The sequence below is a fragment of the Triticum urartu genome, chromosome 5A, assembly GCF_056163025.1.
Source record: "Triticum urartu cultivar PI428250 chromosome 5A, HENAU_Tu73, whole genome shotgun sequence".
In the NCBI taxonomy this organism is placed as follows: Eukaryota; Viridiplantae; Streptophyta; class Magnoliopsida; order Poales; family Poaceae; genus Triticum; species Triticum urartu.
In genome coordinates this window covers 425,366,719-425,438,807 of record NC_141877.1, presented here as the reverse complement: position 1 = coordinate 425,438,807, position 72,089 = coordinate 425,366,719, and the positions used below count along the sequence as shown (strand labels likewise).

At 45.4% G+C, this 72,089-nt stretch overlaps 2 protein-coding genes, 1 long non-coding RNA gene and 1 pseudogene across 6 annotated transcripts; 2 read left to right on the top strand and 2 right to left on the bottom strand.

Moving 5' to 3' along the window:
- Positions 1 to 26,768: 26,768 nt before the first annotated feature.
- LOC147971722 (uncharacterized) lies at positions 26,769 to 27,092 on the bottom strand (annotated as a pseudogene).
- Positions 27,093 to 47,154: 20,062 nt separating this feature from the next.
- On the top strand, positions 47,155 to 51,313 carry LOC125509410 (very-long-chain aldehyde decarbonylase GL1-1). 4 transcript variants are annotated; one of them, XM_048674377.2, is made up of 9 exons: positions 47,179 to 47,560; positions 47,662 to 47,882; positions 47,976 to 48,208; positions 48,310 to 48,529; positions 48,980 to 49,101; positions 49,757 to 50,010; positions 50,103 to 50,210; positions 50,288 to 50,494; positions 50,565 to 51,313. In XM_048674377.2, the coding sequence occupies exons 1-9, from the start codon at positions 47,507 to 47,509 to the stop codon at positions 51,003 to 51,005; spliced, it is 1,860 nt and encodes a 619-aa protein (XP_048530334.2). In that variant the 5' UTR covers positions 47,179 to 47,506; the 3' UTR covers positions 51,006 to 51,313. The 4 variants fall into 4 exon arrangements, with proteins under 4 accessions (XP_048530333.2, XP_048530336.2, XP_048530335.2 ...); XM_048674376.2 differs by having other exon boundaries at positions 47,155 to 47,560; positions 47,662 to 48,208; XM_048674378.2 differs by lacking the exon at positions 48,980 to 49,101 and having other exon boundaries at positions 47,167 to 47,560.
- Positions 51,314 to 52,538: 1,225 nt separating this feature from the next.
- On the top strand, positions 52,539 to 59,370 carry LOC147971721 (uncharacterized). The gene is made up of 4 exons (XR_015604802.1): positions 52,539 to 56,019; positions 56,101 to 56,238; positions 56,611 to 57,015; positions 58,732 to 59,370. It is a non-coding gene; the product is annotated as an uncharacterized LOC147971721 (long non-coding RNA).
- Positions 57,531 to 58,120, bottom strand: LOC125509411 (uncharacterized). Its single transcript, XM_048674380.2, has one exon. It carries the CDS (start codon positions 58,065 to 58,067, stop codon positions 57,831 to 57,833), a length of 237 nt encoding a protein of 78 aa, XP_048530337.1. The 5' UTR covers positions 58,068 to 58,120; the 3' UTR covers positions 57,531 to 57,830.
- Positions 59,371 to 72,089: the final 12,719 nt, after the last annotated feature.

The following is a 72,089-nucleotide window of genomic DNA, read 5'->3' as shown; positions in this document are numbered from 1 at the left end:
ATTTTATTTATATGATGAGCATAAGGAGATGCCACTTTATGATTTTTGCTGGGTTTGTAGGATACCCTTTGAGGGCAGCATAGAGGAACCACATCATAATGATGTGGAGGGATTTATTGATATGATTGCTGTAGGGGAAACGAGGAAAGTTTCCGATGCAAGAATCACTAGCATACATTTTCCTGTTCTACGATACTTCGCAATATTTGCTAGTAGATGCTTAATTGGTCGCGGGAACTGTGGAAATCTTAGTGCCCCTGATATTGTTATTTTGCACCATGCTTTGTTTCGTGATACCACTTTTAGTTTAGGCGCTAATGTTGCTAAACGCTTAAATCTGAACCGTACAAAGGGTCCTGTCTTAGGAGGCATCTTCGCCTCGCGCCTTGCTGCACACTTTAACATACCTATTAGGCATTATGAGAAAGAGGAAAAGTTGTTGCCTCATATTTTTCTAGATTATAAGAGTATGGTAGCACATGATTTTATTGTTAAGAATAAGAAGAAGTTGTTTAACTATAGACTGATATTTGATAAAAATTATTTTGAGACTATTACTTTATCTGCTGCCTCTTTGTTCAACATATTTTCAGGCACGTACCTTTTTTTGCCGGAGGCCGTTCATGCATACCGGAGCCTGACATCAGCTCCAGAGCCTGAGCCGGAGCCACCACTTGACCCTCACCGTCAGTTTGTTTATTAGTGGGATCCGGAGGAGATCGCCAACCAGTGGCACCCTGAGGATCCTCCTCAGTACACTGGAGAGGACCATTTTGATCCATGGGCATAGACCAACTTAGGCCAAAAGCCTAAGCTTAGGGGAGTACGTATTCCTCACCGACATTACATTCATGTTCACACACTCATGCCAGTTGTTGGTGCTCATACTTTTTCATTGTACTATCCATGCTAGTTTATTTTCTTTTCCAGCATTCTTCTTGTGTGTTTAAAAACCTTATTAAAAAGCAAAAAAAATTAGTTGTAGCTTTTAGCTAGTTTACTTTCCATGCTTGTAGTAGTAATAATTAAAAAGAAAACCTAAAAAATATTTCTCGTTCTTCTTTTGCTTGTTGGGAGCTTTTCCGTGTAAATAGTTTTATTTCTTTCCTTTGGGGTCGAGAGGAGAAGACCATAATGAAAATGTCGAGTGGCTCTCTTACGCATTATTGTTGATCTAACAAAGAGCCCATATTACCTTGTCTTCTCCCTTCTATTGAATGCTTGCATATTCCAGCTTAGCCCAATGCACGTGCACTATTATTATTATCCATACTATTCGGTTATGCAAGTGAAAGGCAATAATGATGATATATGATGGACTGATTGAGATGAGAGAAGCTGGTATGAACTCGACCTCTCTTGTTTTTGTAAATATGATTAGTTCATCGTTCCTGATTCAGCCTATTATGAATGAAACATGTTTGCAATGAAAATTAGATATTATAGTTGCTCATGCCATGCTTAAGTAGCTAGGATTTTATAATGGTTTACCTTGCGTGCCAACATGCTATTAAAATGGTTGTGATGTGGTATGATAGGGTGGTATCCTCCTTTGAACGATTCGAGTGGCTTGACTTGGCACATGTTCACGCATGTAGTTGAAACAAAATCAACATAGCCTCCATGATATTTATGTTCATGATGAATTATATCCTACGCATGCTTGCATTCAGTGTTGATTAATTTTAATGCATGTTCATGACTGTTGTCGCTCTCTAGCTGGTCGCTTCCTAGTCTCTTTTTAGCCTTCACTTGTACTAAGCGGGAATACTGCTTGTGCATCCAACTCCATAAACTCAAAAGTTATTCCATATGAGTCCACCATACCTTCCTATATGCGGTATCTACCTGCCATTCCAAGTAAATTTGTATGTGCCAAACTCTAAACATTCAAATGAAATTCTGTTTTGTATGCTCGAATAGCTCGTGTATCAACTAGGGCTGTCTGTATCTTCCATGCTAGGCGGGTTATTTTCAAGAGGAGTGGACTCCGCTCCTCACTCACAAGAAAATGGTTGGTCACCGGGATGCCCAGTCCCTTGCTCAAATCAAATCAAAATAATTGCAAACAAAACTCCCCTGGGATTGTTGTTAGTTGGAGGCACCTGTTGTTTCGGGCAAGCCATGGATTGATGCTTGTTGGTGGTGGGGGAGTATAAACTTTACCATTCTGCTTGGGAACCACCTATAATGTGTGTAGCATGGAAGATATCGAGATCTCTCGGTTGTTATGTTTACAATGAAAGTATATCGCTCAAAATATTATTCATCTCTATTTCAAAACCGAGCTCTTGCACCTCTATAAAGCCCTGCTTCCCTCTGCGAAGGGCCTATCTATTTACTTTTATGCTGAGTCATCATCCTCTTATTAAAAAGCACCAGTTGGAGAGCATCGCTGTCATTTGCATGCATTACTATTAGTTTACATTGAGTATGACTGTGACTGGATCTCTTTTACCATGAATTACAATTTCCAGTCAGCCCTTGATCTTCAGGGGTGCTCTACATTTATGTTTTGCGGTCTCGGAAAGGGCTAGCGGGATACCATCTTGTTATATCATATTATGATTGTTTTAAGAAAGTGTTATCATGCGAGATTCACTATTATTGCTCGCTAGTTGATTATGTCATTGATATGAGTAAACATGAGACCTAAATGTTATTGTGAATATGGTTAGCTCATAATCTTTGTTGAAAACTTGAATGTTGGCTTTACATGTTTACACCAACAAGAGCAAACAGAGTTTGTAAAAGTTCTTCTTTATCACTTTCAGTTTATCAACTCAATTGCTTGAGGACAAGCAAAGGTTTAAGCTTGGGGGAGTTGATACGTCTCCATCGTATCTACTTTTCCAAATACGTTTGCCCTTGTTTTGGACTCTAACTTGCATGATTTGAATGGAACTAACCCGGACTGACGCTGTTTTCAGCCCAATTGCCATGGTGTTATTTTTGTGCAGAAATAAAAGTTCTCGGAATGACCTGAAAATCAATGGAGAATATTTTTGGAATATATAAAAAATACTGGCGAAAGAATCAAGGCCAGGGGGCACACCCTGTCCACGAGGGTGGGTGGCGCGCCTACCCCCCTGGGCGCGCCCCCTGCCTCCACCGACCTCAACTCCAACTCTATATATTCACGTTCGGGGAGAAAAAATCAGAGAGAAGGATTCATCGCGTTTTACGATACAAAGCCACCGCCAAGCCCTAATCTCTCTCGGGAGGGCTGATCTGGAGTCCGTTCGGGGCTCCAGAGAGGGGAATCCGTCGCCATCGTCATCATCAACCTTCCTCCATCACCAATTTCATGATGCTCACCGCCGTGCGTGAGTAATGCCATCATAGGCTTGCTGGACGGTGATGGGTTGGATGAGATTTATCATGTAATCGAGTTAGTTTTGTTAGGGTTTGATCCCTAGTATCCATTATGTTCTAAGATTGATGTTGCTATGACTTTGCTATGCTTAATGCTTGTCACTAGGGCCCGAGTGCCATGATTTCAGATCTGAACCTATTATGTTTTCATGAATATATGTGAGTTCTTGATCCTATCTTGCAATTCTATAGTCACCTATTATGTGTTATGATCCGTTAACCCCAAAGTGACAATAATCGGGATACTTACCAGTGATGACCGTAGTTTGAGGAGTTCATGTATTCACTATGTGTTAATTCTTTGGTCCGGTACTCTATTAAAAGGGGGCCTTAATATCCCTTAGTTTCCAATAGGACCCCGCTGCCATGGGAGGGTAGGACAAAATATGCCATGCAAGTTCTTTTCCATAAGCATGTATGACTATATTTGGAATACATGCCAACATTACATTGATGAACTGGAGCTAGTTCTGTGTCACCCTATGTTATAACTATTACATGAGGAATCACATCCGACATAATTATCCATCACTGATCCATTTCCTACGAGCTTTTCACATATTGATCTTCTCTTATTTACTTTTCCGTTGCTACTGTTACAATTACTATAAAACCAAAACTATTACTTTTGCTACCGTTGCCGCTACTATCATACTAGTTTGCTACTAAATACTTTGCTGTAGATATTAAGTCTTTCAGGTGGGGTTGAATTGACAACTCAGGCAATAATTTACCCCATCCTACCTTTGAAAAATTAGATGGAGTTCTTTGTGATGTAGAGTGGAAAAAAAGTTATCCCTTGACAGAGGTCTCTGCACTTTGCAGAGAAAAATCTGACCTTGCATCTTTGTTTTTGGATACTGGAGATGTGGTCAAAAATGACCCTTTATTTAGATTTGAAAACTCTTGGTTTATGAGAGAAGGATTGGATGAATTGGTTAGTAAGACTTGGATAAATAATGGTTCAAAAAAAATCTAATATAGACAATTGGCAAAGTAAATTGAGAAGCTTAAGACCAGTCCTAAAAGGATGGAACATGAATATTAATGGATGATACAGAGAACTTAAAAAAGACATATTGATCAAACTTGATAATATTGATAAAAATGTGAGAATTATGGATTGAATGTGGAGGATACAAAAGAGCAAATGGAACTCAGAGCTTAGCTAGATAGATTATTGGGACAGGAGGAGGCCAAGTGGAAACAGAGGGCAAAAGTAGATGAACTGATTGGGAGAGATAGCAATACCAAATACTTCCATGAAAAAGAAAATGGGAGACATAGGAAGAATACAATTACAGTGCTTGATCAAGAAGATGGCAAGGTAGAAGGGGAGAAAAACTTAATTGATTATATTACAAATTTCTATAGAAACCTATTTGGAGTGGCAGACACTTCTAGCATATCATTGTGTATTGATAATCCCAATAAGATACTCCCAGATCAAAAGGATATGTTGATTGGGGAGTTTTCTTTGGAGGAAATTAAGACTGCTGTCTTTCAGATGGCACATAACAAATCCCCTAGTCCATATGGATTCACTGCTGAATTCTATCAGCATTTATGGGATCTGATAAACGAGGATCCTAAACAAATGTTTGATGATCTTTATACTGGAACCCTAGATATGAAAAGACTGAATTATGGCATCATTACCTTGGTGCCAAAAACCATGGAAGCAAATCAGATTCAGAAATTTAGACCAATTTGTTTGCTGAATGTCAGTTTTAATTTTTTTACAAAAGTCTTGATGAATAGACTTAATCTTGTGGCTGGCTCGATCATATCTCCAATACAAACAGCCTTTATTAAAGGTAGATATATTATGGAGGGGGTGTTGGTTTTGCATGAAGCGCTTAATAGTGTACATGTCAAGAAACAAAGTGCTCTATTGCTGAAAGTGGATTTTGAAAAAAGCATATGATAAAATTAAATGGCCTTTTGTGTTGCAAATGCTAAAAGGAAAAGGTTTCCCTGATAAATGGATAGATTGGGCTATGAGTACTATTAGAGGGGGTAAAGTTTGTGTCAAAGTTAATGAAAAATATGGTCCTTACTTTCCTACTCATAAAGGGCTGCGATAGGGGGATTCTCTATCCCCCTTAATGTTTAATCTAGCAGCAGATGCCTTAGCTATCCTGATGGATAATGCAAGAAAAGCTGGTTTGATTAAAGGACTACTAGTTGATACTATAGGGGGGTGAGTTAATATGTTACAATATGCAGATGATACCATTTTTTGTTGCAAGATGATTATGAAAGTGCTTGCAATTTAAAATACATATTATGTCTGTTTAAGCAAATGTCTGGCTTAAAAATTAATTTCCACAAGAGTGAGATATTTTTGTTTGGGACAGCTGCTGATAAAAGGCAGGAATACTCCAGAATATTCACTTGCCCTGTGGGAGAACTACCTATGAGATATTTAGGTATCCCAGTTGATAAGAAAAGAATTAAGAATGAAGACTGGAAACCTTTTGAAATTAAAATGGAAGGAAAGTGTGGAACATGGCAAGGGAGGTTGTTAGCTAGTGCTGGGAGATTGACTTTAACCCAATCCTCACTGGCTGGAATTCCATACTTTATGATGTCATTTTATGGGCTCCCTGTGGGAGTGGAAAAGAGAATGAACTTTTTTAGGGCTAGGTTATTATGGCAAGAAAGTAATGAAAAGAAAAGGTATCACTTGGTAAGATGAGGAGAGGTGTGTAAACCAAAATATATGGGTGGTTTGGGTACTCACAATTTAGCCTTCGTGAATAAAGAATTGCTATGCAAATGGTGGTGGAACATCTATAAGATATATGGGGTGTGGCAGAGGATCGTAAAACATAAATACATTAAAAAGAATTGCATTACCAGTATCAAAAGTAGGAAAGGTGACTCACAATTCTAGGGATAGCTAGCTAATGAAACACAAGAACTTTTTCTTTTCTTTGTGCAAATTTGAGATAGGCAATGAGGAGAACACCAGATTCTGGGAAGACTAGTGGATTGGCCCTAAAGCTCTAAAAGATAGTTACTCACGCATTTACAACATATGTTTTGATAAGGAAAAGTCAGTGGCTCACATTTTGAAAGTAGGGCTTGCTAAAGTAAGCTTTAGAAGATCTTTATGTGAGGAATATTTACATTTGTGGGAGCACATCAGATAGGTGTGTGAGAGTGTGACACTTGATGAAACTCAAGACAAAATTAAATGGACTCTGTCTGGAGATGGTAAATATACTGTCAAAACATGCTACAGACACTTGGTCCAAAATGGACTACACTATCCATACAAATTCCTTTGGAAAACAAAAATGCCCCCCAGGTTCAAGGTCTTCTTATGGTTATTGCTGAGTAAGAGTATTCTTACCAAGCAAAACCTGAAAAAAAGAGGATGACACGGGGATACAAAATGTTCCTTTCGTGGTCGAGAGGAAGATATAGAACATTTATTTGTACATTGCTCGGTGGCGAAAATGCTTTGGATGGTTATGAAATGTTATTTTGACATACATGATGTTCCTGATAAAATTAATGACATATTTGGTAGACAGATAAATAAATTTGAAAAAATGATAAGAATCTTATGATAGTGGGAATATCGGCTATGCTTTGGATGATGTGGAAACTGAGAAATAGGCTACTTTTTGATAATCACGGGGTTATTGATCCTTGTGTTCCTATGAATCTAATCATTAATAATTTGCATGAATGGTATGTATTGCAAAAAAACCAAGGAAGAATAGATCTCATGAAGGAGGGCGTAAAACAAGTTGAGCAGGTGGCTATGGAGATTTTCAAAGCAATGCGTGGATGGACGACCGGAATTCCAAGACTGGAAGGCTCCTGAAGATCAGACTATGCTGAAGCTTATCTCTTTTGTGCTGTTCCTTTTGGGTTGTGATCTGAACTTATGGTCCAAGATGGCAGATACCTTTAATCCTCTATGTAATAGCAAGTAGAACTTATAACGCTAGTTGTATGGGGCTTCTCTGGCGCTGTTTGGGGTTTTAGCCAATCTTGATGTAATGCTGCGTGGGAGGAGGGAGGGATGGATTCCTCCTTCAACACAGCATCATCAGATTTAGGGGAGTCTATGTCGGTCCGCGTCGGTCCTGGAGTCTATGAACATTTGATTTCTCTAAATGAAATCGGAGAGGCAAGCTCTCTTTTATCAAAAAAGACATGACATAGGTTAAACTAGTTGCATGGGGGTGTTGGGGAACGTAGCATGCAATCCTACGGTCGCGCAATATCTATCTAGGAGATGCACAACAACGAGAGGGGAAGAGTGTGTCCACGTACCCTCGTAGACCGAAAGCGGAAGCGTTAGGTTAATGCGGTTGATGTAGTCGAACGTCTTCACGATCCAACCTATCTAGTACCGAATGTACGACACCTCCGTGTTCAGCACACGTTTAGCTCGATGACGTCCCTCGAACTCTTGATCCAGCAGAGGGTCGAGGGAGAGTTCCGTCAGCACGACGGCGTGGTGACGGTGATGGTGATGTGATCCGCACAGGGCTTCACCTAAGCACTATGACGCTATGACCAGAGGAGTAAACTGTGGAGGGGGGCACCGCACACGGCTAAGAGAACAATTGATGTGTGTCTCCAAGGGGTGCCCTGCCCACATATATAAAGGAGGGAGAGTGAGGAGGCCGGCCCTAGGGGGCGCGCCATAAGGGGGGAGTCCTAGTAGGACTCCTAGTCCTAGTAGGATTTGGCACCCCTTCTTTTCCTTCTCATGGAGGTGGAAAGGGGGGAGGAGAGGGAGTAGGAGAAGGAAAGGGGGTGGCGCCCCCTTCCCTAGTGCAATTCGGCCTCCTCCTCCCTTGTGGGGGGCGCACCAGCCCCTTGTGGGCTGGTTAGCCTCCCTCCTATGGCCCATATGGCCCATATCTTTCCCCGGGGGGTTCCGGTAACCCCTTTGGTACTCCGGTATGTACCCGATACACTCCAAAACCCTTCCGGTGTCTGAATACTACCTTCCAATATATCAATCTTTACCTCTCGACCATTTCAAGACTCCTCGTCATGTCCGTGATCTCACCCGGGACTCCGAACATTCTTCGGTCACCAAAACACATAACTCATAATACAAATCGTCATCGAGTGTTAAGCGTGCGGACCCTACTGGTTCGAGAACTATGTAAGCATGACCGAGACACATCTCCAGTCAATAACCAATAGCGGAACCTGGATGCTCATATTGGTTCCTACATATTCTATGAAGATCTTTATCAGTCAAACCGCATGACAACATACGTTATTCCCTTTGTCATCGGTATGTTACTTGCCCGAGATTCGATCGTCGGTATCATCATACCTAGTTCAATCTCGTTACCGGCAAGTCTCTTTACTCGTTCCGTAATGCATCATCCCCATAACTAACTCATTAGTCACATTTCTTACAAGCCTCATAGTGATGTGCATTACCGAGAGGGCCCAGAGATACCTCTTCGATACTCGGAGTGATAAATCCTAATCTCGATCTATGCCAATGATACATCTCCAATGTATCTATAATTTTTTATTGTTCCGTGCTATTATATTATCTGTTTTGGATGTTTAATGGGCTTTATTATGCACTTTTATATTATTTTTGGGACTAACCTATTAACCGAAGGCCCAGTGCAAATTGTTGTTTTACGCCTATTTCAGTGTTTCGCATAAGAGGAATATCAAACGGAATCCAAACGGAATGAAACCTTCGCGAGGATCTTTTTTGGAACAAACGCAATCCAAGAGACTTCGAGTGGAGGTCAAGGAAGCCACGAGGTAGGGCGGCGCGCCCAGGGGGGCAGGCGCACCCCCACCCTCGTGGGCCCCTCGTAGATCCACCGACCTACTTCCTTCGCTTATATATACTCTTATACCCTGAAAACATCCAGGGGAGCCACGAAACCACTTTTCCACCGCCGCAACCTTCTGTACCCTGAGATCCCATATGGGGACCTTTTCCGGCAATCTGCCGGAGGGGGATTCGATCATGGAGGGCTTCGACATCAACACCATAGCCTCTCGATGATGTGTGAGTAGTTTACCACAGACCTTCAGGTCCATACTTATTAGCTATATGGCTTATTCTCTCTCTTTGGTTCTCAATACAAATTTCTCCTTGATGTTCTTGGAGATCTATTCGATGTAATACTTTTTGCGGTGTGTTTGCCGAGATCCGATGAATTGTGGGTTTATGATCAAGATTATCTATGAACAATATTTGATTCTTCTCTGAATTCTTATATGCATGATTTGATATCTTTGCAAGTCCCTTCGAATTATTAGTTTGGTTTGGCCTACTAGATTGATCTTTCTTGCAATGGTAGAAGTGCTTAGCTTTGGGTTTAATCTTACGGTGTCCTTTCCCAGTGACAGCAAGGGCAGCAAGGCACGTATTGTATTGTTGCCATCAAGGATAAAAAGATGGGGTTTATATCATATTGCTTGAGTTTATCCCTCTACAACATGTCATCTTGCCTAATGCATTACTCTGTTCTTATGAACTTAATACTCTAGATGCATGTTGGATAGCGGTCGATGTGTGGAGTAATAGTAGTAGATGCAGAATCGTTTCGGTCTACTTGACACGGACGTGATGCCTATGTTCATGATCATGCCTAGATATTCTCATAACTATGCGCTTTTCTATCAATTGCTTGGCAGTAATTTGTTCACCCACCGCAAGATATGCTATCTTGAGAGAAGCCACTAGTGAAACCTATGGCCCCCGGGTCTACTTTACATCATATTATTTTCCCGTCAACTAGCTATTTCTGTCGCCGTTTATTTTGCAATCTTTACTTTCCCATCTATACATAAATACCAAAAATATTTATCTTATTATCTTTATCAGGTCTCACTTTTGCAAGTGGTCGTGAAGGGATTGACAACCCGTTTATCGCGTTGGTTGCAAGGTTCTTATTGTTTGTGCAAGTACTAGATGATTTGCATGTAGTCTCCTACTGGATTGGTACCTTGGTTCTCAAAAACTGAGGGAAATACTTACGCTACTTTGCTGCATCATCGTTTTCTCTTCAAGGGAAAACCAACGCATGCTCAAGAGGTAGCAGCCAACCCAACAAACACCTTCGGAGACACCAGTAGAGCATCTTTATAATCAACCAGTTACATTGTGACGTTTGATAGCACACAAGGTGTTCCTCTGGTATTCGGGAGTTGCATAATCTCATAGTCAAAGGAATATGTATAAGTCATGAAGAAAGCAATAGCAATAAAACTTAACGATCATTATGCTAAGCTAACGGATGGGTCTTGTCCATCACATCATTCTCCTAATGATGTGATCCCGTTCATCAAATGACAACACATGTCAATGGTTAGCAAACTTAACCATCTTTGATTAACGAGTTAGTCAAGTAGAGGCATACTAGGGACACTCTATTTTGTCTATGTATCCACACATGTATCAAGTTTCCAGTTAATACAATTCTAGCATGAATAATAAACATTTATCTGATATAAGGAAATATAAAATAACAACTTTATTATTGCCTCTAGGGCATATTTACTTCAATCTCCAACTTGCACTAGAGTCAATAATCTAGTTCACATCGCCATGCGATTTAACAACAATAGTTCACATCACCATGTGATTAACACCCATAGTTCACATCGCCATGTGACCAACATCCAAAGGGTTCACTAGAGTCAATAATCTAGTTCACATCGCCATGTGATTAACACCCAAAGAGTACTAACGTGTGATCATGTTTTGCTTGTGAGAGAAGTTTAGTCAACGGGTCTGCCACATTTAGATCCGTATGTATTTTGCAAATTTCTATGTCTACAATGCTTTGCATGGAGCTACTCTAGCTAATTGCTCCCACTTTCAATATGTATCCAGATTGAGACTCAGAGTCATCCAGATCGGTGTTAAAGCTTGCATCAATGTAACTCTTTACGATGAACTCTTTATCACCTCCATAACCAAGAAATATTTCCTTAGTCCTCTTTAGGTACCTAAGGATAATTTTTACCGCTGTTCAGTGATCTACTCCTAGATCACTATTGTACCCCCTTGCCAAATGAGGGAGTCCTGGACTAAGGGGTCCTCGGGTGTCCTGACAATTTGATATGGGCCGGACTGGTGGGCCGTGAAGACACAAGGCAGAAGACCTTTCCCCGTGTCCAGATGGGACTATCTTTTGCGTCGATGGCAAGCCTAGCGTTCGGATGTATTATTTCCTTTCTCTGTAAACCGACTATGTACAACCCTAGACCCCTCCGGTGTCTATATAAACCGGGGGGTTTAGTACATAGAGGCTAAGACAAATCATATAGGCTAGACATCTAGGGTTTAGCCATTACGATCTCGAGGTAGATCGACTCTTTTAACTCCTATACTCATCAAATACAATCAAGCAGGACATAGGGTTTTACCTCCATTAAGAGGGCCCGAACCTGGGTAAACATCGTGTAACCCATGTCTCATGTTTCCTCCGACCCTGAGACGCACAGTTCGGGACCCCCTACCCGAGATCGGCCGGTTTTGACACCGACACCAAACTCATGGCAAGGCACACAACAGGTCTGGTACACAACATGGCATACTTTATAAAACCTATGACTGAGGCATAGGGAATGACTTTCATTCTCTCTATATATATATTCTGCCGTGTCGGGTTTTGAGCCTTACTCAACTTTACACCTTGTAACACAGGCAAGAACCCTTTCTTTGACTGATCCATTTTGAACTGCTTCAAAACTTTATCAAGTTATGTGCTTTGTGAAAGTCCTATCAAGCGTCTTGATCTATCTCTATAGATCTTGATGCCCAATATATAAGCAGCTTCACCGAGGTCTTTCATTGAAAAAAAATTCAAGTATCCTTTTATGCTATCAAAAAATTATATATCATTCCCGATCAACAATATGTCATCCACCTATAATATCAGAAATGCTACAGGGCTCCCACTCATTTTCTTGTAAATACAGGCTTCACCATAAGTCTGTATAAAACCATATGCTTTGATCAGCTCATCAAAGCGTATATTCCAACTCCGAGATGCTTGCACCAGTCCATAGATGGATCGATGTAGCTTGTACACTTTGTTAGCACCTTTAGGATTGAGAAAACCTTCTGGTTGCATCATATACAACTCTTCTAAATCCATGAAGGAATGCAGTTTTGACATCCATTTGCCAGATTTCATAAAATGCAGCAATTGCTAACATGATTCAGACATACTTTAAGCATAGATACGAGTGAGAAAATCTCATCGTAGTCAACACCTTGAACTTGTCGAAAACCTTTTGCGACATGACTATTAGCGTCCGTCTTCCTCTTAAAGATCCATTTATTCTCAATGGCTCGCCAATCATCGGGCAAGTCATTCAAAGTCCATACTTTGTTCTCATACATGGATCCTATCTCAGATTTCATGGCCTCAAGCCATTTCACGGAATCTGGGCTCATCATCGCTTCCTCATAGTTCGTAGGTTCGTCATGGTCTAGTAACATGACCTCCAGAACAGGATTACCATACCAGCCTGGTGCGGACCGTACTCTGGTTGACCTATGAGGTTCGGTAGTAACTTGATCTGAAGTGTCATGATCATCATCATTAGCTTCCTCACTAATTGGTGTAGGAATCACTAGAACTGATTTCTGTGATGAGCTACTTTCCAATTCAGGAGAAGCTACAATTACCTCATCAAGTTCTAGTTTCCTCCACTCACTTCTTTTGAGAGAAACTCCTTCTCTAGAAAGGATCCATTATTAGCAACAAATATCTTGCCTTCGGATCTGTGATATAAGGTGTACCCAACAGTTTATTTTGGGTATCCTATTAAGACGCACTTCTCCGATTTGGGTTCGACCTTATCAGCTTGAAGCTTTTTCACATAAGCATCACAACCCCACAATTTAAGAAATGACGGCTTAGGTTTCTTGCCAAATCACAGTTCATACGGTGTCGTCTCAACGGATTTAGATGGTGCCCTATTTGAAGTGAATGCAACTGTCTCTAATGCATAACCCCAAAATGATAGTGGTAAATCGGTAAGAGACATCATGGATCGCACCATATCTAATAAAGTACGGTTACGACATTCGGACACACCATTACGCTGTGGTGTTCTAGGTGGCGTGAGTTGTGAAACTATTCCACATTGTTTTAAATGAAGGTCAAACTTGTAACTCAAATATTCGCCTCCAAGACCAGATCTTAGAAACTTTATTTTCTTGTTACGATGATTCTCCACTTCACTCTAAAATTCTTTGAACTTTTCAAATGTGTCAGACTTGTGTTTCGTCAAGTAGATATACCCATATCTGCTCAAATCATCTGTGAAGGTCAGAAAATAACGATACCCGCCACGAGCCTCAACACTCATCGAACCACATACATCGGTATGTATTATTTCCAATAAGTCAGTGGCTCGCTCCATTGTTCCAGAGAACGGAGTTTTAGTCATCTTGCCCATGAGACATGGTTCGCAAGCATCAAATGATTCATAATCAAGTGATTCCAAAAGTCCATCTGCATGGAATTTCTTCATGCGCTTTTCACCAATATGACCTACACGGCAGTGCCACTAGTATGTTGCACTATCATTATCAACTTTGCATATTTTGGCATCAATATTATTAATATGTGTATCACTACGATCGAGATTCAATAAACCATTTACATTGGGTGAATGACCATAGAAGGTTTTATTCATGTAAACAGAACAACAATTATTCTCTGACTTAAATGAATAGCTGTACTGCAATAAACATGATCAAATCATATTCATGCTCAACGCAAACACCAAATAACAATTGTTTAGGTTCAATACTAATCCCGAAAGTATAGGAAGTGTGCGATGATGATCATATCAATCTTGGAGCCACTTCCAACACACATCGTCACTTCGCCCTTAACTAGTCTCTGTTCATTCTGTAACTCCTGTTTCGAGTTAGTAATCTTAGCAACTGAACTAGTATCAAATACCTAGGGGCTACTACAAACACTAGTAAGGTACACAATAATATGTATATCAAATATACCATTGTTCACTTTGCCATCCTTCTTATCCACCAAATGTTCGGGGCAGTTCCACTTTCAGTGACCATTTCCTTTGCAGTATAAGCACTCAATTTCAGGCTTGGGTCCAGCTTTGGGCTTCTTCATGGGAGTGGCAACTTGCTTGCCATTCTTCTTGAAGTTCCCTTTCTTTTCCTTTGCCCTTTTTCTTGAAACTAGTGGTCTTGTTAACCATCAACACTTGATGCTCTTTCTTGATTTCTACCTTCGACGATTTCAACATCATGAAGAGCTCGGGAATCTTTTCCGTTATCCATTGCACATTATAGTTCATCACGAAGTTCTAGTAGCTTGGTGATAGTGACTAGAGAATTTGTCAATCACTATCTTATCTGGAAGATTAACTCCCACTTGATTCAAGCGATTGTAGTGCCCAAACATTCTGTGCACATGCTCACTAGCTGAGCTATTCTCCTCCATCTTGTAGGCAAAGTATTTGTCAGAGGTATCATACCTCCCGACACGGGCATGAGCCTGAAATACCAATTTCAGCTCTTGGAACATCTCATATGCTCTGTGGCGTTCAAAACATTTTTGAAGTCCCGGTTCTAAGCCGTAAAGCATGGTGCACTAAAATATCAAGTAGTCATCATATCGAGCTTGCTAAACGTTCATAACGTTTATATCTGCTCCTGCAATAGGTCTGTCACCTAGCGGTGCATCAAATACATAATTCTTCTGTGCAGCAATGAGGATAATCCTCAGATCACGGACCTATTCTGCGTCATTGCTACTGTCATATTTCAACTTAGTTTTCTCTAGGAACATATCAAAAAACATAGGGGAGCTACATCGCGAGCTATTGATCTACAACATAGTTATGCAGATACTATCAGGACTAAGTTCATGATAAATTAAAGTTCAATTAATCATATTAGTTAAGAACTCCCACTTAGATAGACATATCCCTCTAGTCATCTAAATGATCACGTGATCCAAATCAACTAAACCATGTCCGATCATCACGTGAGATGGAGTAGTTTTCAATGGTGAACATCACTATGTTGATCATACCTACTATATGATTCACGCTCAACCTTTCGGTCTCCAGTGCTCCGAGGCCATATCTGCATATGCTAGGCTCGTCAAGTTTAACCTGAGTACTCCACGTGTGCAAAACTGGCTTGCACCCGTTGTATGCGAATGTAGAGCTTATCACACCCGATCATCACGTGGTGTCTTGATACGTCTCCAACGTATCTATAATTTTTGATTGTTCCATGCTATTATATTATCTATTTTGGATGTTAATGGGCTTTATTTTACACTTTATATTATTTTTGGGACTAACCTATTAACCGGAGGCCCAGCCCGAATTGCTGTTTTGTTGCCTATTTCAGTGTTTCGTAGAAAAGGAATATCAAACGGAGTCCAAAAGGAATGAAACCTTCGGGAACGTGATTTTTGGAACAAACGTGATCCACAGGACTTGGAGTGGACGTCAAGCAATCAATGAGGCGGCCACGAGGCAGGGGGCGCGCCCTCCCCCCTCATGGGCCCCTCGTTGCTCCACCGACCTACTTCTTCCTCCTATATATGTTCACATACCCCGCAAACATACAGGAGCACTACGAAACCCTATTTCCACCGCCACAACCTTCTGTACCCAGGAGATCCCATATTGGGGCCTTTTCCGGAGCTCCGCCGGAAAGGGCATTGATCACGGAGGGCCTCTACATCAACTCCATGGCCCCTCCGATGATGTGTGAGTAGTTTACCTCAGACCTACAGGTCCATAGCTAGTAGCTAGATGGCTTCTTCTCTCTCTTTGGATCTCAATACAAAGTTCTCCTCGATTCTCTTGGAGATATATTCAATGTAATCTTCTTTTGCGGTGTGTTTGTCAAGATCCGATGAATTGTGGGTTTATGATCCAGATTATCTATAAACAATATTTGAATATTCTCTGAATTCTTTTATGTATGGTTGGTTTATCTTTGCAAGTCTCTTCGAATTATCAGTTTGGTTTGGCCTACTAGATTGATATTTCTTGCAATGGGAGAACTGCTTAGCTTTGGGTTCAATCTTGCGGTGCTCGATCCCAGTGACAGAAAGGGAAACGACACGTATTGTATTGTTTCCATCGAGGATAAAAAGGTGGGGTTTACATCATATTGCATGAGCTTATCCCTCTACATCATGTCATCTTGCTTAAAGCGTTACTCTGTTCTTATGAACTTAATACTCTAGATGCATGCTGGATAGGGGTCGATGTGTGGAGTAATAGTAGTAGATGCAGGCAGGAGTCAGTCTACTTGTCACGGACGTGATGCCTATATACATGATCATGCCTAGATATTCTCATAATTATTCGCTTTTCTACCAATTTCTCGACAGTAATTTGTTCACCCACCGTAATACTTATGCTATCTTGAGAGAAGCCACTAGTGAAACCTATGGCCCCCGGGTCTATTTTCCATCATACAAGTTTCCAATCTATTTTATTTTGCAATCTTTATTTTCAATCTATATGATAAAAATACCAAAAATACTTATCTTATTATTATCATCTCTATCAGATCTCACTCTTGCAAGTGGCCGTGAAGGGATTAACAACCCCTTTATCGCGTTGGCTGTGAGGTTCTTATTTGTTTGTGTAGGTACGAGGTGACTCACGCGTGGTCTCCTACTGGATTGATACCTTGGTTCTCAAAATCTGAGGGAAATACTTACGCTGCTTTACTGCACCACCCTTTCCTCTTCAAGGGAAAACCAACGCAGTTCTCAAGAGGTAGCAAGAAGGATTTCTGGCGCCGTTGCCAGGGAGATCTACGCCAAGTCAAGACATACCAAGTACCCATCACAACTCTTATCCTTCGCATTACATTATTTGTCATTTTCCTCTCGTTTTCCGCTCCCGCACTTCACCCTTGCCATTTTATTCGCCCTCTTTTTCCGTTAACCTCTTTTCCGCTTGCTTCGTCGTTATGGCTAGTCCTTTATCTACTCCTCTGTCTCCCAATTTTGAAGTTCTCCACTTCAAACAAAGACAAGGAGAAAACTTAAAAGATGCTTGGTATAGGATGATAAAATCTTATCATGATTGCACTATAGAGGGAGACTCTAAGATTTTACTTCGTAATTTTTATATTGGGCTCACCATACCCCATAGGCAACTCCTTGATTTCGCTGCCAAGGGGAATTTTATTGATATTTATCCTAGTGTTGCTTATGAAATTATAGAAGGGATAGTAGGAATACTTCCCCACAAAAGGGACCATCTCCTGAGGGAACCCAAATCTTAGAGAAATTATGTGAATTGCAAAAATCTATTGAACCTCTTAAAAATGCTGGAGGGAACCTTCACCGCATGAATACATTGATTACACTTTGCAATAAGAGGTTGGATGCTCTAGATCTAAAAATCTCTGAGTATGAAGGGAAACGTAAGGAACCTCCTGGATTCGAGCATAACTCCATTGAAAAGATAAATGCCAAAGATGATAATACTTAGATCTATCCTTGCTTTTATGCCTAGCTAAGGGCGTTAAACGTTAGCGCTTGTTGGGAGGTAACCCAATTTTATTTTTATTCCTTCCTTTTTGCTCCTGTTTAGTAATAAATAATTTATCTAGCCTCTGTTTTGTTTGTGTTTTTTGTGTTTAATTAGTGTTTGTTCCAAGTAGAACCGTTGGGAAGACTTGGGGAAAGTCTTTTTGATCGTGCTGTAAAAAATAGAAACTTTAGCACTCACCAGAATTGCTGCCATTTTTTATTGGAGAGAGATATTTAGTTAATTATTTTTGAAGATGATTAATAGATAAATTACTCATGTCCAGAAATTTATTTTATAATTTTTGGGGTTCCAGAAGTGGTCGAAACCTACAGATTACTACGGACTGTTCTGTTTTTGACAGATTCTGTTTATCGTGTGTTGTTTGCTTATTTTGATGAATCTATGGCTAGTAATAGAGTTTATGAACCATAGAAAAGTTGGAATACAGTAGGTTTAACACCAATATAAATCAATAATGAGTTCATTACAGTACCTTGAAGTGGTGGTTTGTTTTCTTTTACTAACGGAGCTCACGAAGATTTTCTTTTAAGTTTTGTGTTGTGAAGTTTTCAAGTTTTGGGTAAGGATTTGATGGATTATGGAACAAGGAGCGGCAAGAGCCTAAGCTGGGGGATGCCCAAGGCACCCCAAGGTAAAATCCAAGGACACCAAAAAGCCTAAGCTTGAGGATGCCCCGGAAGGCATCCCCTCTTTCGTCTTCGTCTATCGGTAACTTTACTTGGAGCTATATTTTTATTCGCCACATGATATGTGTTTTGCTTGGAGCGTCTTGTATGATTTGAGTCTTTGCTTTCTAGTTTACCACAATTATCCTTTCTGTACACACCTTTTGGGATAGACACGCATGAATTGGAATTAATTAGAATACTCTATGTGCTTCACTTATATCTTTTGAGCTATATAGTTTTTTGCTCTAGTGCTTCGCTTATATCTTTTAGGGCACGGCGGTGGTTCTACTTTATAGAAATAATTGATCTCTCATGCTTCACTTATATCATTTTGAGAGTCCTTTAGAACAGCATGGTATTTCACTTTAGTTATAAATTTTAAATGCTAAGAGAAGTTGGATGCTTGATAGATGGTTTTGAGATATAAAGGTGGTAATATTAGAAGTGTGCTAGTTGAGTAATTGTGAAATTGATGAATACCTGTGTTGAAGTTGGCAAGTCCCGTAGCATGCACGTATGGTGAACATTATGTGACAAATTTGAAGCATGTGGTGTTCTTTGACTGCTTTCCTTATGAGTGGCGGTCGGGGACGAGCGATGGTCTTTTCCTACCAATCTAACCCCCTAGGAGCATGCGCGTAGTGCTTGGTTTTCATGACTTGTAGATTTTTGTAATAAGTATGTGAGTTCTTTATGACTAATGTTGAGTCCATGGATTATACGCACTCTCACCCTTCCATCATTGCTAGCCTCTTCGGTACCGTGCATTGCCCTTTCTCACCTTGAGAGTTGGTGCAAACTTTGCCGGTGCATCCAAACCCCGTGATATGATACGCTCTATCACACATAAGCCTCCTTATATCCTCCTCAAAACAGCCACCAAACCTACCTATTATGGCATTTCCATAGCCATTCCGAGATATATTGCCATGCAACTTTCCACCGTTCCATTTATTATGACACGTATCATCATTGTCATATTGCTTTGCATGATCATGTAGTTGACATCGTATTTGTGGCAAAGCCACCGTTCATAAATTTTTTCATAGATGTCACTCTTGATTCATCGCAATCCTAGTACACTGTCGGAGGCATTCACATAGAGTCATATTTTGTTCTAAGTATCGAGTTGTAATTCTTGAGTTGTAAGAAAATAAAAGTGTGATGATCATCATTAGAGCATTGTCCCATGTGAGGAAAGGATGATGGAGACTATGATTCCCCCACAAGTCGGGATGAGACTTTGGACGAAAAAAAGAGAAAAAAAGAAAGAAAAGAGGCCAAAAAAAGAAAAAGAAAAGAAGGCCCAAATAAAAAATAAAAAAGGAAAAAAAACAAATAAATAAATAATAAATGAGAGAAAAAGAGAGAAGGGACAATGTTACTATCCTTTTTCCACACTTGTGCTTCAAAGTAGCACCATGATCTTCATGATAGAGAGTCTCTTATTTTGTCACTTTCATATACTAGTGGGAATTTTTCATTATAGAACTTGGCTTGTATATTCCAATGATGGGCTTCCTCAAATACCCTAGGTCTTCGTGAGCAAGCGAGTTGGATGCACACCCACTTAGTTTCTTTGATGAACTTTCATATATTTATAGCTCTAGTGCATCCGTTGCATGGCAATCCCTACTCCTTGCATTGACATCAATCGGTAGGCATCTCCATAGCCCATTGATTATCCGCGTCAATGTGAGACTTTCTCCATTTTGTCTTCTCACACAACCTCAATCATCATATTCTATTCCACCCATAGTGCTATGTCCATGGCTCGCGCTCATATATTGCGTAAAAGTTGAAAGAGTTTGAAAAGGCTAAGTATGAAACAATTGCTTGGCTTGTCATCGGGGTTGTGCATGATGCGAGCATTTTGTGTGACGAAAATGAAGCATGGCCAAACTATATGACTTTGTAGGGATAAGTTTTCTTTCGCTATGGTATTTTGATAAGACATAATTGCTTGATTAGCATGCTTGGAGTATTATTATTTTTATGTCAACAATAAACTTTTATCTTGAATCTTTCGGATCTGAACATTCATGCCACAATAGAGAAAAATACATCGGAGAATATTCTAGAAAGCATTCCACATCAAAAATTCTGTTTTTATCATTTACCTACTCGAGGACGAGTGGGAATTAAGCTTGGGGATGCTAATATGTCTCCAATGTATCTATAATTTTTGATTGTTCCATGCTATTATATTATATGTTTTGCATGTTAATGGGCTTTATTTTACACTTTTATATTATTTTTGGGACTAACCTATTAACCGGAGGCCCAGCCCGAATTGCTGTTTTTTTGCCTATTTCAGTGTTTCGTAGAAAAGGAATATCAAAAGGAGTCCAAACGGAATGAAACCTTCGGGAACGTGTGATACGTCTCCAACGTATCTATAATTTTTGATTGCTCCATGCTATATTATCTACTGTTTTGGACATTATTGGGCTTTATTATCCACGTTTATATTATTTTGGGGACTAACCTATTAACCGGAGGCCCAGCCCAGAATTGTTGTTTTTTGCCTGTTTTAGGGTTTCGAAGAAAAGGAATATCAAACGGAGTCCAAACGGAATGAAACCTTCGGGAACATGATTTTCTCAACGAACAAGACCCAGGAGACTTGGACCCTACGTCAAGACACAAAAGAGGAGGCCACGAGGTAGGGGGCGCGCCTCCCCCCCCAAGGCGCGCCCTCCACCCTCGTGGGTCCCCTGTTGCTCCACCGACGTACTTCTTCCTCCTATATATACCTACGTACCCCCAAACGATCATATACGGAGCCAAAACCCTAATTCCACCGCCGCAACTTTCTGTATCCATGAGATCCCATCTTGGGGCCTATTCTGGAGCTCCGCCGGAGGGGGCATCGATCACGGAGGGCTTCTACATCAACACCATAGCCCCTCCGATGAAGTGTGAGTAGTTTACCTCAGACCTACGGGTCCATAGTTATTAGCTAGATGGCTTCTTCTCTCTTTTTGGATCTCAATACAGTGTTCTCCCGCTCTCTTGTGGAGAACTATTCGATGTAATCTTCTTTTTGCGGTGTGTTTGTTGAGACCGATGAATTGTGGGTTTATGATCAAGTCTATCTATGAATAATATTTGAATCTTCTCTGAATTCTTTTATGTATGATTGGTTATCTTTACAAGTCTCTTTGAATTATCAGTTTGGTTTGGCCTACTAGATTGATCTTTCTTGCAATGGGAGAAGTGCTTAGCTTTGGGTTCAATCGTGCGGTGTCCTTTCCCAGTGACAGTAGGGGCAGCAAGGCACGTATTTTATTGTTGCCATCGAGGATAACAAGATGGGGTTTTCATCATATTGCATAAGTCTATCCCTCTACATCATGTCATCTTGCTTAAGGCGTTACTCTGTTTTTAACTTAATACTCTAGATGCATGCTGGATAGCGGTCGATGAGTGGAGTAATAGTAGTAGATGCAGGCAGGAGTCGGTCTACTTGTCTCGGACGTGATGCCTATATACATGATCATACCTAGATATTCTCATAACTATGCTCAATTATGTCAATTGCTCAACAGTAATTTGTTCACCCACCGTAGAATACTTATGCTCCCGAGAGAAGCCACTAGTGAAACCTATGGCCCCCGGGTCTATCTTTATCATATTAATCTCCTACTACTTAGTTATTTCCTTTGCTATTTACTTTGCCTTTATTTTACTTTGCATCTTTATCACAAAAATACCAAAAATATTATCTTTATCATATCTATCAGATCTCACTCTCGTAAGTGGCCTTATAGGGATTGACAACCCCTATTTGCGTTGGTTGCGAGGATTTATTTGTTTTGTGCATGTACGAGGGACTCGCGTGTAGCCTCCTACTGGATTGATACCTTGGTTCTCAAAAACTGAGGGAAATACTTACGCTACTTTGCTGCATCATCCCTTCCTCCTTGGGGAAAACCAACGCAGTGCTCAAGAGGTAGCAACGTGATTTTTGGAACAAATGTGATCTAGAGGACTTGGAGTGGACGTCAAGTAATCAACGAGGCGGCCATGGAGCAGGGGGGGCGCCTACCCCCCTGGGCGCACCCTCCCCCTCGTGGGCCCCTCGTTGCTCCACCGACCTACTTCTTCCTCCTATATATGTTCACATACCCGGCAAACATCCAGGAGCACCACGAAACCCTATTTCCACCACCGCAACCTTATGTACCCAAGAGATCCCATTTTGGGGCCTTTTCCGGAGCTCCGCGGAGGGGGCATTGATCACGGAGGGCCTCTACATCAACTCCATGGCCCCTCCGATGATGTGTGAGTAGTTTACCTCAGACCTACGGGTCCATAGCTAGTAGCCAGATGGCTTCTTCTCTCTCTTTGGATCTCAATACAAAGTTCTCCTCGATTCTCTTGGAAATCTATTCGATGTAATCTTGTTTTGCGGTGTGATTGTCGAGATCCGATGAATTGTGGGTTTATGATCTAGATTATCTATGAACAATATTTGAATCTTCTCTGAACTCTTTTATGTATGATTGGTTTATCTTTGCAAGTCTCTTCGAATTATCAGTTTGGTTTGGCCTACTAGATTGATCTTTCTTGCAATGGGAGAAGTGCTTAGCTTTGGGTTCAATCTTGCGGTGCTTGATCCCAGTGACAGAAAGGGAAACGACACGTATTGTATTGTTGCCATCGAGGAAAAAAAGATGGGCTTTACATCATATTGCATGAGTTTATCCCTCTACATCATGTCATCTTGCTTAAGGTGTTACTCTGTTCTTATGAACTTAATACTCTAGATGCATGCTGGATAGCGGTCGATGTGTGGAGTAATAGTAGTAGATGCAGGCAGGAGTCGGTCTACTTGTCACGGACGTGATGCATATATACATGATCATGCCTAGATATTATCATAATTATTTGCTTTTCTATCAATTGCTCGACAGTAATTTGTTCACCCACCGTAATACTTATGCTATCTTGAGAGAAGCCACTAGTGAAACCTATGGCCCCTGGGTCTTTTTTCCATCATACAAGTTTTCAATCTATTTTATTTTGCAATCTTTACTTTCAATATATATCATAAAAATACCATAAAAATACTTATCTTATTATTATCATCTCTATCAGATCTCACTCTTGCAAGTGGCTGTGAAGGGAATGACAACCCCATTTTCGCGTTGGTTCCGAGGTTCTTATTTGTTTGTGTACGTATGAGGTGACTCGCGCGTGGTCTCCTAATGGATTGATACCTTGGTTCTCAAAAACTGAGGGAAATACTTATGCTGCTTTACTGCACCACCCTTTCCTCTTCAAGGGAAAACCAACATAGTGCTCAAGAGGTAGCATGTCTCGGCACGACAAACTATCGCAGCGGTGCATACTCAGGGAGAACACTTATACCTTGAAATTTAGTGAGAGATCATCTTATAATGCTACCGTCGAATTAAGCAAAATAAGATGCATAAAGGATAAACATCACATGCAATCAAAATATGTGACATGATATGGCCATGATCATCTTGTGCCTTTGATCTCCATCTCCAAAGTACCGTCATGATATCTATCGTCACCGGCATGACACCATGATCTCCATCATCTTGATCTCTATCAACGTGTCATCACATGGTCGTCTCGCCAACTATTGCTCTTGCAACTATTGCTAGCGCATAGCGATAAAGTAAACCAATTATTTGGCGCTTGCATCTTATGCAATAAAGAGACAACCATAAGGCTTCTGCCAGTTGCCGATAACTTCAACAAAAACATGATCATCTCATACAACAACTTATATCTCATCACGTCTTGACCATATCACATCACAACAAGCCCTGCAAAAACAAGTTAGATGTCCTCTACTTTGTTGTGGCAAGTTTTACGTGGCTGTTACGGGCTGAGCAAGAACCGTTCTTACCTACGCATCAAAAACCACAACGCGGTATAGTGATTGCTTTTTTATCTTCACAAAGAACCCTGTTCATTGAATCCGATTCAACTAAAGTTGGAGAAACTGACACCCACCAGCCACCTGTGCGTGAAGCACGTCGGTAGAACCAGTCTCGCGTAAGCGTACGCGTAATGTCGGTCTGGGTCGCTTCATCCAACAATACCGCCGAATCAGGAATCAACTAGTGACGGCAAGCAATATATATATACCCACGCCCACAACTCCTTTGTGTTCTACTGGTGCATATAACATCTACGCATAGACCTGGCTCAGATGCCACTGTTGGAGAACGCGGTAATTTCAAAAAAAATCCTACGCACACGCAAGATCATGGTGATGCATAGCAACGAGAGCGGAGAGTATCGTCTACGTACCCTCGTAGACCGTAAGCGGGAGCGTTATGACAACGCGGTTGATGTAGACGTACGTCTTCAGGATCGACCGATCTAGCACCGAAGGTACGACACCTCCGCGATCTGCACACATTCAGCTCGGTGACGTCCCGCGAACTCACGATCCAGTAGAGCTTCGAGGGAGAGTTTCGTTAGCACGACGACGTGATGATAGTGATGATGATGCTACCAGAACAGGGCTTCGCCTAAGCACCGCTACGATAGAACCGAGGTGGATTATGGTGGAGGGGGGCACCACACACGGCTAAAAGATCAATGATCAACTTGTGTGTCTATGGGGTGCCCCCCTCCCCGTATATAAAGGAGTGGAGGAGGGGAAGGAGGCCAGCCTCCTAGGCGTGCCCCAAGGGGAGTCCTACTCCCACCGGGAGTAGGATTCCACCCCTTCCATGAGTAGGAGTAAGAGGAAAGGAAGGAGAAGAGATGGGGAAGGAAAAAGGCCCCCCCCCTTCCTAGTCCAATTCGGACTAGAGGGGGAGGGGGCGCACGGCCTGCCCTGGCCGCCCCTTCCTCTCTCCACTAAGGCCCATGAGGCCCAATACACTCCCCGGGGGGTTCCGGTAACCCCCCGGTACTCCGGTATTCATCCAAACTTACTCGGAACCCTTCCGATGTCCAAACATAGTCATCCAATATATAAATCTTTATGTCTCGACTATTTAGAGACTCCTCGTCATGTCCGTGATAAAATCCGGGACTCCAACTATCTTCTGTACATCAAAACACATAAACTCGTAATACCGATCGTCACCGAACATTAAGCGTGCGGACCCTACGGGTTCAAGAACTATGTAGACATGACCGAGACATGTCTCCGGTCAATAACCAATAGCAGAACCTGGATGCTCATATTGGCTCCTACATATTCTACGAAGATCTTTATCGGTCAAACCGCATAACAGTATACGCTGTTCCCTTTTTCATCGGTATGTTACTTGCCCGAGATTCGATCGTTGGTATCTCAATACCTAGTTCAATCTCGTTACCGGCAAGTCTCTTTACTCGTTCCGTAATGCTACATCCCGTAACTAACTCATTAGCTACATTGCTTGCAAGGCTTATTGTGATGTACATTAGCGAGAGGGCCCAGAGATACCTCTCCGACAATCGGAGTGACAAATCCCAATCTTGATCCATGCCAATTCAACAAATACCATCGAAGACACCTGTAGAGAACCTTTATAATCACCCAGTTATGTTGTTATGTTTGGTAGCACACAAAGTGTTCCTCCGGTATTCGGGAGTTGCATCATCTCATAGTCATAGGAACATGTATAGTTATGGAGAAAGCAATAGCAACAAACTAAATGATCATCGTGCTAAGCTAACGGATGAGTCAAGTCAATCACATCATTCTCTAATGATGTGATCCCGTTAATCAAATGACAACTCATGTCTATGGTTAGGAAACATAACCATCATTGATTCAACGAGCTAGTCAAGTAGAGGCAAACTAGTGACACTCTGTTTGTCTATGTATTCACACATGTACTAAGTTTCTGGTTTATATAATTCTAGCATGAATAATAAACATTTATCATGATATAAGGAAATATAAATAACAACTTTATTACTGTCTCTAGGGCATATTTCCTTCAGCTGACATCTCCGACAACGAGTAGTGTAGAGTAGCTTAGGCTATCTATGCAGTACATAGATTTTAGAGCAACTATAGCCGGATATGTCAAATATGGCTCCTCAAACGCCCGCGGACGCGCCCAGGCACGCCTCAAATTTCAAGCATTGCATGCACACATCTCATACTAGATTCTTAAATCCATACAAAGACATGCAAACTAAATAAACCTATGTACTACGTTGATCACCTAGCTACTCGTCGTCGGAGATGTTGACGATCTCCGTGCCCGGTTCCGACTACATGGACGGCAGCTGTAGCTCCGGCTTCTCCACTTCGGCCTCCTCCGCCTCTATCTCCGTGTCGAGTTCGACGAAGAGCGCGTCGGATGCCGCCTGCTCCTGTCGGAGGAACGCCCGGTTGGCCTCCACATAGGCCTCATCCTGGATGGACTCCGGGATGGCCTGCTGCTCCGCCATCTCCTCCGATTGGGCGACGGCGAACTCCGCCTCTGCCTGCTCCATGTTGAAGCCCGGTAGCTCCTGCTCTGTCTCCTCCGCCTCCGCCTCCACCTCCATTGGAGCCTATTCCTATCCCTCCTCTTCCCACGACTGCTCCTCCTCCTCCGGCTCCGGCGAGTCCGGAGGTAGCCCGGCAGTGATACGAGCGGCGTGCGCAGCCTGTCTCGCCCGGATCTCTTGCTGGATTTCGTATTGGCGCTCTGGCATGAGCATTGCGTAGTAGGTGATCTTCCTTTGGACCATAGCGGAGCGCCGGAGCGTGAGCAGAGCGCCGGAGCGGGAGAGGGAGGAGGTGGATGGGCTCGGACTGACGGTACGAAGAGGGGGAAGGTGGATGGGTTAGGGTTCCGGGACGTCGGCCGGCTCAAATAGCCGGATTTGGTCTTGGGCGGCGAGCCAGAGCGGCGTCATGCGACGTTCACACCGCAGCGACGGACGTGATGTCCGTCGGACCGCCGGGTTTCATTTTCGCGTGGGTCCCCGCCATCAGACCGACGTGGCGGGCGTGTCCGGGCGCGACCAGGCGCCCATCCGCCTCATAATTGCGCTGAATATGAGGGGTGTCGGTCAACCCGGGCGTTTGAGGCCCGTTTGAGGGGCCGTCTGGGTCAAAAATCGTGATCGGACCGTGACAGGGCGGGCCGTCCGGATGTTTGTGAAGGGTTTGAGGTGTCTAGTTGTAGATGCTTTTATTTTGCATACTTTGCATGGATTTGTGGTATTAAATATGATGTAGTTGGATACAGTGGACAAATTTTGATTTATACGGGTTGGATTGTCCATGTCCAGCTACGATGCTCTTGTAACACACACAGCTCGCTGGGATCAGATGTTTTTCATATTTTTTTTGAAACGGAGGCAAAAGATTTGCCCCATTCATTAAATAAGAAGGAGGTTTAACAAGGTTTTCACGCACCGGCCAAAGGCCGAAAAGAAAATACAAGCCGTTACTCTCCCGGCATTAGAGGACCCAAATGTTTTGCCCCTGCCAGGACCCATAGCGTCGCCTCGTGCTTGATTGCTTGGAGGGTGGTAAACGTTGGAGCGGAGCGGCCTCGAAAAACCCGTGCGTTCCTCTCATCCCAAATTGCTTTCGAAACGAGCATGAAGATAGACGGCATCACTCTTTTGTGAGCACTGTGGGCGGAAGCCGATTCACACCACCACTCATGGATGCTCCTGTAAGCCGCCCAACCTGAAGTATCCAAATCAATGAGTTGAAGCCAAGCTCTGACCATCTCCCAAACTCTCAAGGTGTATCTACATTGAAAGAAAATGTGCTCAACGGTTTCTTGCTCACGCCTACAGAAGGTGCACGGGCCACTGTTTGGCCACCCTCGCTTGGCCAAGCGAATGGATGTCCATAACCTGTCTTGGATGGCAAGCCATGCAAGAAATTTTACTTTCGGGGGTGCCCAGGCTGTCCAGACCACCTTGTACCTGGCAGAAGGGGTGATTGTCAAGTAGTGCATGTTATAAGCCGAAGATGCCGAGTAGCTCCTACAGGCCGTGTGTTTCCACAAAATGGTATCCTCCACGCCCACTTGTAGCTGCACTCCGCGAAGGAGGATCCAAAGATCCAGGAATTGCCGAATGTGCTCGAGTGTGAATATTGTCGTCATATTGATCTTGGTGATCCAGACATTCTGTGATAATGCCTCCCTGACCTTCCAGGTTTTCCTCTTGGAGGCGTCAAAAATAAGCGGGGCAATATCTTTTGGTTTCCTCCCATTGAGCCATGGGGACTCCCAAAAAAGGGCGCGCGCCCCATCCCCAATCGTGATAGTAGTGGAGGCGTAGAAAAAAGCTTTGTCGTCCTTGTCGCATGGATTTCCAAGCCCAACCCACAAGCGAGAAGGGTCCGTCCACTCGAGCCACAACCAGCGGAGTCTGAGTGCTTGGCAAAAATTCGCAAGATTGAGCACACCAAGGCCGCCACACTCCTTAGGCCTACAGACGCTTTTCCAGTTGACTTTACATTTGGCCCCGGTCGTTTTGCTAGACCCCGACCAGAAGAAGGCACACTCCAGCCTGGTGATGTTGCTTAAAATGCCAGGAGGGATGACGAGGGCCGTGGCAGTGTAGACCACCAAGGAGGTCATGACCGACATGACCAAGACCCCACGACCCGGAGCAGCAATATATCTTCCCTCCCAAGGAATAAGCTTGGTAGCCACTTTATCTTCGAGATATTGGAAGTCCACACGCTTGAGCCTCCGAACTGAGAGAGGAAGGCCCAAGTACTTCAGGGGGAAGGAAGCCCGCGCCGCCGGGAGCCCCTGGAGGATGTTGTCAAGATCATAGTTCTGACAGCGGATAGGGACGACTGAGCTTTTCTGAAGATTAGTGCAGAGACCGGTGACCTCTCCAAAGCAATGCAGAATGGTGGCAAGGTTGGTTACATCGTCTTTTATTGGCTTAACAAAAACAGCCGCATCATCGGCGTAAAGGGAGGTACGAAAGGAGGAGCCACGACCCCTAATCTTGTGCAGTAGCCCTTTAGTCGTGGCCAGATCTAGCAATTGCTGAAGCGGGTCAATAGCGAGGACAAATAGTAGCGGGGATACCGGGTCACCCTGCCGTAGGCCCTGGCCGTGCTTTATCGGTTGTCCCGGCACCCCGTTCAGCAAGACTCTGGAAGAGGAGGTACGAAGAAGTGCAGCGATCCAATCCCGGAAAATGCTTGGAAAACCCCGTCATTGTAGAAGATCAAGAATGTAGTCCCAGCGCACGGAATCAAAGGCTTTCCGGATATCTAGCTTGAACAACAAGGATGGTGTTTTGCCTCGGTTGAGACGGCGAGCCATATTCCGCACATACATGAAGTTATCATGAATACTCCTCTTTTTTATGAAAGCGCTCTGGGCGTTGGAAACGAGTCTATTCATGTGCGGGCTGAGCCTCATTGCAAGCATCTTGGCTATAATCTTCGCGATGGCATGAATCAAACTAATCGGTCTGTAGTCGGCGATGCCCTCCGCCCCCTCCTTCTTTCGGAGAAGAACCACATTTGCTGAATTTAGCCACTGCAAGTTGGAGGTTTGCAAATTCCCAAAGGAGTGAATTACGTGCATCACATCCCCCTTGATGATCTCCCAACAACTTTTGAAAAAAGCTCTAGTGAAACCATCTGGTCCGGGAGCCTTGTCGCTCGGCATTCCGTTAATGGCGATTTGACCTCATCTCAGTGAATGGGGCAGGGCACCAAGCTCCTGTAGCTCCAGCTCCGGAAAGTTTAGGTTGTCCCAGTTGAGGTCTTTTTCTCTCCGGGCGCCCCGCCCAAGGGCATTGGAGAAGTGATCAAAGATAATCTCCTCCTTGCGCTCATGCTCGGTTGCCCACCCGTTGTTGTGCTTGAGTCGCAGAATGTGATTTTTACGCCTCCTAGCATTCACCCGCAGGTGAAAAAATTTCGTATTGGCATCGCCCTCCTTCAGGCTGGTGATACGTGCACATTGCTTTTTCCGAGAGTGCTCAAGCACCGACAAACTGATCACCCTCCTCTTGAGTCTGGCACGGAGGTCTTGCTCCCCGGCGGAGAGCAGCCTGGATTCTTGCGCTACATCCAATTTGAGAATAATCAAGAGGGCAGCATGTAGGTGGATTTTGGCTTTGGAGAAAAGGGATCTGCTCCAGACCGACAAACGGGAACCCGTCCTCTGTAGCTTATTGAACAAGACCTGGTAGGGGTCAGAGTGTCCCACATCAATCTGCCAAGCTCTCTTGACCACCTCCTGGAACCCGGGAATGGATGTCCAAAAGTTTTCGAATCTGAAAATGCGTGGTCGCCGCGGGCCATGGTCATCAGCAAGGAGCAACGGGCAATGGTCAGAAAGCGACGAGGACAGGGCGTGTAGTACATGGTTGCCAAAACACAGATCCCACTCATCGTTACAGAAGAAGGAGTCTAACTTGCAAAGCGTCGGGTTTTGACGCTCATTACTCCATGTGAAGCGCCTATTCTGCATGTGGATCTCCCTAAGCTCACACGAGTTGAGCGCTGTCCGAAAACGGTTGATACGACTAGAGTTCACATTACACTTGTTCTTATCCCGGGCCTTACAAATTTGGTTGAAATCACCAAGCGCCAACCACTTAGTGCCTGGCGGCGGCTTTAGGGCGATCAACTCGGCGAAGAAATCATTCTTCCTGGAGGAGGAGGTTGGCCCATACACGGATGTCAGCTTGAAGGAGATGTCGTTGGCGTGTATTTTTATATCAGCGGAGAGGCAAAATTCAGAAGCGACTGGAGACCCCTACAACATTGTCGTCCCACAACATGAGTAATGCCGCCTCTGGTGCCTGTTGCCGGTCTCTGGGCAAAGCTGCACAAGTGATGACCCCCCGGGAAGGCCGCAAGGAACTGATCAACCAGGTCAAGCTTAGTCTCCTGAAGGCATACAATATGACATGATGTAGCTGCAATTGTTTCATGAACTGTAGAGCATCGGTCAGGGCAGTTCAGACCACGGACATTCCACGGCAGAAAATTGATTGGTTGTGCTAACATGATAGAACCAGATGAGCATCAAGGTTGGAATGGCAGAGTAGCACAAACACAGGAAGTAAGTGCAGACGCCCATCAGGGGCACAACACACAGAAATACAAGATAAACTATGATACATGCTCCACGTAGGGAAGCCCTCATTGTAGGATGGAACTAGCATGGCAACCAGGGGAAGCCCAGGTGCATAACTACAAGCTGGGCCTCCAGGCATTGGTCACCAGCTGCTCCTCATCAATGTCCAGCGCTGCAGATCCTCCACGGGCAAGAAGGGCTTCCTCGGCCGCCACGGCAGAGGCATCATCAAGCTGGAAAATCTGACGCAGGGCGCCTATCACCTCATCGGATAACTGGTCCTTGAACTTGAGCTCGAGGGCGGAGATTGCAGCTTCCGTGATGTCTTCCCCATCTTGAACTATGCCTAGGCCACGGCAAACAATCTTCTGGGCAGCAGCTTCCACCGGAGCCGCGCGTGCCCTCCCAGCGGCCCGAAGACGCACACTTGAGCGACGTAAGGTGTAGCCGATGGAGACGCCAGCCAGGGTTTTGCGACGATTTGCCAACATCCTGCGCGGCGAAGGAGCAGGTGCCTCCAGGAGGCCTCCCTGCAGCGGCTGAAAAAGGTGCTGCAAACCATCAGGTTGAGACTGACCCTCGTTCTCGGCATGTGGGGAGCAAATCGGTGTTCCCCCGGAGATCAGTGGTGATGCTGGGGAGCTCTGGAGACCAGGAGGGAGCGAAAGCAACCACAGGGGCGGAACCAGCCGAGCTGGGGAGCAGATGAGCAGCGCCTCTTGCAGGTGCGTGCTAAGAGCGCCCACCGAAACCACGTGCCTATCCTTGGAGTTGGAAGCCGCCGGAAGGACCGAGCTAGGCGAGCCCGGCGGCGTCAGGCTGTCTCGTGAGCGCCTCCTAACCAAGCCCGGAGACCGCGAACGGAGCAGGCTGCGACCCCTAGATGGCGCAGCGCGATCAGGCGGTGCCATATCTCCCAGCGGCTGCAGGATACGGCGCCACACCAAGGCGCCAGTCCGGTCTCGACGTAGCTGGGCGAGAGGAGTGCGCTCAGCATGGTCTCCCGTGGGCATGACACCCCCATCTGCCACCATGGCTTGCCCCTCGCGCCGGCGATCACGCCGGTCCTCCTGGCGACGGTCATCACGGCGCTCCCCGCGCTCACCGCCCGCACGCGAGCGACTGCGGAAAAAGCGGTCGCCCCAGGATCTTTGCCGCTCGGAATCGCGGCCGTGCCTGTCGTCGCCGCCACCTCTGTCGCGGCGACGCCTCTCGTCATCATCGTCGTGGCGTCGCCTGTCGTTGTCGTCATTGCATCCGGCCTCGACCACGGGCTGACCCCGATCGCGGACAGCAGCCTCGCCATCCACCACACCATATTGTCAGTCAAATATGTGCTGAAAACGTGACGTTGACGCGCCTTGAGTGAAGTCTTCATGAATGTCGAGGTGGATGATGACCCTGTAGGTGAGCCCCTTCCGTCCTTGCTGCGTCGCCGAGGAGCTGCTAGCGACGGCGCTGAAGCCAGGGAGGGGGCCCGAGCTGGAGACGACGATGTTGTCGCCGGACGCGCAGCCGCCGATGATGGTGAGCCACATGACCTTTGGGATGGAAGAAGGATTCGCCGTCCAGGCCCAAAGGTTGAGGGAGGACGCGTCTGCCTTCTGAGTTGTGGCAGTGTCGAAGTAGTGAGGCACCGCTGCACCCTCAAGCAGCTTCGCAACGACCTCCTCGTTCCAGGCATTGAGGGGCACGTTCTCCAAGCAGAGGTGGACGTGGTGGCGCAGCTCGACGGCGTCGGCGTGCGTGCGGGGCGACCAGTTGGAGACCCGGATGTCCAGCTCGCCGACGACGAACTTGCCTGGAGCTGCGGTGACGGTGTCACGGTGGTGCTGGTGACGGAAGGTGACGAAGAAGTCTTCTGGGTAGTGAGGGATGATGTCGAAGAACTCCTTGCTGATTCGGGTGTGGGTGTGGATGGCATCCGCGATAGCAGCGGCAGAAACACGCGGGCGACGACCACCGAGCCACACCAAGGCCGCATTGCTCATCAGGAAGCCGGCCTGCTGCTCGAGGGCTGGGGTGGTGGCCATGATCACCACGCCTTCAGCCAGCCGCGTCTCCGGATCCCCCATGCGAGGCATGCTTGCCGACGACACCGGGGGAAGCTGAGCCGGCGCTTGGACCGCAGGTGGCGGAGGAGGCGCAGTAGGGGATGCAGGTGCCGCTGCAGGTGGAGGTGGAGCCGCAGTAGCCGGACGGGGCGGAGCGGGAGGGGCAAAGCGCAGCTCACAATTCCTTGCTTTGTACCCGTTGCGGGAGCAGAGGTTGCACTGGATGGGGTCCCTGCAGTCGATGGCGATGTGGCCTCTAGTATTGCACCGGAAGCAGCGACGCCGCTCCCTCCATTGCCTTGAATGCGGGCCTGCAGCCCGGCTGCTGGCAGCTGGACGTAGGTTCCGTCTTGAATGCCGGTGGGTGGGAGGGGTGGATTTCCTCCACCAGTATGGGGGTTTGACCTCCTCCCAACGCACGTTGAGCCGTGGATCCGGTGTACGGCCAGTCCCGGCCGCAGGCACACCCCAACGAACATTAAGAGCGGACGCAGCGGCAGGAGCCTGCCCAGATACAAATTGCCGGCTTTCGGCGGGAGCAGAGCTCATAGCCCCGCGCACGGCATCGGCGAAGGATGGGGTGTCGCGCCCCTCAATGCCGCGCAGAGCAGCGGTCGTCTCAACCCCAGCTGGAGCGCAGTTGCCGTCTTGAATGCGGCTGGTGGAGGCTTCCCGCGAGTTGAAGGAGCGCAGCGGGGTTTCCGGGACAAAGGACGACCCTGACGGCGCCGGCCGGCGCGCGTCAGAAGGGGGCTTGCGAATCTGGATCTGGTAGGGGGCGGGGGCGGGGTGGGGAAACCTGGCGGTCTTGGGGGGTAACCGACGCAGGAGGGGCAGGAGAGCCGGGGGACGCGGGCGACTCAGCTGCCATGGGGCTGGTGGCTGCGGCCACCGGAGCGGCGGGGCGCAGGGAGAGCACAGCGCGGTCGCCTGGGCCGACGCAGGAGGCAAGGCGAGATCTCCACTGTTTTTCATTTTCATTTCTCAGCATAACCAAAGATGAGCGCTCCTGGAGTTCCCAATTCGGGCCAGTTCTTTTGGACGATTCTATCAGAATCGCTTCCCTCCCTAGCTTCTCCCAGAATCACTACTTCATATGTTTTTTACAATCCTAGCTAATTAGACCTTAATTAGATAGGATTGTAAAAAAAATGAAGTGGCGATTCTGGAAAAAACTGAGAAGGGGGGCAATTCTGGGAGAATCGCCAAAAAGAACTGCCCTCCTTCATGTCGAGATGGAGGTTCGTCGAGCGGATCCGGGTGAAAACCTTGTTCTCGGCTTGTTGCCAAGAATGGTGATGGCGGCACTTTTTTTGTGTCGTTAACTTCTTGAAGGCATCGTCGTGGAGATGCTCCAGACCTCTGTCCACTATCTCCGGGGGAAACCCTACATCAGTAGATCGGATGACAGGGCGCTCAATCTGGCGTCGTTTTTTCCTTTGAGGGCGGCATTTTTGGAGGTGTACACGGGCTCGAGGGGCCAGTGGACGGCTTCTTTGGTGGAGCGGTGCTTCATCTTACTCATTGATGGCGGCGAATCTCGGCGGTGTGACGCGGTGTAGACTCGATCTCCGATGCACGAAGATGGACTTGCGCAGGAGAAGGACGTTGTCTGGTGTCATGGTGGTGTCGATAACAGAGAGGCCTTGCAAGGTCAGTGCGTTAGTTTCTGCTCTGAAGATGGATTGGTGGAAGACGGCGGCGACAGCACATGAGACTGCGTCGGACCGGTTTGTACCCCAAACCCAGTATATGACTCGGTTGGGACCTCCGGCTTTAGATGTTAGGCTTTGGAGCGATGTCTGTTTGATATTAGGCTCGGACTATCGGCACCCCTTCATCAAATGGAAATGAGTAGTGACAGTTGTTGCTAAGATAATGGCTTCAGACTATCTAATATATTATTTTATAAGGTCTCGCGGACCAGCCCTATCCCTTCCCAACTTCATCCAAATAGATGAAAGGAATAACTTTTTGGTGAAACAAACCACATCAGTAGTGATGGTGGTTTTTTCTTTTTATGTTCATGAATATGTATCACTGTATCAGTCTATCCTGGATCCGTTGTAACGCGCACACACACTTTGCTAGTTTTCTCAGATTTCATGATCAACAAGCTGGCTTGGTCATTACAAACACAACAATGCCAAAAAATACTGACTGTGAAGCACAGGAACACACAAATAGGTAATTTAACCACCAATTGGAGTCAGTACAAACGGTAAGAAAGAGTAGAATGCATATGGTGTCTCTGCAAAAAATAAAACAAAAATTATGTGTATATAATACTCCAATCAGATCTGGTCAGTGTAGTCTGGTGGCACGAGGACAGTTGGAGTGTCCCCGCAAAAAAAAAAGGACAGTTGGAGTCAGTAGCAGCTCCTGTCACATTAACAAACATCCTTTCACATAAGCAATAAAAAAACACTCACCGTGTCAACGTTGGGTACTCCTGCTCGGACAAGAACTTTTGTAGTTTTTGGTGAAGAGAGCTTTTCATACACGTGACCTATATGTGCATAAACACATGTCGATATGTATGTATGCAGTTCTGGGTGAAGATAGCATTTCATGCACGTGCATAAACACATGCCGGTACATATGTAGTCGCGAGCAATTGTAATCAGGATGTGGGCGTTGAACTGAAAATCATGCACCCCAAGGCCATATCCATCACAAATGGCGAGAGAGTGTGTTCTATGTCAGGGTGTCATGCATCGGGGTATGTGATAAGAAAATAGGCAGTTTTTTGATTAAATTAATCCATGAATAAATCATGAGCATGACATGAACAGCATTGATAACACACTGATTACGATCTAACAGAGCATGTACTACGCATATAGTAGAAACATCTACGCACATCGCTAGTACTGTTACAACAGAAAGAAACACGAGAAGGATAAACGATGTATACCCTCCAATCGGCCACGCGGCGGTGGTGGCGGCGGCAGCAGCCGCGGCATCCTCGGCGGCCTTCTTGTCGGCCTCGACCTTCTCAGCGGCGGCACGGTCGGCGTCGGTCGACATCGTGATGACGAAGGTGATGCGGACGTAGATGAACAGAAGCGAGTAGTCGCGTAATCGCTACCCAAAAACCTAATCGCCCCTCTCCCGTACAGGATCCGGAGAAGCGGGGTTTCGGAGGCCTGCTCTCCCGTCAATAGTGTACGCGGTGAACAGGACGGAGTCGCCGGCGGCAACAGCAGCAGAGGAACGACGTGGGCGTGGAGGCGGAGATGCATTCTGTTTCGTGGCGGCTAGGGTTGGCAGCGTCCCACATATATATGTGTCGCGCGTGGAGAGACGTGGGCTGAATCCACGTCCAAGTCGGTAGCCCACGATCCGACGTCTCAGATCGTGGCCCTACCTGTCAAAGACTCTCCGTTCCTGACCGGCAAAAAGAAGCGCATAGGAGTGAGCTCGGCTCGGCTCAATCCCGCAAACCGCAACCCGCGGCGCGTCGTGTCGTGGCGTGGCGAGGCGAGAGGAGGAGGAGGAGTGCGCGAGGGCCTCGTCTCTTCTCAAGCTCCAATAGCATGATGGAGAGGATCCCTTATAAACCACTCCAACTCTCCTTCCACTTCCGGGGTGGGACTAAACTTCCCACCACCTTGTCATGCCACCTACATGGGCCCTTATAGATCAAATCTGAAATTGTCATATGGGCTCTAGGCCCATCTCATATTTCAACAATCCCCCACCAGATCTCAGGGGCCCACTTTGTCCTTTGTTTCAAACGCTGTTTTGATATACCAGCATCTCAGTGAAGACCGATTAAGGTTGAGCTCCACCTAGACCAAGTAGTTGCACTCCTTCACAACTAAACAATGGACTATGCCTTGAATTGTCAATTTGGCGTCAAGAAGTTTCACCACAAGTCTCACTGATACGAGGCTGCCGAAGGCCGACCCCTCGGGTGGAGCATATTAGTCACACTCCTGGCCTGTTCATGAGCTTGCTAGAGATCACCCCAATCTCATAGACTGTGACTAGCAGTCGGGCTCATATAGGTGTGTTCCTCCAAAGATCGCTCTGTAGGATAGCATCTTGCTTATGCATATAAGCCTTGGAACACATTAAGACAGTAGTCATCCTTCCATACAGTTTCCGAGAGTATTGCATCTCCAACGGAGTGGGTAATTAAAGTTACTCTCCTCAGTTCACCACTGGCTTGTTTTCCTAGGTCCTACTTCACGGGATCTCCGATCACATAGGTTGGGTTACTACCAAGGCAACTCATGTGGGTCTCATACCCATCTCCCTTGATGCGCTATCTATCACTACACGTGATAGCCCCTTAGTAAAGGGATCTGCCAGATTCTTAGCTGTTTGAATATAATCCAATGCTATCACTCTGGAGTTCCTCAATTTTCTGACAGCTTTCAATCTCATTCTTATGTGTTTGTTGGACTTCATGTTGTCCTTTGAACTCTTCACCTTGACAATACTGTTTGATTGTCACGGTTCATAAGGACGGCCGAAACCGGCTTCTCAACCACTGGCAAGCCCATCAACAGATCTCGAAGCCATTCTGCTTCGCCACCCGATGTGTCTAATGCTGTTAATTCTGCTTTCATTGTCGATCTTGTTAAAATCGTTTGCTTGCAAGACTTCCAGAAAACAGCACCACCTCCAAGAGTAAACATATACCCAGTTGTGGCCTTCATCTCATCAGCATCAGAGATCCAATTCGCATCACTATACCCTTCAAGTACCGACGGGTATCCGGTATAGTGAAGTCCATAGTTCATAGTACCTTTCAGATAGCACATAACTCTCTCAAGAGCACGCCAATGTACATCGCCTGGTTTGGAAACAAACTGGCTCAGTTTGCTAATAGCAAATGCAATGTCAGGCCTCGTTGCGCTCGCTAGATACTGGAGTGAACCAACAATTTGAGAGTATCTCAATTGATCTATAGCTGTGCCTTTAAACTTTCGAATCAGCACACTAGGATCATATGGTGTTTGAGATGGTTTGCAGTCCGAATATCCAAAATGACTCAACACCTTCTCAACATAATGGGATTGCAGAAGTGTAATCCCACCTTCATCATCTCTCAATAGCTTGATGTTCAAGATAACGTCAGCCACTCCAAGGTCCTTCATCTCAAAGTTCTGAGATAGGAAAGACTTAACTTCCTCGATCAACTTGAGATTAGTCCCAAATATCAGTATGTCATCAACATACAAACACAGTATAACTCCTTCGCCCCCACCATAGCGATAGTATACACATTTGTCGGCCTCATTAACAACAAAGCCAACAGATGTCAACGTTTCATTAAACTTGTCATGCCATTGCTTAGGCGCTTGTCTCAGGCCATACAAAGATTTCACCAACTTACACACCTTTCCTTCCGGACCATCCATCACAAAGCCATCAGGCTGTTGCATATAGATTTCCTCCTTTAGCTCTCCGTTCAGGAAAGCCGTCTTAACATCCATCTGATGAATGAGAAGACCATGTGAGGCCGCCAACGAGAGTAATACTCGAATGGTGGTCAGTCTGGCCACAGGTGAATAGGTGTCGAAGAAATCTTCTTCTTCTTTCTAGGCGTAGCCCTTGGACACAAGCCTAGCCTTGTACTTTTCTGTCGTACCGTCGGGCCTAAGCTTCTTCTTGAACACCCACTTGCATCCCAATGGTTTGCAACCATAAGGACGTTCGGTAAGCTCCCAAGCCCCGTTAGCCATGATGGAATCCATCTCGCTATGGACCGCATCCTTCCAGTAGTCAGCTTCTGGAGATGCATACGCTTCTGAAATAGAAGTGGGATTATCCTCCACGAGGTATATGAAGAAATCATCACCAAAGGTCTTTACAGTCCTTTGTCTCTTGCCCCTACCAAGGGATTCCTCATTATCCTCCTCAGGATTTTCATCATGTGTTTGATTATAATATTCCATCGGAATGGCAGGTTCAGGAGTCTCCTCAGATTCCTGTCTAGAAGTGCTTTGTACATCACTCATGGGGAAAATGTCCTCAAAGAATGTAGCACCTTTAGATTCCATAATTGTACCGACCTTCATGTCAGGTACCTCAGATTTCACTACTAGAAATCTATAGCCAACACTATTCATAGCATAGCCCAAATTAACAGAGTCCACGGTCTTTGGTCCAAGCTTACGCTTTTTGGGGATCGGCACATTAACTTTCGCCAAGCATCCCCAGGTACGTAAGTACGAGAGTGTTGTCCTTCTCTTGGTCCACTTCTCGTAAGGAGTGATCTCGTTATCCTTTGTTGGAACTTTATTCAGGACATGACAGGATGTCATTATAGCCTCACCCCACCATGCCTTAGATAAACCCGACGTATCTAACATGGCGTTAACCAAATCAGTTAGAGTATGATTTTTCCGCTCGGCAACCCCGTTTGACTGGGGTGAGTAGGGAGGCGTCCTCTCGTGAATAATGCCGTGTTCCGCACAAAAGGCATCAAACTCTTTCGAGAAGTACTCTCCACCACGATCTGACCGGACTCGTTTAATTTTCTTTTCAAGTTGATTCTCAACTTCTGCCTTATAGATTTTGAAGTAGTGTAGAGCCTCATCTTTAGTATTTAACAGATACACATAGCAATATCTAGTGGAATCATCTATCAAAGTCATGAAATATTTCTTTCCACCTTTAGTCAACACACCATTCATCTCACAAAGATCAGAATGTATGAGTTCCAGTGGCGCCAAGTGTCTCTCCTCTGCTGCCTTGTGAGGCTTGCGAGGTTGCTTAGATTGCACACATGAATGGCACTTAGAACCTTTGGCTAAAGTGAAACTCGGGATTAAATTCGATTTTGCTAGCCGCGTCATAACACCGAAACTAATGTGACAAAGACGTGAATGCCAGACTTCAGATTCATTAACACTCAAATGAATATTGTTCACGACTTTATTACATAGATCTGCAAGAGAAAGGCGGAACATGCCTCCGCATTCATAACCCTTTCCAACAAATAGCCCATATTTCGTAACAACTAATTTATTAGACTCGAATACCAACTTAAACCCTTCCCTACATAGAAGGGAGCCACTAACGAGGTTCTTCTTGATGGCGGGGACATGCTGCACGTTCTTCAGCTGCACGATCCTTCCCGAAGTAAACTTCAGATCGACCATGCCAACACCAAGAACAGAAGCACTCGCGCCATTCCCCATCAGTATGGACCCGTGACCCGTGGCCTGGTAAGAAGAAAACAATGAAATGTCAACACACACATGAACACCTGCACCTATGTCGACCCACCAATCGGTGGACAGCCAAACTGAAAATACAGCAAATAAATTACCGTACCCGGATGCACCACTCTCATTGTTGCTCACAATCATATTGACAGACTTGGAGTCCTGCCCTTGCTTCTTATACTTGTTTGGGCACTTGTTGCCCCAATGTTCAAGCGAACCACAAGTAAAGCATCCCTCATCCTTTTTATTCTTCTTGAATGTCTTCTTACCCTTCTTCTTAAAGTCGGCACTCTGTTGGACACCGTTCTTTCCCTTGGACTTGTGGGAATTGGAGTTCTTCTGATGCACCATATTGGCCACAGAAGTTCCTTCTACCCCTTTTCCGTGCGAGTCCTTTGCCCTTGAATTCTGCTCAACACTCAGATGGCCTATGACATCCTCCACAGAGAATTCACGCCTCTGATGTTTCAGAGTGGTGGCAAAGTTCCTCCAGGAATTAGGAAGCTTAGCGATTATGCAGCCCGCAACAAACTTTCCCGGTAACTCGCACTTAAGAAGCTCAAGCTCCTTAACAATGCATATTATCTCATGAGCCTGCTCCAATACAGGGCAGTTTTCAACCATCTTGTAATCGTGGAACTGCTCTATAATATACATCTCGCTCCCTGCATCGGCAGCCCCGAACTTAGATTCGAGCGCCTCCCACAAGTCCTTGGCAGACCGCACATGCAAATATGCATCAACCAGCTTATCTCCAATCACGCTCAGAACTGCCCCGAGGAACACGACAGTGGCCTCCTTGAACGCCTTCTCCTGTTCAGGAGCGATCGTTCCTGTGGGAGTCACATCGGCGACCCAGAACACGTTCATGGCCGTGAGCCATAAGGTGGTTTTAGTCTGCCAACGCTTAAAGTACGTCCCCGTAAACGGGGACGGTTTCAGTGCAGCAGCAAAACCAGAATTCGAAAAACTCCTACACACATTAGGTTTTTGGATTGATAAGAAAATAGGCAGTTTTTCGATTAAATTAATCCATGAATAAATCATGAGCATGACATGGACAGCATTGATAACACACTGATTACGATCTAACAGAGCATGTACTACGCATATAGTAGAAACATCTACGCACATCGCTAGTACTACTACAACAGAAAGAAACACAAGAAGGATAAACGATGTATACCCTCCAATCGGCCACGCAGCGGTGGTGGCGGCGGCGGCAGCCGCGGCATCCTCGGCGGCCTTCTTGTCGGTCTCGGCCTTCTCAGCGGCGGCACGATCGGCGTCGGTCGACATGGTGATGACGAAGGTGATGCGGATGTAGATGAACAGAAGCGAGCAGTCGCGTAATCGCTACCCAAAAACCTAATCGCCCCTCTTCCGTACAGGATCCGGAGAAGCGGGGTTTCGGAGGCCTGCTCTCCCGTCAACCGTGTACGCGGTGAACGGGACGGAGTCGCCGGCGGCAGCAGCAGCAGAGGAACGACGTGGGCGTGGAGGCGGAGATGCGTTCTGTTTCATGGCGGCTAGGGTTGGCAGCGTCCCACATATATATATATGTGCCGCGCGTGGAGAGACGTGGGCTGAACCCACGTCCCACGATCCGACGTCTCAGATCGTGGCCCTACCTGTCAAAGGCTCTCCGTTCCTGACTGGCAAAAATAAGCGCATAGGAGTGAGCTCGGCTCGGCTCAATCCCGCAACCCGCGGCGCGGCGAGCGGAGGAGGAGGAGTGCGCGAGGGCTTCATCTCTTCTCAAGCTCCAATAGCATGATGGAGAGGATCCCTTATAAACCACTCCAACTCTCCTTCCACTTCCGGGGTGGGACTAAACTTCACACCACCTTGTCATGCCACCTACATGGGCCCTTAGAGATCAAATCTGAAATTGTCATATGGGCTCTAGGCCCATCTCGTATTTCAACAGTATGGATGTTAGATTATCATTTTCAGAGTAGAGGCACAAGATTTGCCTCTACCACTAATCAAGCAGAAAATAATGGTTCAATTAATTTGTGTAGTTGCAGAAAATAATGATTTAATTGATTAAGTTGAAAACCTTACAAACTTGTCCAAGAATGGCGAATAAGCAACAACCCAACAAGGCATGCAGACTACGACTACTCCCTAACCTTGAAGCAACACAACCACCGTGACCCATCATCGAACGCACCAGGCACACCACTCCTGCAAACCTGTGTTGTGTCCGAACCTCACATAAAAAACACCGGCTATTGGCTGCAACTGTGAAAAAACACAACAACGACGACAAACACAACCAAGACCATGATAACAACCCAAAAGGCCGCCTATCATCCATATTTAACTATATATGCATAAGCACATGTCGCTACAAATGTATGCAATTCTTGGTGAAGATAGCTTTTCATGCACATGCCAATACGTATGTAGTCCCGAGCAATTGTAATTAGGATGTGGGCGTTAGACTGAAAATCATGCCCCCAAGGCCCTATCCATCACAAGTGGTGAGAGAGTGTGTTCTATCATGCATCGGGTACAGATATTAAATTATCTTTTTCAGAGTAGAGGCACAAGATTTGCCTCTACCACTAATTAAGCAGAAAATAATGGCTCAATTAATTTGCATAGTTGTAGAAAATAATGGTTCAATTAATTAAGTTGAAAACCTTATAAACTTGTCCATGAAAAGCCAATAAGCAACAACCCAACAAGGCATGCGGACTACGACTACTCCCAAATTTTGAAGTAGCGCAACCACCATGGCCCATCATCAAACGCATGGACACAACACTTCTGCAAAACCCCGACACATGTGTTGAGTCCCAACCTCACACAAAAAACACCAACAATTGGTTGTGACTTAAAAAACACAACAACGACGACAAACGCAACGAAACCATGATAACAACCTAAAAAGTTGCAGATCAACCATCATTTGACTATCAACACCTTTCCTTTACCGTCACTATTCATGCATTTGCTCATGTTTGCTTTCTTAGTCAAGATGCCCGATCAAGGATTAGCGTCATCCTTGGTGCGTTTGTCCTTGTTTACTTTCTCATCTAGAAGGTAGACAATCGTCTTGTTGGATCAAAGGTTACCACCACCCAAAGTGGTGAGGAAATCGCAAACCTTGGAGATAAAGAGGGCCCTAGAAACAGATGGTAACACATGCGTCTCAAGAACATCATCAACTACAAGAACCACCTGCTTAATGGATTTTGGCAAATGAGTACCAGAACTGTTAAAACCAACACGCTCCTCAAAAGAGGACATCTGGTTGGGTTCCAAGGGGCATGGTGGGGGCACCATAGGCACAACTTGTTTCTTCGTTTTGGTCTTTCCTAGTGGAATCCTCGACATCGTCCTCAAGTAAAGTGACACTTAGATTATTTCACTTCACATTTATAAGCATTTTTCTAAAACGGGACTAGACATAAACCTTAGAATGACTATGTCATTTACTCACGTTATAAAACGAATGTATTGCCTGGCCCCATTAATCAAATTGTGAGGGATTACCATCTTTTATCAATAAAAATTCCAGAACACGCAAGTGCTTTGCACGTCATTTCATTAAGAGAGAAAGAGGGTTCTAGTTACAATAAACACTGACAGAAAGCACCAGGCGCAATGCCACAACCAATAGAATAAGAACAGACTACTCACTCACTTGACCTCTGCTTCTCCTTCCAAGCTAACTCCCATAATTTCCATTTTGCATGGATAGCACCCAAGACTGCGCTGAGGGAGGAAATTTGATCGAAAGTGTATAAATTTCTTTCATTCCATGGCTAAGGCATAGTGAGAATGATAGGGCATTGATCCTTCTCCTGATTGTTGGCCACTAGCACAGATATATCGAGCCACCAGTGGATGATCACAACATCCAGCTGCGGCATGTGACTGTCAAGACCCTAAAGACTGTAGAACCGGAAGGCACACCAGATTGTCGAACCTGCATTGGACGAACAAATGGTTGATGATTCCCGGGATCTTGCAATCATAAAGTGAAGCCCCCTTCATGTGGCAATCCACGAGCTTGAAGTGGGTCCATGGTCCAACACATGTTCCTCATAACCAACCAAGTGAAAAACTTTAGCTGCAAAGGCACCATGGATGACCAAATTTCATCCGCTCTCAGCATGTGCGTCATGCCCTCGAAAAACGCGAAGTAGGCAAAGCAATGTGAATGCATGTAGACGTGTCTGCGCCATTTTCAACCGTTTGCGAGTCCGAAAAAACACTAATCTTTATTACTTCGATACCCGTGCTAGGTTTAAGGGCATTCACAGATTCCGGGACGTCATCCGCCCGCATGCCTACAAGAGGAGTACAATCCCTAGGAGATCCAAATCCAGCAAAAACGATTCAGATAATCCACATTTAGTAGAGGTAGTGATGAGATGGTTGTTTGTCCAGAGGATGCAAAATTGGTGAATCATATGTTGAGAACTCGACCTTTTTATGTCGGTGAGCCGAGTGCCCTAGACGATGGCGTCGCGAACCGAACAAGGTCCAGAATAAAAGCTCTCGATTGGTGATGAGGCGGTGGCCACATCTTCCTCCACATGGATTGGTCGTTCTGCTACTGAGTAATCAAAGGAAATCGGTTAAGGTAGTACTTTTTCTTCAACAACCTGCTTTCCTCTAATATTGTGGATATATGCAGTCGATAGAAAAATGTATGTTTAAATCATCAACAATACTCCCTTCATATCGGTGCATTAGACATCTTATATGGTGCATCACGAGGAAGACGGAAGGAAAAATGAGATAATTTAATGTTTATTTGCTATTACCACTGCACCATTGCATGCAAAGAACTGGCCACTGCATGTCGTGTTTGGTAATCTCAAGTCATTGAAGTCACAAACGTCCCACATCTTCAATTGACCATTTTCTTTTTTCTAGGCAAGAAATAGAGAACGAGGTGCGGAGTTAATGCATCACGTCTAAGCGTTTGGGATTATTTAATTTTGTAATGTGCCTACTGCATAGGTACGAAGGGAGTAGTAGGATTGTGGGTTTAGTCCCACAAATTTAAACCCGGATACATCCTTAAAAAAATCAAAACCGGATACATCGAACACCAAACCTGCGAAACCATTTTTTTTCTCTGACTTTCGCTTGCACTTGCAGAGCAATGCGCCACATTCGTAGACACACCAGTTGCTGCCCATGACATTTCACATTGCTGTCGTTTTAGTCGTTCTATTTATTGTTACAGACAACAGCGGGAGGCCGACGAGGGCACTCGCCAGGCCAGGCCGCTCCGGGCGGTTGGATCGACGCCGAAGTCGCACTGCATGCCTTTTGCTATCGTGGCAGGCGTCTCTTCCTAATTAAGTGTGGCCGATGCTTAGGGTAAGTAGGAAAGGAAACACTGTACTAGTGCGAAAGATTTCCATCACGAAAGTTCATAGGGATTAGCTAGATTAGATGGAGCACCCCACGACCCGGCGATCCAGTACGCGCTAAGAGTTGGACACAAACCTGCCCCCTCTTAATTAATCTCTCTAGCTAAGCCTATCCCGTCCATGAAACCCATCGTCAAGAATGGCACAACGTCAATCAAAAGATTAATGATTCCCGGCCGGCCTGAAGCAGGCAATCAAGATGGAAGCGTACGTGCCGGCGGCCTGTCAAGGCTCGGCAGCTGGGCCATCGATCGGCCGACGTGTCCCGTCCACCATCGTCATCCTTGCGAGGCCAACCAATGCAACGCCCCGCGGCCACCGCCACCGCCTACCGATCGTCGTCGCGGCCGCTCGGCCCCGGAGCCGGAGGTATCCGCAACCACTAGCGCTGAAAGCCCGGCCTGCCCGGTGGTTGGCGGTCCAGCCGGCCGGGTTCGGCGACCGTTCCATCGGCCGTATCCGCGCCGAATTAACTCCGGCGAGTGCTGCATGCAACGCCCCCTACGTGATCACCCGGCGGCCCAGCGCCACCGAAACACATGCATGGACCGGAAGCGCCGACGCGGTGGCGCCTTGGCTCCTAGTATCTCGTCCTCACCCGGCGCTGCTCGCGGACAAGCCGAACCGGCGAACGCATCACGCGACGCGGACGCGTGAAATCTGCGCGCGTCGCGCCTGCAACCACATGCGACGCGACGTGACCTGACCTGATCCGGGGGCTTGACTTCGAGGTGAAGGCGTGAAAAGAAACAACCTGGTGCACACTCCATCTGCCAGCGTTGGCATACGCATGCATGTCGCTGCCGCGAACATTTATCCGTCCACGTCCCTTTTGATTTTCCGGCCCGGTTTCTTTCTCCCCGCATCCCTATCAATTAACTCCGTCTGGTTGGAGAGCTAGCTAGCCGGGTCGGTACGCACTGTGGTGGTGGTGGTAGCGGCAGCGGTGGTAGTGGTGACCGATACTGGTGGCTCGGCTTTACCCTCATGGATCGACCACGTCTCATGCGTATATAAACAGCGCGGGCGCGGCGCTGATGGCCAGAGACGTGTGGTGCAGCCCGCAGGGGAACTGTACCGTGCCGTGTTCCCTTCATTCCCGTGTCACGCCTCTCGCCACCTTCCCTCTCCTCCGCGGGCTCTCACGGCGACATAACCGAGCTCTGCGCTGCCAGAGGGGACGAGAGCGCGACGAGCAGGGGCTCCAAGTCTGTGTGTGGCTACTAGCTAGGTACGCGAGCGCATATGGGTGCTGCCTTCCTGTCTTCATGGCCATGGGATAACCTTGGCTTCTTCAAGGTATGCACGATGGATTTGTGTTTGCTTTCTTTTTTCTCCTGTCTCTGAGTGTTACTGACGTGGCCTGGCGTTTGCATGCATGCGTCGTCGTTTCTCCTCAGTATGTCCTGTACGGGCCTCTGGTGGGGAAGGCGTTGGCGGGGCGGGCGTGGGAGGCGGCGAGCCCCGACCGCTGGCTCTGCCTCCTGCTGGCGCTCTTCGCGCTCAGGGCCTTGACCTACCAGCTCTGGAGCTCCTACAGCAACATGCTCTTCCTCACCCGCCGCCGCCGCATCGTCCGCGACGGCGTCGACTTCGAGCAGATCGACAAGGAGTGGGACTGGTACGTCACGTACGCGTGCGCATGTGCGTGCGTGCCTATACATGCGACCGAAGAGCTAACAAATCCAGCTCCGGCGACCGTGTGTGTTTCCAGGGACAACTTCCTGATACTGCAGATAACGATGGCGGCCACGGCGCTCTACGCCTTCCCGTCGCTGCGGCACCTCCCGGGGTGGAACACCGGGGGCCTCGCCGTCGCCGCCGTCCTCCACGTCGCGGCCACCGAGCCCCTCTTCTACGCGGCGCACAGGGCCTTCCACGGCGCCCGCCTCTTCGCCCGCTACCACGCGCTTCACCACTCCAACATGGTGCCCACGCCCTTCACAGGTACGTACGTGACCAAGATACTTTGTGTTAATTGTCTGGATTGAACTGATCGATCGATCGATCCCAAGTTCTCAACACACATGACACATGCATGCGTGCAGCCGGGTTCGCGACGCCGCTGGAGCACGTGGTGCTGGGCTTGCTCATGGCGCTGCCGCTCGCCGGCGCGTGCGCCGCGGGTCTGGGCTCCGTGGGGCTGACCTTCGCCTACGTGCTCTCTTTCGACTTCCTCCGGGCCATGGGCCACTGCAACGTGGAGCTGTTCCCCGGCGGCCTCTTCCGGTCGCTCCCGTTCCTCAGATACCTCATCTACACCCCAACGTAAGCCGCCTGCCTCACCATCAAACACACACAGGCATAGTCCCTTCTAGCAGTATTTCCCTTTCGTTCGTTCGGTCACAACTTAACTGAGCACAGTTTGAAAACTAGTGTGTCGGTACCAGATTTTATTCACGACGGTAATTCGCTAGCTACTAGTACTTATCGGGCAATCATAGGCCTTGTGTACGGCCGGGCCGGCGAGTCTGGCCAGATATGGTGCGTCTACTTTGGCACAGCACACCAGATAGTACAGCCCGAACCCACCCCCAACCCACGCGCGGGGAACAGCGGGTCGTCGATCGAGCTCCGCCGTGCATTACTGCCGATGCCGGCGGCTCGCCAACCGCTTCCCTGGTCACCTGTCAACATAGTATCGTTCGTTCGTTCCCACCTATCGATCGGGCACGTATGGTATGGCTGGCCAGCTGACGCTTGGCCTTTTTGCCGCAGGTACCACACCATCCACCACACCGGGAAGAAGGCCAACTTCTGCCTCTTCATGCCGCTGTTCGACCGCCTGGGCGGCACGCTCGACGCCAGCTCCTGGGAGCTGCAGACGAAGAACAGAGCAGGTAAAATAAAATCTCTTCAACTCGAGCGCTACCGCCACAGTTTCTAGTAGCCAGCTTGCGTCCGCCGTGCTGCATGTCCGGCTCGGCCGGTTCCATCCATGTCCATGCGTCATGCGTTTCGTCGCAGCCGAACCGAGTGCGGCGCTAGACTCGGACGGGGCACGCACCCGGCGGCAACTTTGGTGCTCCACACGCAGAGGCTTCTGGACCGTACTAGCCTGATCCGTCTGTGTAGTTGCAACAGCTGGCGCGTTGATTGCAGAGGCGGACGGAACGGAAAGGTTCGTGCTTAACTGCAGGTTAGGGCCGGAGTCCCTGTCGCGGATCCGCTCCGCAGCGACGCCGAACGGGATATGCCATCGGTAATCCTAACACTGGCGTTGGAGCGCGCCATTAGGGATGACGTGCACGCCGCCTGTGCGGTCAGCACCCGGCACAGCAATCGTCGTACTCTAGGCTGATTAGGAAAGCAATCGAGCAGCTGGGGACTGCACTACGTACAGCAGAGTCAGCGGTTGCCGCCATGGCATGGCGTCCCAACCAACTGATGTTTCAATCACTCCACTTAAGTCTCCATGGCATTATTGAGTGGTACTGTATTAGTAACTGCATGCATGTATCGGCTCTGAATTTGTTACCTGGGTCATGGGTGCAGGGATGGACGAGGTGCCGGACTTCGTGTTCCTGGCGCACGTGGTGGACGTGATGCAGTCGATGCACGTGCCGTTCGTGATGCGGACCTTCGCCTCCACGCCCTTCGCGGTGCGGGCCTTCCTGCTGCCGCTCTGGCCCATCGCGCTGCTCTTCATGTTCATGGTCTGGGCCTGGTCCAAGACCTTCGTCATCTCCTACTACCACCTCCGCGGCAAGCTGCACCAGATCTGGGCCGTCCCCAGATACGGCTTCCACGTACGCACACTACATGTTTCTGATTACCACTAGCTTCAGAATTCTTTTGCTAGCTGATCCATCGAGCTTCTTGTCTCTGCGTTATCATGCAGTATTTCCTGCCGTTCGCCAAGGACGGCATCAACGACCAGATCGAGCTGGCCATCCTGAGGGCCGACAGGATGGGCGTCAAAGTCGTCAGCCTTGCAGCTCTGAACAAGGTCTCTTCTTCACTTCATGCCGTGCACCTAGCTGCTGCCTGTAAATGGTGCCTAACTGCCCAGGTGGTGATGTGCAGAACGAGGCGCTCAACGGCGGCGGCACGCTGTTCGTGAACAAGCACCCGAACCTCCGGGTGCGCGTCGTCCACGGCAACACGCTCACGGCCGCGGTCATCCTCAACGAGATCCCCAAGGGCACCACCGAGGTCTTCATGACCGGCGCCACCTCCAAGCTCGGGAGGGCCATCGCGCTCTACCTCTGCAGGAAGAAGATCCGCGTCATGGTAAACACACGCCGCAGAAGCGGACTGATCAGTGTGTAAGCGAGCTGCGGCTAATCGTCTTGAACTGCAGATGATGACGCTGTCGACGGAGAGGTTCCAGAAGATCCAGAAGGAGGCGGCGGCGGAGGACCAGCAGTACCTGGTGCAGGTGACCAAGTTCCAGTCGGCGGAGCAGTGCAAGACGTGGATCGTCGGCAAGTGGCTGTCGCCGCGGGAGCAGCGGTGGGCGCCGCCGGGCACGCACTTCCACCAGTTCGTGGTGCCCCCCATCCTGGGCTTCCGCCGGGACTGCACCTACGGCAAGCTCGCCGCCATGCGCCTCCCCAAGGACGCCCGGGGCCTCGGCTCCTGCGAGTTCTCGCTGGAGCGCGGGGTGGTGCACGCCTGCCACGCCGGCGGGGTCGTGCACTTCCTCGAGGGCTACGCGCACCACGAGGTGGGCGCCATCGACGTCGACCGCATCGACGTCGTCTGGGAGGCGGCGCTCAAGCACGGCATCCGGCCCGTCTGATCGCTCCTCCTCGATCGGCCCTGCCTGCACCTTCCGTCTAGCTATGGCCCAAACCGGGCCCAAGAAAAAACCTCTATTGCTACTCAGTTTCCTTTTTCTTTTTCTTGCCTAAAAAAACTCGGTATTCTTTTTTCCTTCTCGAAGTACACTACAGCTCGATCCTGTGACGTGGGGTGTTGTTCCTAACGATTCAATTTACAGCTGTACTGTTTTGATTTGTACACATATGTAAGTATACGATACATTCGAAGGCAAAAGGACGCTATATGTGGCATCGATACTTAAGAAATGGTACTTGCATTGATACATACACGATACGTTGGAGATCTGTGTTCGGTCCTTGGTGACAATGCAGGAGTGGGTATGGTACTTAGCTAGAGACCATGATGGAACTATTAGCTTTAGCTCCTGCAGACATCTTTTCTCATGCAATGATTAGAAGCCGAACTGCTTGCTATAAGGCGGTCATGATGATCAAAAGAGGGACTGGTAACAAGTCAGAATATTCTTTTATTATTAGAGAGATCATTAATAGTATGGGGAGAGGGATTCTTGCATTGCTCATACTCGTCGAAATTGTAATGCGGTTAGTCACGTCCTGTCTAATTTTGATAGGTTGCAACGCCAAATTATGGTTTGATTAGGCTCTGGTCCAGGTAAGGTCTTGAAACTTGTAAGACGAGATTGTAACACCTGATTTTGAGTAATGCAAGCAATATTTTGCAAAAAAAGAACTAAATATACTTTGTTGTTTCTTTACGGGTTTCATATATGTTGGAGTATATATCTGGACAGAAATCATATTCCTACGCACTACTTATTATGAAGATTATATGTGCTGTGAAGGAGGAAATAACTACCTGGAGTAAATGTGAAGATAACCGCCATTCGATTCAACTAGTAACACAAGATTTCCGTAAAATTGGTAAGAATAGCATGGCTCGATGTTGGCTTTGGGTATGACTATAATTTGGGTGCTTGCTTGGATGGAAACTAATGTTTCGGCGTTGTTGACATCTTTCGTCATCTCCGTTAGCAGAATGTGCTATGTGTTGTGATGGCGGGATCCCCTAGGATAGGCCCATGACAATGATTCAGCCTAGCAGGCATGAACAGACCGACTTTGTGCCAAGAAATCACTCGCCTAGGTCGGCATCATGAAGGCCCAATTCGATTACCCTTCTCCAACGCAAATCCAAGCTGTCGGGCAGAGTCTTTTTTTTTTAATGGACCAGCTGATGGCTGGCATATATTTAAATCATAGTAGGAAGCAGGCGGGAAAACATTGAAAGCTGTCGGGCAGAGTCATTGGGACGTCGACGAGCCCAAGACTGGAGAGGAGGCAACAACCATAGCCCTAGGACCGGAACGTTGCCGAGAAAGGACGCTGGCAGGCTTCTTCCATACTTTTTTTGAGGCTTCTTCCATACTTGACAACGACCGGTCTTGGTGAACCGTTGAACCGTATATTAGTCGGGCCGGGTCAAGTCTCTGACACGTACGTGCAGGCCTAAAACCACAGCAAAGAGCCCTTCCCGATTCTCCTGCCTCCACCGGGCCGAATCTCCAGGCCGTGGGCCGTCGTCCACATCACAACTCTCTGCTGCCTCCACCGGGACCACCACCAGCAGCAGCGGCCGCCGCGGCGCACGGGCGGCCGCGCCTCCGCTCGCTGCCAGCGCGGCAGTTCCCCGCCGACCTCCGCATTCCCCTAGGTTCGTACTCCTCCGCGCGTCCTCTTGGGAACTATTAGGAACTGTCGCGAAGATTACCTGATGCGCGTGTTCTTTAGGAGCTCAGGGATTTGGGTCGCCTACTATTACTCTACTCTGTAGTTTTTATCCCCGTGATGCAAAATGAGCGCAAGCAGTTCCTAGTTAAACGTACCTCCAGCTTACTGAATTGCTCGAATGAGGCCTGGAATGTACGGCAGAATCTGATCTACGAGTATATGACAGGATTTCTGTGTACTGTTCATACGGCAGGGCTTCTTCTACATTATACTCAAAATTGGAGATGGTGTTTGCTGATTTTGGTCCTTTGGGCTTTGTCTCCATAGTAGTATTGCAGGTTTTCTGCTCATGGTTTATGTACAGGCTCATTTCCTTTTTCTTTTACGCGCCGGCTTGACCTCATCAAGTGACAAGTGAGAATCTGAGGTGAGATGGCATGTGGTTTTCCCCCTGTTCTCTCCATGCTCCATCAAGAGGTATTTGCAGATTTTAGGGTGCCCTGATATTTGTATGATTCTAGTAATGCTTTTTTTGCGAGCTTGTTACATTGCTTTCTTCTGGTTGCTGGTAGCATGAAAAGCGCATGATCTAGTTCAGTTGGCAGCATGAAAAGTGCATAGCCTGATTCTTGAAATAATTTCATTATTGCTCTACCCATGTGATATATGTTTGGGTCTAATGTGGCTAGTCCGTACGACTCATGCACTCGTGGGGGCAAGCAGAGACAATAATGAGATTTTGTCCTATTAAGCATTGTTGATATATGACCACCGAATTTGCTGAGCATTATTGGAGGGGTACATTTCATGGCATGACTCATACCTGACATTTTCCTTGTGTGATCTACAAGGATACGGAGGCTGATCTTGCTATAGAATCGTACTCGAACCTACATAATAAGCATGATTTTCTCTCTGTACATTGAAATGTTGGTATGAGTCAGGAATTTTTTTGGAGTATGAATTCATATTGTAATGTTCACATCTAGTCTTCTGTTGTTTACTTTATTCTGAGATTGTACTATTTTTTTTAAAGTGCAATACATTGAGTGCTAAAATTGCAGTTTCTGTGGTTGTTGATGGAAGATACTGGCCATGCTCAGAAAAGTGCAAACTCTATATATTCTAGTAAGACATATGTTCTGTTATACTCCCTCCGTTTTTATTTACTCTGCATATTAGAGTTGACTGAAGTCAATCTTCTTAAAATTTGACCAAGTTTATAGAAACGAATATAAATAGATATCATAACAAATTTATATGATGTGAAAGTACATTCAATAATAAATCTAATGGTATTGAATTGTCATTGTATATGTTCATATTTTTGTCTATAAATTTAGTCAAAGTTTACAAAGCTTGACTTTGACCAAAGCTAATACGCGGAGTAAATAAAAACGGAGGGAGTACTTCTATATAATAACCATGGTTGGTAAAGATTCAGACCAATAGTGGGTTGACCTGTAACTAGTAATGTTCAAGGCAGCGTGGCGGAATGACTGGATGTTGACCTGGGATCAGCTTCTCAGTTCCATTGTTTTATATACACAGACTCTGCAGATTAACTTTGTATGTGAATTATTTGTTAGACATCCCCACACTCACACCAAAAAAATTGGATTGAAGAATGCACACCATTGCTTCTTAGTTCTTTCGCATCAAGGCAAATGGTAAAAAGGTGTTTCAACAGGAATGCTGAATAACCCCTATTACTTGATGCATTTTTATGTTGCTGATGAATAGTTTGAAAGGTGACAATACCTCAGTTAAGTACCAGTTCATTTTCTCTAGTAATCAAAAGTAAATAGCTATATGTATCTCCTTAATAATTATAGCTGTGTAATAGGGTATTATCATCACCAGGCCTAAGTTTAACTAAAATCGATCATGCTCAGAGGTTATGAATTCTGATAACTACTCATTTTAGTCAGAGTTAGGTTGCACACTGCTTTTCAAGTTAGGCAATACCGTGCTACTTCAATTAAACCAAGCTTTCTGTTTAGCTGGAATCCCCAGTCTGGACAACCGCTTCCCGGTGTTTTCTGTAAAGTATTCAACGAAGTTATCAACCTTTTCAAAATACCATGATGTGAAACTGTATGCATTTGGCTCTGTATTCCACATGGGCGTCATTCCCATACTAATGCAAAATTATTGCTCATGGTGCTATATATTATGATTTGTCATTTGCCTAATGAGGCTGAGGTTGTAAGATATGGCTTGTGCCAGAGTTCAACCATCAGTGGCTTGGTGCGATGTGTTTGTCGTTGCAGTTGGTTGTGTTTATAGCTGCCACCTCAGCTGATACTTGGCTATGATGGACAGTCCAAATTGCAGTATCAGAGGCACATGCTCACACATGGATGGGCTCCATGTGTTTCAGTAAAGTCATGCAGCCCCCTGGAGTTGTACCATTAAGGTACAGGGGACCTTGACAAATACATCTGGCTGTGCCTCATTTTCAGGGTACTTCCTGAAAGATTTGTCAAGACAGGGCTAGGATGGGGGGCAGGCATTTATGTTGTTTAAATTATTAAATGTTATGTTAGTTTTAGATTGGTACCGCATGAGTGCCCCTACACCATAATTTTCCTCCTTTTTTGAAAAGTAGCTTGCACCTCACAAAGTAAGAAGAAATGTTGCTGTTGCCCTTAATTTATGCTTTGCATAACTGCATTCTTAAGCAAGTGTGCAGATTGATTTTCCTGATATTTCTGTTGCTAGTTTGACTAAGGGAGCTTGATTGATCTACGGCCATGTGTAGTGTTTTGTGATTTTAGAAAATGGAAGATGAAAAGGGAAATATGAGATGCTTGTGTGAAATTATTGCATTATTAATTTATGTAGAAGCTATAATGCCAACAATTGAGTGATGTACATGTAGCGTCTGGCATATGAAGTTGTGCAAAAGACCCAAGCATCACATATGCAATATGTCAGGCTTGCAGCTCAGTAGTACAATTATGAGCAGTAGTAATGGGTCTTTTTTCTGGGCGAGCTGGCAAAATATTTGGCATGGCTATGCTGGAAATAGTGAATCTGACGACTGGGGCCAGCTTAGCTGGTTTATTCCCATACACTCAAAGAGAAAGTGAGCTGAAAAGAATTGATGCCAAGCTACAGAAGTACTGCAGCATATTAAAGAAATGTATTGGCCTTGGAGCTTAGCGGACCAGACATCAAGTCAAGTATTGGTTCAGTCAAGCTTCTTATGACAAAAGCATAAGATGAATACCACACAAGATCATGGTTTCACGAGATATGCTTGCTTCACATCATCTGGTTAGTATTCTTCTTCATTTTGCTTTGATATTGTTTCTGTGTTTCCTACCTCTGACTGGAAAAGTTCCGTTTTCTCGAAAGCTATTCATGGTGGAACGATCACTGGATGTGTTGTACTTGTATGGAGTAATTATGGTGTGCACGTGGGCTTATCAGAGAAGGATTGTTACTAGGACCGGAGGCATGCCTGAGTTGCTTGGACATAGACATGTGATGCTGGTACGCTATGATATGGATGTGTCAATAAGAAAATACTAGCAGGTTCAACATGTAATTTTGTTCTCATGTTCTCTATTTTAGTCGAGTGCAGTTCAATGACAATTGTCATTGAACTGAAACAGACAATTATCAAACTGCAAAGAACCTATTGTCTTTCTCATGCCTGATGTCCATCATGTCAGTAAAATGTGTTGCTTCTTTTGGAAAATAGTGAAACCACTCCTTGGCATGTGTCGTACCATTTAATATGTTTCAGTTCAGTAGTTCTGATTGTGTTGCCTTGCACTCTTGACTCTTGCTACTCCATGTTGCATAACCTCAAGTACATGTCATACTAAGACCCTTGCTAACAGAGATTTTCGTGGGTGACAGATGTTACATTACCTCTGTGCAATGCTGTTCGGGGCGTGATGGTATGCACCTATTAGAATCTGAAGTTAAAACATAATGTAGACTATTCTAGAAATGGACATGATATAATGGATATGGTAAGTTATTAAACTCCTCTAATTGTCCTTTCACTTGGCCAGCCGTCATGGTGTATCCACCAAAGTTTGTTCAGCATTATTGCAGTTCTGTTACGTGTTGCTGTCGGACACCTGTTTTTTAGGGGTTCACATGAGGAGTTAGACTTCAAAGTAGCAAGTGGGCATGTCGGTTAGTGCTGATCTGGAGAGAGACCAGTCAAGACTTATTTCCTTGCTGATAGCTGAGAAACCTGAGAAATATTGACGAACATTGATTCTTGGATGCTTCACAAATGGGACTGTACTAAAGGTAAGATCTGCCCTGAACTTTACTTTTCTGTCAATAATCACTGGAGCATATGTTGATGTGACGCATTCGCCTATATCTTACATGGTTAGAAAGGAATCCCACAGTTGTACTTGAAGCAAGGGACCTTGACTAAAATAAGTTCTGTTCACTTTTTACGGACTGACAGATCTTTATGTTTTTTTCTTACATTTTTACTTTGCGCGGCAGCTGTTATGTGTTATCCAAGATAGATCAACATACTATGTTGAAGAATTTGCCAACACTGTGCGTTTGTGTCGGAGCCCCAAATAAGTTACAGACCGGGATTTTATTGTGATTACAGTGTCTCGGAGCTATGGTGTTGAACACTACATCTCTGTTCTTCACTCTGAGGATAATAACTAGATCCTGTACCATTGCCAAATATATAAATCATAACGTGATAAAAATATATAGTATTAATTACTCTATCTAAACAGTGCATTACTTGTTGTGCATTAGTTGTAGTCATCCAGGAAACAGTTGAAAAGGAAAGCTGAATAGAAACAACTATATATTCCATAAGATGCAGGGAGGGGCTTAGATAATTGTTCTTGTAGCCAACACCAGTCATTGCCTTGTCAGTAACAATGGCCGGCTTCTGCTGCTAAACAAGCTCCCATGTGTGACCGCACATAGGAGCCACAGCTCACAAACGTAGTACTACTGGGGGGGTACAAGAGATGAGCAGGCAAGAAATGCTCTTCCTACCCAACTAATGTACAATTGCATCCACTCTGGGGCTCAAAACCTCTAACCATGGGCATTGCGGCACTGAGACAGAGATGCGGCATCCGTCACGCACCGTAGATGGCGGAGAGCCTCCGCAGGGCGGCCACCTTGAGCTCCAGGATGCAGATGTACTCGGCGGTCTGCCTGAGCAGCACGTCGACGTCCGCGTCCCGGGCGTCAGGGACTATCTTCTTGAGCTCCCTGAGCCTCCTCAGCACCATGTGCTGGAAGGGTCTCCTGTGCATCAGCGATGCCACCACCCCCTTGCTCTTCCCCACCGTGAACATGGCCTTCCTTCTCATCTCTCTCCCTTTCTCCCTCCCCAGGTTGCTATGTCACTTCTGACTTGTGCTGTGTGGAGGGTGTGTGCTGAGGGACACAGCAGGGGGCGCGTATATATAGGGGCGAGGCAAGGGATGTTTCACTTGGCCATGTGGGGAGGACTAGGTTCTAACCTGTAGACTGAGCTGTAAGGATAGCTAGCTCCCACAGGCCATGAACTGTCCGGCGGTCATTGTATAGGATGGTGCCTCGCTGTTTGGCGTTTGCAACTTGTGGTGATTTGGTTGAAACCTAGGCTGCTCGACCGGTGATCTTGGGTTTTGCCCAACTTCCGCTCAGCTGATGATCATCTAATGATTGTCTCAGCTGCTCGTATATTATTATATAGTACATAAAAAAGAGTTCAGGAGGAACTATCTGGTCTGGCTGGTCTGGTCCGGTGTACATATCAATATCAATATTATATGCACCTAATATAATTAGCTTTGGCCTTCTTTCCCATGTGATTTTAGTTAGCAAACTCCCTTAAATAATTGTGCAAGTGCATTCTCTAGTTTGCCTTTTTAGCGGTTTATTATTATTTAGACACCAGTTTGTGAGAGTGAGCTGACAGGATTATCTTGTTCTTTTTTAATGTTCCATGCGCGCACCCACCGTGCATTTGTTTCTTCCTTGCCATGGCAGCATTATGCCCCCTGTATGCATACAGTCTACCGATCGCTATGAGCCCCAAGGCTATATATAAACAAACCAGCAAGGCACTGCACTGCGCAGATGTCTTCCGATGTCGTTCTTGCTCGCCTGCGTTTGCTGCTAGCTCCAAACAAGTGCTCTTGTCCTAATCACAATCATCGAACGGCCAGCATTATTTGCAATGATCAGAGGAAATGTCCGTGCATGTGGTCTTCGCCAGCTTGCGTCGTGCAAATTAAATTGAACTGCAGATTGACGGCAATCTATCTATCACTGTGGCCGTGTGCCAGATACTGCACTCGTATAGTCCTATGCTTATCATGATTGGAGAAGGGTAAGGGTTATATTCCTCGGTTTGAAACTTCTAAGAGCATCTCCTAGGTGGTCTATGGATGCCGGTGTAACTTTTGTTACTTGTGTATTTGTACTGCCATGACATTTAAAAAATAGACCAGACATGTTTCCTTTGCCGGATAGAGGCAACAATGATTAAGGGTCTCCCTGATGGATGCAGCTAAGGCGCTCTTCGTTATTCCCCTATCTAAGTTCCACCTAGAGAGGGTAGTAGCTTCTGATGGATGCATCTTGTACATCTCATAAACATACTAAGGTTCCTCCATGTCTCCGAGAACTCGGGGTTTGACATAGAAACAAAAAGCATCATAAAAGTGTTTATGGCAATAGCGGATGAATGATTAATGTAACACATATGAATCCAAACTAGGATATCGTATTACAATGAGATGATTGACGGAATTGATGATAAGGATGTGGGTGATGATGATGATGAAGATCGATGGCGTAGTCTCATTGATTGGGGTGGTGGAGGAGCGATACCCTTCTGCCAATCCCCCCTTCGCATCCCTTCCAAAGGTGAGGTTTTATGGTCTTATTCATGGTTCTGGCCTCTTTATTCGTCGCCTCTGAATTCGATAGCAAGAGTTGAAGTAGTCGACTAGGGGTGGTGGCGCCGTATGGTACGAGCGTCCACGCTCGTACCACCCACCATCTTCGCTTCTCGAAAGCCCTGCACGGCCGGTTTTTGTCCCATGTAATCTTCTCTCCATAAGAAAGTTTACTGTAAGCTCAATTAGTGTGATTTTCACCCAGAATTAGGCATTTTCCAATGAATGCTCTCAAAACATCTTTCTCCTTTGGTAACCTGGCGAAATCAGGCAAAAAGGTCGTGCGAGCATTGTAAAATTCTGAAAATCATATGACTATTATGCAGAAATAAAGGATAAAAGTGATGCAAAAATGGACTCATCAACTCCGCCAAGCTTAGAATTTTTATCGGCCCCAGCTGAAAGAACTTTGGGATGAACAAAATTCTGAGCTTGGGGGAGTTGATGGGTCCATTTCTGAATCATTTTTTTTATCATAAGATAGGCTTGGGGGAGTATATTGTAAGACCAACATTCATCATCGGATAAGTGATTCTTTCTCCACTCATAAGGAGCTAACCGAGCAATTTATTATGCAACTAAATAACTAACTTGCAGAAAAGTAGGCTTGCAGAATGATAAAGGTATAAGGTATTTCGCAGATCTCGACCAAGCTTACAATCAAGCCAGTGAGATCCCAATACCTAATTTTCCATGAGATCGATTGGTGCTTCCTCCTCCTCCGTAGGTTTCTTATTCTTCTCTCAGTTGCATGCAACCATCATACACTTGAAGCGGGTTGACATTATCATCATCTCTTCATGTTGCTTGGATATGCCTTTTGTTGAATAATTACGCATTTTCTTGTTTAATTTAACCCAGAAAAATAGTGGATAAAACATGAATAGCAATATAGTGGTGAAACTAGAAACTAGCAACAATTCGTTGAGACTAGTCATGCAATTAAAATCATAAGCAAAATGCATCATATCCATGTCAATCGCTACTAGCAATAAACCAAATGTTATCCCTAACAATGAGGATAAGATGGCATACGACGCAGTAGCAGAAGGTGCAGATGCCCTGATCGTCATGTCGCTGAAGAAGTCGTTGACGTCGGGGAAGAAGTCATCGTTGGGGAACTTGTCGTCGATGATGTCGCCATTCGCAGCCACGATGAACAAAAATCGAGCAGTCGTGCAAGGACGCTCCCCAAAAACTTGATCGCCCCTCTCCCGTACCGAATCACAAGAGGCGGGGTTTCAGAGGCCTGCTGTCTCACTTCCCGGTGCACGCCGGAAAGAGATAGGCGGCTCAATGCTTTGGAATGAGACGAAGAGTTGTTGTGCTCTCGGAACAACAGAGGAGCGACCTATTATATACTCCCTCCGTCCGGAAATACTTGTCATCAAAATGGATAAAAAGAGATGTATCTAGATGTATTTTAGTTCTAGATACATCATTTTTTGTCCATTTTGATGACAAGTATTTTCGGACGGAGGGAGTACGTGAGAAGAGTTGAAACTGGCCCTTCAATAGTAGAAGAAAAACCGGTGCAATAAACGCCATTAAATAGACACACTAAAAACCATTAAGGAGAGAAGAAACGAGCGCACTAAAACTCACACGAAGTGTTCAGTTTCTTCTCCCATTTATACGTCAATCGTTTCAACTTTCTTCTCGCGTGATAAAATAGCGCATACACGTGGCATGGATAAATTTTCCACACAACCTTGTCATGCATGAATGGGCCACATGAGCCTCCGGGATTTACTTTGAATTATTGGCAGAAAATAAGAATTATTATATGGGCTAGGCCCAATAATTCCAACAATTCTCCACCAGATTCCAGAGGCACATAAAATTTGCCTATGGTTCCAAAACCTTGTTTATATACCGGCGTTTCGGTGGAGACTGTTAAGTTGAACTTATACTTAGAACTCCACGCTACACTCGTTCACATCTTGAACAGTGGACTACACCTTGAACTGCAAGTTTTGTGCAAACAAGTTTCATGTAAAAGCCTTGACCGATACTAGACCGCTGAAAACTTTCCCGCGGGTAGGAGCATATACGTCATACTCCGGGGCCTCTTCGTGAGTTTATTAGAGAACACCCAACTCTCACAGACCGCGACATTTAACAGTCTAACTAATATAGGTGTGTTCTTTCTAGATGTTATGTAGGACAACATCATTGCCTACCCAAGCCATTCAGAACACATTAAGATAAATATCAACCTTCCATAGAGATTAGAAGAAAATTGCATCATAAGGAGTGGATTTTTATCAAATAAATATTCTCCTCTCAGTTATCCAATAGCTTGTCTCGCCAACTTTAATTCATGGATCTCCGATCACAAAGAATGGGTTACCACCATGAACAACTTATGTAGTGGGTCTCAATCCCATCTCCTTCGATGCATTGTCTATCACATTTCGTGATAAACCCTCTGTGAAGGGATCTGTCAGATTCTTCGACGTGTTTATATAGTCCAACGCTATAACTTCGAAGTTTCTCATGAACCTGACAGATTTCAGTCTCCTTCTCACATGTCTTGACGACTTCTTATTATCCTTAGAACTGTTTACCTTGACAATCACAGTTTGATTATCACAGTTCATTAGAATAGCTGGTATTGGTTTTTCAACCACCGGCAAGTCCATCAAAAGTTCTCGAAGCCATTATGCTTCAATTGTTGCCCTGTCTAATGCTGTGGGTTATGCTTCCATTGTTGACCTTGTTAAGATGGTCTGCTTGCAAGACTTCCAGGAAACAACAGCACCACCAAGTGTAGACACATAACCACTTGTTGCTCTAAGCTCATCAGCATCAGATATCCAATTTGCATCACTATAACCTTCAAGTACTCGTGGATACCCGGTATAGTGAAGTCCATAACTCGCAGTACCTTTCAGATAGCGCATTATTCTCTCAAGTGCATGCCAATGAACATCTCCTGGGTTTGAAACAAACTGGCTTAGTTTACTCACAGCAAACGAGATATCAGGCCTCATAGCACTAGCTAAATACATAGGCGAGCCAATGATTTGAGAATATCTCAATTGATCATTTGTTTCTCCTTCGTTCTTTCAAATCAAAACACTCGGATCATAAGGTGTTGGAGAAGGTTTGCAATCTGAATATCCAAAACGACCCAGAACCTTCTCCACATAGTGAGACTGCAACAGAGTGATCCCACCATCACCGCCTCTTAAAAGTTTGATGTTCAAGATAACATCAGCTACTTCAAGGTCTTTCGTCTCAAAGTTTTGATTCAGAAAATCTTTCACTTCCTCAATGACCTTGAGATTTGTTCCAAATATAAGTATGTCGTCAACATACAAACATAATATAACTCCCTCGCCCCCACCATGGCGATAGTACACACACTTGTCGACTTCGTTTGCAACAAAGCACGTAGATGTCAAAGTTCGTTTGAACTTCTCGTGCCATTGCTTAGGTGTTTGTCTCAAACCATACAATGATTTCAACAATTTACACACTTTTGCTTCATGACCATCTACTACAAAACCATCGGGTTGTTCCATGTAAATTTCTTCGTCCAACTCTCCATTTAGGAAAGTTGTCTTAACGTCCATTTGATGAACGAGAAGATTGTGTGAGGCAGCCAATGAGAGTAGTACTCAAATGGTGGTCAATCTGGCCACAGGCGCATAAGTATCAAAGAAATCTTCACCTTCTTTTTGGGTATATCCCTTGGAAACAAGCCGCTCCTTGTACTTTTCAATTGTACCATCGGGCCTAAGCTTTTTCTTGAACACCCACTTACACCCTACAGGTTTACACCCATAAGGACAATCAGTGATCTCCCATGTCCCGTTAGCCATGATGGAATCCATCTCACTATGCACAACTTCTTTCCAGTAGTCAGCACCAGGAGATGAATAAGCTTCTGAAATAGAAGTAGGAGTATCATTCATGAGATACACAATGAAATCTTCACCAAATAACTTTGCGGTCCTTTGTCTCTTGCCCCTTCTAGGAGCTTCATTGTCATCCTCCTCAGGAATATATGTGTGTTTCTTCTCGGAATGTTCCAATGGAACAGTAGGTCCAGGAGCTGTCTTTGACCTCTGACTAGATGAGCTAGGCATATCCTTCATAGGAAAATATCCTCAAAGAAAGTCGCATCATTCGACTCCATGATTGTACCGACATTCATGTCAAGTACCTCATATTTCACCATTAGAAATCTATAGCCAATGCTATGGAAAGCGTAACCCAGAAAAACACAATCAACTGTTTTTGGTCCAAGCTTACGCTTCTTGGTAATTGGTACATTGACCTTCGTCAAACAACCCCAATGTCGTAAGTAGGATAGTTTAAGCCTTTTCCTTTCCCATTCCTCAAACAGGGTAATCTATTTATTCTTCATGGGAACTCTATTTAGGACATGACTTGCAGTCATCAAAGCCTCCCCCATCATTCCTTGGAAAGTCCCGCTGTGTCTAACATGACATTAACCAAATCAGTCAGAGTTCAGTTCTTTCATTTGGAAACCCCGTTTAACTGGGGAGAATAGGGAGGCGTCCTCTCATGTATTATACCATGTTCCTCGCAGAATAAATTGAACTCATTGGAAAAATATTCTCCATCGCGATCTGCCCTAAGCCTTTTGATCTCTCGATCGAGTTGATTCTCTGCTTCGGCTTTATAGATTTTAAAGTAGTGCAAAGCCTTGATAACCCACAAGTATAGGGGATCACAACAGTTTTCGAGGGTAGAGTATTCAACCCAAATTTATTGATTCGACACAAGGGGAGCCAAAGAATATTCTCAAGTAGTAGCAGTTGAGTTGTCAATTCAACCACACCTGGAAACTTAATATCTGTAGCAAAGTGTTTAGTAGCAAAGTAATATGATAGTAGTGGTAACGATAGCAAAAGATAACGGTAGCAAAAGTAATATTTTGGGTTTTATAGTGATTGTAACAGTAGCAGCGGAAAAGTAAATAAGCGAAGAACAATATAGGAAAAGCTCATAGGCATTGGATCGGTGATGGAGAATTATGCCGGATGCGATCGATTATGTAACAGTCATAACCTAGAGTGACACAGAACTAGCTCCAGTTCATCAATATAATGTAGGCATGTATTCCGAATATAGTCATACGTGCTTATGGAAAAGAACTTGCATGACATCTTTTTTCCTACCCTCCCATGGCAGTGGGGTCCTATTGAAAACTAAGGGATATTAAGGCCTCCTTTTAATAGAGTACCGGACGAAAGCATTAACACATAGTGAATACATGAACTCCTCAAACTACGGTCATCACCGCTAAGTATCCCGATTATTGTCACTTCGGGGTTAACGGGTCATAACACATAATAGGTGACTACAGACTTGCAAGATAGGATCAAGAACTCTCATATATTGATGAAAACATAATAGGTTCATATCTGAAATCATGCCACTCGGGCCCTAGTGACAAGCATTAAGCATAGCAAAGTCATAGCAACATCAATCTCAAAACATAGTGGATAGTAGAGTTCAAACCCTAACAAAACTAACTCGATTACATGATAAATCTCATCCAACCCATCACCATCCAGCAAGCCCACGATGGAATTACTCACGCACGACGGTGAGCATCATGAAATTGGTGATGGAGGAAGGTTGATGATGACGATGGCGACGGATTCCCCTCTCCGGAGCCCCGAAGGGACTCCAGATCAGGCCTCCCGAGAGAGTTTAGGGCTTGGCGGCGGCTCCGTATCGTAAAACGCGATGAATCCTTCTCCCTGAAAGTGAATATATGGAGTCAAGGTTGAGGTCAGTGGACCATCAGGGGGCCCATGAGGCAGGGGGCGCGCCCAGGGGGTAGGGCGTGCCCCCACCCTCGTGGACAGGTGGTGGGCCCCCTGACGTGGATCTTTCTTGCAATATTTTTTATATATTCCAAAATAATTCTCCGTTGATTTTCAGGTCATTCCGAGAACTTCTATTTCTGCACAAAATAACACCATGGCAATTCTGCTGAAAACAGCGTTAGTCCGGGTTAGTTCCATTCAAATCATGCAAGTTAGAGTCCAAAACAAGGGCAAAAGTGTTTGGAAAAGTAGATACGACGGAGACGCATCAACTCCCCCAAGCTTAAACCTTTGCTTGTCCTCAAGCAATTCAGTTGATAAACTGAAAGTGATAAAGAAAAACTTTTACAAACTCTGTTTGCTCTTGTTGTTGTAAATATGTAAAGCCAGCATTCAAGTTTTCAACAAAGATTATGAACTAACCATATTCACAATAACACTTAGGTCTCATGTTTACTCATATCAATGACATAATCAACTAGCGAGCAATAATAATAAATCTTGGATGACAACACTTTCTCAAAATAATCATGATATGATATGACAAGATGATATCTCACTAGCCCTTTCTAAGACCACAAAACATAAATGCAGAGCACCTTTAAAGATCAAGGACTGACTAGACATTGTAATTCATGGTAAAAGAGATCCAGTCAAGTCATACTCAATGTAAACCGACAGTAATGGATGCAAATGACAGCGGTGCTCTCCAACTGGTGCTTTTTAATAAAAGGATGATGACTCAACATAAAAGTAAATAGATAGGCCCTTCGCAGAGGGAAGCAGGGATTTGTAGAGGTGCCAGAGCTCGGTTTTGAAATAGATATGAATACTATTTTGAGCGGTATACTTTCATTGTCAACATAACAACCGAGAGATCTCAATATCTTCCATGCTACACACATTATAGGCGGTTCCCAAACAGAATGGTAAAGTTTATACTCCCCCTCCACCAACAAGCATCAATCCATGGCTTGCTCGAAACAACGAGTGCCTCCAACTAACAAGAGTCTTGGGGAGTTTTGTTTGCAGTTATTTTGATTTGATTTTCATAAAGCATGGGACTGGGCATCCTGGTGACCAGCCATTTTCTCGTGAGTGAGGAGCGGAGTCCACTCCTCTTGAGAATAACCCGCCTAGCATGGAAGATACAGACAACCCTAGTTGATACATGAGCTATTCGAGCATACAAAACAGAATGTTTATTTGAAGGTTTAGAGTTTGGCACATACAAATTTACTTGGAACGGCAGGTAGATACCGTATATAGGTAGGTATGGTGGACTCATATGGAACAACTTTGGGGTTTATGGAATTGGATGCACAAGAAGTATTCCCGCTTAGTACAAGTGAAGGCTAGAAAAAGACTGGGAAGCGACCAGCTAGAGAGCGACAACAGTCATGAACATGCATTAAAATTAATCAACACCGAATGCAAGCATGAGTAGGATATAATCCACCATGAACATAAATATCATAGATGCTATGTTGATTTTGTTTCAACTACATGCGTGAACATGTGCCAAGTCAAGCCACTCGAATCATTCAAAAGAGGATACCACCCTATCATACCACATCACAACCATTTTAATAGCATGTTGGCACGCAAGGTAAACCATTATAAGCTCCTAGCTAATTAAGCATGGCATAAGCAACTATAATCTCTAATTGTCATTGCAAACATGTTTATTCATAATAGGCTGAATCAGGAACGATGAACTAATCATATTTACAAAAACAAGAGAGGTCGAGTTCATACCATCTTTTCTCATCTCAATAAGTTCATCATATAATTATCATTATTGCCTTTCACTTGCACGACCTAATAGTGTGAATAATAATAATAATAGTGCACGTGCATTGGACTAAGCTGGAATCTGCAAGCATTCAATTCAAGAGAGAGATAAGGTAATATGGGCTCTTTGTTAGATCAACAATAATGCATACGAGAGCCACTCAACATTTTCATTATGGTCTTCTCCTCTCGACCCCAAAGAAAAGAAACAAAACTATTTACATGGGAAAGCTCCTAACAAGCAAAAGAAGAACGAGAAATCTTTTTGGGTTTTCTTTTTAATTACTACCACTACAAGCATGGAAAGTAAACTAACTAAAAAGCTACAACTATTTTTTTTGGTTTTTCTAAGGTTTTTCAAACATACAAGAAGAAAGCATAAAAAGGGAAATAAACTAGCATGGATATTACAATGAAAGAGTATGAGCACTGACAACTAGCATGAGTGTGTGAACATGAATATAATGTCGGTGAGGAATATGTACTCCCCCAAGCTTAGGCTTTTGGCCTAAGTTGGTCTATGGCCACGGCTGGCCTGGCGGATATCCAAAGTAATAGTTGGGGTCGTACTGAGAAGAATCCCCCTGGTGCCACTGGTTGGCGATCTCTTCCGGATTCCATTGATAAATAGATTGCCGGTGAGGATTAAATTGTGATTCTGGCTCTGGCTCTGTAGCTGGTGTGGGGTTTCAGTATGCGTGAATGGCCTCCGGCGGAACAAGGTACTTGCCTGCAGATAAGTCAAACAAGGAAGGAGCAGGCAAAGTAATAGTCTCAGGGTGATTTTTATCAAATATTAGCTTGTACTTAAGCATCTTTTCCTTATTCTTAACGATAAAATCATGTGCTACCATACTCTTATAGTCTATAAAAACAGGAGGCGACAACTTCTCTTCCTGCTCATAATGTCTAATAGGTATGTTAAAATGTGCAGCGAGGCGCGAGGCAAAGATACCTCCCAAGATGGGGCCCTTAGTACAGTTAAGATTTAACCGCTTTGCAACAATAGCGCCCATACTAAATGTGTCATCGCAGAACAAGGCATGACACATAATAACAATATCAGGGGCACTAAGGTTGCCACAGTTTCTGCGACCAATTAAGCATCTACTAGCAATTATTGCAAAGTAACGTAAAACAGGAAAATGTATGCTAGTAATTCTTGCATCGGAAACCTTCCTCGTTTCTCCTACATCAATTGTATCAATAAACCCTTCCACATCGTCACGATGTGGTTCCTCTACGCTGCCCTCAAAAGGTATCAAACAAGCCTGACAAAAATCACGAAGTGACATCTCCTTATGCTCATCATATAAATAAAATTCCACCGTAGGTGGTGAGCTCCTAGCATGGAAATGAAAGTTTTGCACAAAGATATTGGTGAGTAAGAGATACTTTTCGCGTTGGTCGTGGAGGAAGGCGGTGAGGCTTGCATTCTCAGCCAACTCATAGAAATCATCATAAATCCCGGCTGCTCTCAAGAAATCATCACAAGGCATTCACACGGCCGAACGTCCGCAGTGCGAGGGAGATTATACTTGGGCTTCTTGTTCTATTCACTCTGTTTATCCTTCGAGCTTCGGCTCGATGAGCCCCTCAAAAATCTCTTCATCTTTTTTCTGAAATTTTTAGTAACTTAAAATAAAAGTGAACCAAACTCAACAATATTGATAGCAACTTCTCCTACAAGTGCCTAGAGGCAATATCATGCATCAAAACAACTTTTGACCATATAAATTTGACATGCAACCTCAAGAACAAGGTCACCTAAAAAGCAAAAATTTGCAATGAATAAAACACTAGAACAAAAAGTAATTGGACCATTGGAGGAGTCACATACCAAAGAACAATCCCCCAAAGCAGTTTTGTGAATGGAGCTTTGAGCAAGGAGATCGAAAATGGCAGCAAGATGAGCTTGGACTCGGGTTTGAGCTGGATAGTGATTTTTTGGGAGGAAGAAGGAGTGTGTGAGTGCAAGGATAAGTGGAGGGGAGCCACCATGGGCCCACGAGGCAGGGGGGCGCGCCCACGGGGGTAGGGCGCGCCCTCCATCCTCGTGGCCAGGTGCTTGCTCCCCTGCTGTGTTCTCAGTGCCAGATATTCTCAAATATTCTAGAAAAAATCATATTTAATTTTCAGGGCATTTGGAGAACTTTTATTTTTGGGGTATTTTTTTATTACATTGATAATTCAGAAAACAGACAGAAAAATACTATTTTTGCTTTATTTAATATAAATAACAGAAAGTAAAAAGAGGGTACAGAGAGTTGTATTTTCTAAATTCATCCATCTCATGCTCATCAAAAGGAATCCACTAACAAGGTTGATCAGGTCTTGTTAACAAACTCATCTCGAATAATATGAAACCAGAGAATTTTCGAATAACACTAGGTTACCTCAACGGGGATATGCATGTCCCCAACAATAAGAATATCATATTTCTTCTTGACAGTAGGAAGAGGAAATTCAAAACCTCCAATAGTAACTGTTGAATTTTTTCCAATAGAATTGATATTATGGACTTGAGGTTGTTTCCTCGAAAAGTGTACCGTATGCTCATTACCATTAACATGAAAAGTGGCATTGCCTTTGGTGCAATAAATAACAGCCCCTGCAGTATTCAAAAAGGGTCTTCCAAGAATAATAGACATACTATCGTCCTCGGGAATATCAAAAACAGCAAAGTCTGTTAAAATAGTAACGTTTGTAACCACAACAGGCACATAACCACAAATAGCGACAGGTATAGCAGTTGATTTACCATCCATTTGCAAAGATATTTCAGTAGGTGTCAACTTATTCAAGTCAAGTCAACGATATAAAGAGAGATGCATAACACTAACACCGGCTCCTAGATCACATAAAGCAGTTTTAACATAGTTTCTTTTAATGGAGAATGGTATAGTTGGTACTCATGGATCTCCTATTTCTTAGGTATTCCACCCTTAAAAGCATAATTAGCAAGCATGGTGAAAATTTCAGATTCAGGTATTGTAACTCCCCGGATGTAACTTGCCATATTTGTAACTCCGACTCTGCCATTTTCGGCTTTAAGTTATGAGGTTCCCTTCGTGGTTGGGTTTTTGTCTTTGTTTTGCATTTTGTTCATGTCATGCATTTCATATCATGCCATCATGTGCATCGCATTTGCATACGTGTTCGCCTCATGCATCCGAGCATTTTCCCCGTTGTCCGTTTTGCAATCCGACACTCCTACGTGCACCGGCGTCCCCCTTTTGTCTCTTTTCGTGAGCGGGTATTAAACATTCTCGGAATGGAACGAGATTTGCCAAGTGGCCTTGGTACACCATTGGTAGACCGCCTGTCAAATTTCGTGCCATTTGGAGTTCGTTTGATGCTCCAACGGTTAACCGGGGAACCGGAAAGGTCTCGTGTGTGTTGCAGCCCAACACCCCTCCAAAACGGCCCAATAACCCATCCAAACCAGTCCCATGTCCTCCGTCGTCGGATCACGATCGCGTGGCCGAAAACTACACTCCATTTAGACACTCCTACCTCCTCCTAGCTATATTTATGTGCACCCTCCTCAAATTCGGGTCCCAAACCCTAAAATCCTCCCCCGCCGTCGCCGGACACGTCCGGGTCCTGCCGGACACATCGCGCCGCTGCCCCGCGCCTATCGCACGCCGCCACCCACCGCCGCCCGAAGCGCCCTGCGCGCGCCGCCCGATCCGCCCCCTCCACGCACCCGCGCCGCCGCCACCACGCGCTCCGGTCGCCGCTCGCCTACGCGCCTCGCCAGCCACCGCCGCCTCGCCAACCACCGCCTCCGCCGCCGTGCTCCAGCGTCGTCGCCGCCGACCTCCAGCGCCGCCGCCTCGCGCTCGCCAGCCACTGTCGTCTTCCCCACCTGCCGACGTCCTCCCCGTCTCTCTCCGGCCCCGGCTCTGGCGAAGTCTTCCGGCGAACCTCGATCTGCGCGAACCCTAGATCTGATTCGGGAGGTTGACCTCATTTTTTCCACCAAGTCTTTTCCCTCTAACTTTTTATGCCCCTGTTCATCATGCCATAACTTCATGACCGTAGCTCTGTTTCACGCGCATGATATATCGGAATGTTCATTGGGAGATGCTATTCATTTCATTCAATTGTGACATGCTTGTTTGAGTCCATCTTGATGCCCAAATCATTGATGCAAGAGTGCTACAAATTGTTAGGTGCTGTTACTTATTAGAGTATGAGGATTTGTCATTTTTGTCACTTTTGTTGTGTGCTTCATATGGGCATGAGCCCTACATATGTTTTGATCTATGCCATGCCATCTTTACAGGGGAGATTGTTTACATGTTCCCGACAGATTGTTTACATGTTAATCAAAATTTCCATGGTTGTTGTTGTTGTTGATCCATGCATGCTATGAACTTGCTCTTGCCATGGTTAGCTTCATGAACATGTCTTCTTGCTGATGCTATGCTTGTTTTATCATGCAAGGCTTTGTGATGAGTGAATTGAGTTTGCAAAGATGCCTTCATAATTCTGTTTATGTCATGCTCTGTTTTCTGCCAAGTCTGAGACTGTTCATAAAACTTGCTATGTTTACATGGGTGCCATCATATCTTCTGTGCCTTTTTGGCTCATGATCAGTAAGGGACTTTTGTTCTATGCTTTTGGTAGATTCATGCCATGCCTTTGTTTGCTATGATATGTTCTTGTAGCATGTTGTTTGCTTGCTCTAAACATTGCTTCCTGATGTTATTCCTGGCATGTTAGTATTTTCACTAAGTCTGTGAAGCTGATATCATTTGCACCTTTTCCATGCTTGTTTGAACCTGTTATAGTGTGATTTAGCCGTATCTCAGTGTTCATGTTTTGTCAA

What these genes read in the sequence shown, in the direction of transcription:
- LOC125509410 (XM_048674376.2), top strand. Translation starts at nt 47,507, where the DNA reads ATGGGTGCTGCCTTCCTGTCTTCATGGCCATGGGATAACCTTGGCTTC. An exon ending in GCCTTGCAGCTCTGAACAAG is followed by an intron (nt 50,211 to 50,287) that starts GTCTCTTCTTCA and finishes GGTGATGTGCAG; the next exon opens with AACGAGGCGCTCAACGGCGG. An exon ending in GGAAGAAGATCCGCGTCATG is followed by an intron (nt 50,495 to 50,564) that starts GTAAACACACGC and finishes CTTGAACTGCAG; the next exon opens with ATGATGACGCTGTCGACGGA.
- LOC125509411 (XM_048674380.2), bottom strand. Translation starts at nt 58,067, where the DNA reads ATGAGAAGGAAGGCCATGTTCACGGTGGGGAAGAGCAAGGGGGTGGTG.